Here is a 60,948-nt window from a genome sequence, read left to right as displayed (position 1 = left end):
TGGACACGGGGTCACCTTTACAGGTCCTGAGCATCTTTCCCTTCTGAAACTGAGTTGCTTTTTAAAAAATATTATAAAGGTACTAAAGAACATTTAAAAATATGTATAGGGTAGCAAAATTATATTGCTAAAAGCTGGTACGTGGTTGCCAGGGGTTAGAGTTGGGGGTGAGCATGACTTAAGGGGCGGGGGGAAGTGGTTTCTCGGTGTTGACGGACCTGTCCTGTATTCTGATTACGGTGGCAATTCCACAAACCTCTACCTGTGATAATATGTCATAGAACTACAAACACACACCCGTAAATAGCACATGTAAAAGCTAGTGAAATCTGAGTAAGGTCTGTGGTTTACATCAATGTTAATTTCCAGGTTTTGAGAATCGAACTGTCCTATGTAAGACGACATCATTGGGGGAAGCCAGATGAAGGGCACATAGGAACTCGTTGGGCTCTATTTGAAATTTCTATGTGAATATAAAATTATCTCAAAATAAAGAGCTTAAAACATTTGGGGAATTTAAATAATACAAACACAACAGACATCCATTACCAATCACCCACTCTAAGAAAGAGAGCATTACCTTTGTTCTGGGGAGCTTCAAAGCTTTCTCTCTTTCCCTGTCCCTCTCCTCCCATCAGAGATAACTACTACTGGATTTTTGTATCAATCATCTCTTTGCTTTTCTCTATAGTTTCACCTTATATATTTCTATCCCCTCAAAACATATTGCTTAGTTTTGCATGTTTTTGAATGCTGCATAAACGGAGTCATCCTGCACATGTTCTACCACTTGCTTTTTTTTTTTTTTTTTTTTTTTTTTTTGAGACAGAGTCTCGCTTTGTTGCCCAGGCTAGAGTGAGTGCCGTGGCGTCAGCCTAGCTCACAGCAACCTCAAACTCCTGGGCTCGAGTGATCCTTCTGCCTCAGCCTCCCGGGTAGCTGGGACTACAGGCATGTGCCACCATGCCCGGCTAATTTTTTGTATATATTAGTTGGCCAATTAATTTCTTTCTATTTATAGTAGAGACGGGGTCTCGCTCTTGCTCAGGCTGGTTTCGAACTCCTGACCTCGAGCAATCCGCCCGCCTCGGCCTCCCAGAGAGCTAGGATTACAGGCGTGAGCCACCGCGCCCGGCCTACCACTTGCTTTTTAACTCATTTTCTCTCTGAATTCTGTCCCTATTGTGTGTAGTATTTTGACTTCTTCCTTGATGTATTTATTATGAATACACCACAGTTTGTTTATCTATTGTATTGTTTATCAACATTTGGTCTGTTTTTGGGGTTTTTTTGTATTACAAACAGTACTGCTATAAACATTCTTATATATGCCTCCTAGTAAACAGTGCACGCGCTTCTCTAGGAAATATACATAGGGATTACGGGGTGAAAGAGTTCAGCTACTTTCTGAATTTACTAGATGTTGCCAAATTATCTTCCAAAGTGTTGTAACGATTGCTGTGCATTCTCAGTAATGTTGGGTATTATCCTGATTCTTCTTGTGTGTATGGTAACTGTAATATGGTTGTTCTGATCATTGTTGTTTTAATTTGGTATTTCTCCTAATTTCTAATAAGATCGAGCCTTTTCCATGTACTTTTGGCCATTTCTTTCTCCTCTTCTGTGAAATACACATTTAACATTTTTGCCCACTTATCACTTGAATTGTTCTTTTTTTTCTTATCAATTTATGGAGTTATTTTTACATTCTGGAGATTAATCTTTTATGTTGTACCTTCTCCCAGTTTCTATCTCAGCCATTTACTTTCATTATAATGTCTTTTAAGGAACATAAACTCTTAGTTTTAATGAGGTTGACCTTATTTTAAGAATCATTTCATTTATAACCTATATATTTTTTCAAAGGAGTCTTTATAAACAAGGATATAAAATGATACCCTTATTAATCTACTTTATTAAAAATAAAATGATCCCCATATTAATATTTAATAAATTTTATAATTTTGCTTTACATTTAATCCCTTAAGATACTAGAAATTGGCTTATTTTGTGTGGTATAAGAGGTCCAACTTCATTTTTTAAATAGATGGGTAATCTGTTTTCCCCATACCCACATATGAAAAAATTCACATTTCCCCCAATGCAATGCCAGCTCTAGGAAAAAAATAAAGTCAAATTTCTGTGCATGTGTAGGTCTGTTTTTGGATTCTGTATTCTGTTACTCTGATCCATCCATATTTTTTCCACCAATGCCACACTACCTTAATTGCTATGGCTCTAGAATAATTTTAATATCTGGAAGACAATTCCCCCATATAGTTCTTCTTTCTGAGTGTCCTATTCTTGGTCCTTTGCTCTTTCATATACATTTTGGGATCAGCTCGTCAAGTTTCCCTAGAAGCTCATGGGAATTTTGGTTGGAATTATATTGAATACGTGAAGTCATGTATCTTTAAGTGTATGTGCTTATATACTTGATCACATTTTACAGTCAAATAGGTTATTTATACAGCATTATACTTCATTAGATCCTTGTGACGTACCAGAGCTGTTAGGTATGGAGGTACATGAAGCCAGTGGTTCTGTCCCAGTTCTACTACAGCACTATCTGATAACATCGTGGAAGGAGACTCTGTGCTCAAATTGCCACGAACAAACTCTTCACTTACAAAGAGTTGTTTGGAAGTCAGAAGATCTCGGGATTGCTATCGCTATTACCTGAGTACATCGATACAAACCAATGAAGATTATATTTCTGGGTGTGCCTGGTACAAAACACTGCAACTGGACTGGGAAGCAAATGCTATATAATATAGCAGTCAAAAAAGTCTTTTGTCTTTAGTATATCTATGTATTCCTGTCTATAAAGAATTTGCAAGAATTTTTCAGAACGAAGATTCTTGGTCCTAGTTCAGATGAGAATGTGAGTATACAAACATGAGGGCGGGATGAGCATAAAAAATAGGAAGAGTGTAGACTGCTCTTAGATCAAATTGATATTTCTCATGTTTATTTTGCAGTTTAATTAGGTCTAAATAAAAAGCCATGTGAAGTATGGAGATATTAGACCTATGAAAGCTGTCAAGCCATTTTTCCTATCCCCAATGTCTGAGCACAATCTCATTTATCTTGATCAGTTGGAGCTCAAGGAAGCATTGCACTATGACTTCAGCTTTAAAAGTGTTGATATGAATCCCATGACTTCTAAGGAAAAGTGCTATTTCACTGGCATTAATTGCCATGTCAAAGGCTTTCTGGTAAATTCTTCAGGCGTTTACCTTGTGGGAAAAAGCATGAGTTTGCCACTTCCTAAGAAATAGGCTGTTCATAATGTTGTACTGTAACTTGATTCTTGGGAGGCATTGACGGAACACAATAATGGACCAAAGTCAATGACAATACACAGAGGCTGACCCTTAGGAGATGCTCCAAAAATTAAGACTACTTTTATTCTGACTCTAGTGTCAATTCAATTAACTAATAATATCTGACTCTTGGTCATACTAACATGATTCAGAAAAGGCACCACTTCTCAAACTGTCTAGGTGTTTAATCCAAAATTACATGACAGTTTCTAGTTGCTTGGGGGTATAAAGTAACCAGGCAGGATGCTTGCACTCAAGAAATTTAAAATCTGATAAATGAAAAATGAGAAAAAGCCTCATTGCCATGGACACATACAGGAAAGTTCACTGAATCAACCAGATATGGTTGGGGTTTGAAGAATGATCATAATGGCAAGTGAAAAGAAACAACCTTGATTGTCAGTGGGTCAGTTGCACTAATTGAACATCCATTTGAGATAGAGCTATGCTCTTCAAACTTTTTTGTATGCTTCTTCATAAAAGAATTTTTAAATGCTGTATACCTGCTCCTGTTTCTGCTGCCCATGTGGGGGTATCCAAAAGAAATTGCCATTGAGGGTTGCCACACAGGCACAATTACTAATTTATACTAATTAACTAAGACTGCTTCGGATGGGGCCAAAAAACATGACTGGTTTATTAGAATGTGAGGAAACTTGAAGTTTGTTCCTTTAAATTCTAGGATGATTAAATACAAGTTAACATTTGTTAAGTGCCTGCCATGTGCCAGGCTTGATTCTAAGCACTTTCTATGATTTATTTCATTTACTCTTCACAAAAGATTGAAATAGGTACTAGAATTATCCTCACTGTGTAGAGAACCAGGTGCCTGGAGTTTAAACATTGAAACCAGGCATTTGGCTCCAGCGCCCGAGAAGGAAAACATTGTCTCTTCCCCGTGTGGTCATCAGAACAGCTGTGCCTAGAAGCTCCCCGAAGCATCCTTGAGTCTCTGTTTTCCACAGGGATTCGTACATTTCAGACGGGCAGGGCTGCTCCCGCTTTCTGGGGCTTCCATCTGTCTGGGGTGTGTGGCAGTTTTGGTGTGCGCAACGTGTCTCCTCACAGGCTGGGCTGTGGGAGCAGGGAAGCCACAGCTCAGTTTCCCAAACCCTAAGGGGCAAAGGGACGTTGTAAAATTGTCAGAATGTCCCTTGACTCAACTGTCCTTGTTTATAGAATTGTGTCCTTGGTGAGCCTCAGTTTCCTTCGGGACTTGAAGGCATCATCCGGAGGTAAATCTGACCTACAGAGGGAAAGAAAAAAAGGAAAAGAGAAGAAAACAAGTCTTTGTCAGTTCAAGAAAAATTAACTTAAGATAGAATTAAGTTCTTTTCTGGAAACAAAAACTGCCTAGTCATAGCTGTTATTAGAGAAAAAAATAAGCAAGCTTAGAGAACTAAATGTTTGTCTTCATAAGTTTTGATTAGTATTATCTTTGGGCCAAATTCTCTCATTAGAGTCAAATAAATGTTTTCCATCATGAGCAAGAAAGGCTTAATATAAATTCCTTTCCTAGAACTCTGTGAATGAAATGGAAACCCCCTTTTCTGGTTGTGGAAAAAAACTGAAACAAAACCCCCAAAACCTCCCAGCTCCTTATTTGGTAAGTACGCTCTGGCTTTGCTAGGTGGCGCCCTAGGCTAACCCATGCATCTATTGCAGGCGGCTAGGAAGAGAGAAAAGAGAAGGAAGATGAGCTTCTGTGCTCACCTTTGCAGGGGTTGGTTAGCCTCATCAGATCAGCTGACAGGAGGTGAGATCCCCTGGCCTCTGTCCCCTCCCCTTTCCTAATTGATCACAGCTGGCAGTGAAGTGGGGCTCTTGGCCATGTGCTTTGGCCATTTTTGAGGGAATTTCTGGGGGATCTTAAAACTTGATCCTAAGATCCTTGATCTTGCATTTCTCTCTGAGTCTTCTATAAGTTTTTCAAGAATTTTGGGAGAAAAACTCAAGCTCACAGGTTGAGCTCATTCAGAGGTTTGCACCAGCTCCCTCCCAATTCCCTGAGCAAGGTCCGTGTGTAGGGATACCCCAATCCTGGTCCGAGTCCTTCCCTGACAGCCCTGGTGCCCCTGGGGCAACCTTTCACCATCCCTGCAGTTCTCAGAGCCAGGCTGAAAATAAAAATGCATATCTATGGATTTTCATGACTACGTTGTAAATTTACTTCTTCTGAAGCTGCCTTAAAGACATTCATTTGAGCAATTGTAGGCATTTCTACCATGCTGTGTCCATCCTGATACCTCTGTCTGTTTCAACCTTGAGGAATCCATCAGCCTTTCCTACATTTATCTCTGTCATAGCAATGACTCTGCTTTTGGCAGTAAACATCAGTAAACTTAAGTGCCATGAGTCATATTTTCAATTTTTTAATTAAATCATGGTCTAGCTAAAGTTTGATTTATTAATATTTCAGCCTGAATTAATTTAGACCGTGGTCCACATAAATTTACATAGTTGATTTAACACAGCTCAGATTGTATAGATTGGAGAATCCCTTAGATAGATACAATATAGACTGTAAAATCACCCTCTAATCAGGCACAGGGTGGTGTTAACTTTCTTCTTAAAGCTAGCATACTAAAGGGAATCTGTTGTATTCCTAAATAAAGACATTTGTGAGATCTTTAAAGACATTTCATCCCATATGTTTTCACTCTAAGTGTTTTAGTGATATGGCAAAGCCTGATTAAGTGGTGCTGATGTGTGTTTTTTTCTCTCTTTCCCAGAATGGTTACAGAAGGTCATAAATGTATACAGTAAGCATCCTACAAAAAATCTCATGTGCCTCACTCACGTATAGTTAACACTATTTTAAACAGCAGAAGTGTGAGTCATACCGATATCGTTTTCCTAGAATCCTGATAAAAAAGCATCACAGCTAATTAATGTTCCCAAGAAAGGGTCAGAGCTTACAGGAAATGAATTGGAAAGTGACAAACGGAGAGGGTGGGGAACTCAGGACACCCTGGCTGAGGACTGTTGGCGAGATCCTTGTCCCACAGCCAGGAACTGACAGCGGTCACGAGAAAGAGATTAAATCACACCGCACATTTAAACTCAGATTTGACCGGACTGGAAATGCAGGGATTGGTGGGGGGAACGATGGAAAGGAGGGAAGAATGATGGGAGATGCTGGCCAGAGGGCTGGGGAAGGAATAACGGGGTTCAGGGAAAACAGCCGAGAAAACAGCAGTTAAACCCCCTCCATTGCTGATCTGGTCTGGGCCCTGCAGTAGGGTTGTTTTTGTGGGTTTGGGGTTTCATGGAACATCTGAATGTTAAATATGATTGAATGAGCACAACTGGCAATTCAGCATTCATGACTCAGTTGACTTTGTGGCCTATAGCAGGTCATCTCATAACCCTCAGAGGGGAAAATGAGTCAGATGTATCTTCTGCAAAAGGCAATATGAAATTTGCTTTGTGGGAAGAAAGAATGTTCCCCATGCATGTGTGTCGCAGTGGAGTGTAGACATTTGCCCTCCTGCCATCCATAACCTGGGGGCCTAGGGTAGAGGGAGGAGAGGAGTCCAAGACCAGGGCTGCATGCAGGTACTCAGGCTGCTTTTTTTCCCTCCCAGTTCATTCTTTACATTGGGTTATGGCCCCTACATTTCCAAACAAGCCATCAGGACACGAGGTCCAGCACAGGATTATTTTTTCTCATGAATAGTTTGATGAATATGAAACATTTGCAAAGGTCTAAAAATCAAATCAAATTTTCATTACATGCTTAATGAATTTATTCTTTAGAAAGAAATCAGATTCTTCCAGGAAATCTGGAAAGGGTGGGTGTCATACTTCTAGCAATTCCTGAAAATCCTCATGTATTATTAATTTTCCTGGAGGGAGGGGTTGTGTGGGCCTTTGTTGGTTTGCAACACCAGATACTTAGCTCTACTTGTCTTGAGAAGATACACTAAACCTCTTTCTAAATCTGTCATTTTGATGTGCTTTATTGCACTTTTCAGGGGGGATTGTGGAAGGGAGGGGATGGCCATTGAGTAATCTAATACAATGTCAGGGATTACAAATCCCTAAAGGTTGGGGCAATTTGGGCTGACCCCAAGGAATCAATAGGGAACATTAGCAGAATTCTCTTCTTTGCTCTGTGCCTGGAAAGGACCCTGAGAGTCCCACTGTACATGGGATGAGAAGAAAAGTTGGGTTTCAGTGAGAAGTTAAGTACTGTTTCTCAATCCATTAACAAACACTGGAAAGTCCCATTTGCATGTGATATTGTTTTTATAAAAATGAGGGCTTTACTGAATGGAAATGAGAAGCCATGAAAACCTGAGTGATGTTTACAACATATCACAGGAGTCAATATTTGTGTTCAAACCTAGCTCCATAGCTAACTAGCTGTTTGGAAACAGACAAATCACGTTATTCCTCCGAGTCTCAGTTTTCCAGGAGTGCTGGGCTTTTTAATCAGTGCCAACCTGCTCAGCAATCAACTATCTTTCAAGTCTTCTGAGTATATTTTACTGTGTTTTGGACATAATCCCAATGAGGAAATGCAGGACAAGCAATTGATTTTTTTCCCGTGTCTTTCATTTATAGAATATATATAGAATATGTTTTTTTGGACAGGGAAATAATTGTAACTTATTACGTACATTCTATTTACAATCTTTTCAAATGTACATGGACAGTAGAATCATCCTTGACTTTTGTAGGTTGAACTTGAGTTGCCAATAATCTAACAGAAAAGGCAGAAATGACACTAATATACATCTAACTTAGATCTACACAGAGACAAGAGGAAGTTCTGAGAGGATGAATATATGTAAGGATAGCAGGAGAATGGATGGAGTTAGGCAAAGAAACCTGCTAGGAGCCAAGACAGGCCCTGAGCTGGGAGGATGTGCTTGGGCAGGCAGGTGTTCCCTTTCCCACTGAAACTTTACTGGTGACTTCATCTCTTCTGTTCTCACTGAGGCATGGAGAATAGGGAAGAATGATCTTTTCTGGCTTGGTTATTGTTTGCACATAGATGCTCCATGGCCTGGTAATCTACTAAATAGCTGCTGCCATGTCCTGTTCTGGTTGGAGAGAGGCACTCTTCTCTCTTCTTCTTTTTTTTCTTTTGGATCCCAACCTTTCCTGGAGTTAATATGCAGTGCCTGAAAGGGCTCTTTACCCAAGGACTCTGCAAAGTCTTGCAGCTTTACAGAGCATGGGAAGGGATGATGAAATCCAGCAGCTTGTTCTCTTGTACCTCCCTAGGTGCAAACTTCCACCACCTAGGCCTGTGTGTGTGTGTGTGTGTGTGTGTGTGTGTTGTGTGGCTTGTGCATATATATATGATGGGGAAGTACAGGGAGATTTATGGAGGTTCCATAAGAGAGCTTCCTGGGCCTTGGGAGGCTGTCTGTGATGGTTAGTTTTATGTGTCAACTTGGAGGGTATTTTTGGATGGGATTAACGTTTACATTGGTGAACACTGAGTAAGCAGATTGCCCCCTACTGAGCGTGGGCCTTAGCCAACTGAAGCTAAAGATCTGAGTAGAACAAAAAGACCAGCCTCCCCAAGCAAGAGGGAATTCTCTTGCAGACTGTCTCCTGCAGACTCCAGACTGTCACTCAGACTTCATCCTCACCATCAGCTCTCCTGGGTCTCAAACCTGTTGGCCCACACTAACAATTAGGGTCATGCCAGCCTCCATAATAGTGTGAGCCAATTCCTTTGGGACCTCACACAGTTCTCCCAGCACCTCTTAATCTAACCCAGACACGTTCAACATTCTCAGGTGTCCTGCTAGTTTCAGGCCTTCCAGAATGTGGATAACTTTCAACAGATTCTTGATCATCTTTGAAGTGTTTGTGCCACACTTTTTATTTGCACTGCACTCATTGCATCATCCCTGAAAGCCTTCTGAAGCATCCAAATGGTTTTCATGAAGTAATGTTCAAACTTAACACAAAATTTGATGCAGAGCTGTTGCTCTACTCATCAGCCTTTTAGAATGCGACGGCCACACAGTACACATGCTCACGTATCTAGTGCCCCACTGATGAGTACACTGAAGTCGTCATTGCTCACACATGCAGATCCCAGTCCGCTCCCCTTGGCTGTCAGGTTACATTGATGTCATGCAAACCATTCTTGTTATGTTAATATTAACAATGACTGGATATTTTCTGGACAGACCTTGTATATACACATCTCTATTCTATAGGTTCGATTTCTCTGGAGAACGCTGACTAATGCAGAATCCCTCATACACTTCCCTATTTCCTACCTCTTCTCTCTTTACTTCCTACAGTTTCTTTCTATGTCCTCGTCCCCCTTTTCTTGCAGTTGGGGTTCCCGGCGAAGCAGACTCTGAGACAGGGTTTGGGCACAGGATGTTTATTAGGCAGTTCCCTTGGGGTCAACATCTGCAAAAGGGATGGAGAAAGTAGGAATGGGATGAAGGAGAAGTAGAACATAGAGTTACCAATAGCAACCTCAGCCAGCCCCAAGGGGAGCTCTGGAGCTTAAGTGGACTGTCAGCATTGTCCCACGGTAGGCTGAAAGGTTGGTCTTTATCCCCTGACCTCAATGAGCCATTGAATGTGGACATGTACCAGAATGGCAACCCATGGGCCAGGTACCTCTCTGCAGCCAAGGAAGACCTGAGGGGCTAGAACTGAAGGCTGCCCACCATCCGCACCCATAACAGCTGGGGCAATGAGCCTTTCCTGGAGGTGGAAGCTGAATTATGCTTCTTCATGTCTACCACACTTGTGCTGAGACTGCTTCTTGTCTACCAATAGACATTTACCCCTTTTTAAAGCACTTGATTATCATATAGATGTTTAGCTGCCCTGAATAAAGACTATCCTCCCTAGCCTCTCTTCTGGCTAGGTGTGGCTGCGTGAATCCCTTTTGGGCAATGGGATGTTTGGAGAAGTGTGTGTGTAACTTCCATATCATGTCCTTAAATGGAAGAGTAAGTATTGTCTTCTCTTTTTCCTTTCTACTGACTGGAAGACAGATGTAATGACTGGGGCTCTAGCAGCCATTTGGACCATGAAGCTACTTTGAAAATAGAGATTGTCCATGGCACAAAGATAGAGAAGGCTTTCTGCCCTGTGGATAATTTACCAACCTTACTCTAACCACCATAACACCTCTTGAACACGAGAGAGAAATATTCTTCATTTTTGTTTAAGTCTGTCTTATTCAGGAATTTTCTGTCTCTTACAGCTAAAACCAATTCTGATATGCAAGTAGTCCCTGACTTATGATGGTTTGATGTAGGATTTTTTGACTTTAAGGTGGCGTGAAGGTGAAATACATAGCAGGTGGTAGGACACTCTCTTGAGATACTGGGCAGCAGCACTGAGCCGCAGCTCCACGTCAGCCATGTGATCTTGAGGGTAAACAAGCAACACTCTGCAGTGTACTGTGTTCAATAAATTACATGAGATATGCAACACTTTGTTATGAAATAGGCTTTGTGTTAGATGATTTTGTCCACTTTTAGGCCAATGTAAGTGTACTGAACATACTTAAGGTAGGCCAGACTAAGCTCTGATGTTCCGTAGGTTAGGTTTATTAAATGCATTTTCAACTTAATATTTCCAACCTACAGTGGGTTTATTGGAACATAACCCCATCGTAAGTCAAGGAGCATCTGTATATGCTCATGTCTCTGCCTCTACTCTTCCTGCTAAGGTACACCCACTACTGCGTAGAAAAATAATCAAGCCCTACCATTTGGTCCTTTCTTGTGATTCGAAACCTCAGGCATCCTCTACAATGGCCTTTCTTGTTGGCCCACCATCTGCTAGTCCAGCAGGAAAAATGGGTGAACTCTGGTTTCTGAGACCACTGTCTTGGAGAAGGGGTGGTATCCATATAGGCCTAAGCTTTGGCAAGTGGGAATGGGTAAAGGGGCTTCTATTCTGGCCTGTGTCTAAACCTCTCTCATCATAACAAGGATTAGTTTCCTTCTAAATATAGCCATTTAAGTAGCATGAAAAAATTCATATTCCTCCAATTTATGTATATTTGGCTTTATTTCGTGAAAACTAGTGCTGAAGCCCTTTGTGGAAGGGGGTAGATTTGGCCCCTCCTTGGCATGAGTTACCTTGTCAAATTGTATTTCCTTCAGTGACAATAAAGGATTTCCACCAAAATGCCTTTCCCTCTCCTTGCAGTAAGGTTGGGGGTAGAATAGATTTCATTTCTCTTTGTACTCCAAATTTAGGGTAACCCGTGGAAAACTGAGAAGTGGGGGAGTGTAGGTGAGGAAAAACAGGCAACATTCAGAATGAGTAGCAGGGGGGTGTCCATAACCTGTTGTGGAAGACGGTTTGTGAGGAGACTTCACAATCTTCGTCCCCTGGGACTTTATTCAATTGCATTTCCTACCCTGTGAGGAGACACTCTCCTTTTCTGCCTTTGAGAAAGAAAGCTTCCATGTTGTGAGCTGCCTGTAAAGAGTATGGTATGGCAAGGAGCTAAGGGGCATCTCTGGCCAACAGGAAACTAAAGCCCTCAGTCTGACAACTGCAAGGAATTAGATACTGCCAGCAGCCTGAAAGAGCTCAGAAGTGGGTCCTTCCCCAGTTGAGCCTCAGATGAGACCACAACCCCAACCAACACCTTGATTATAGCCTTGTGAGATCCTAGGTAGAAGATCCAACTAAGTTGTTCCTGGACCCCTGACCTATAGAAACTGTGAGATAATAAATGTGTGTTGTTGTAAGCTAGTGAATTTCTGGTAATATTATTACACAGCAATTGATAATGAACACACCCATAAAAAGGAGTTTGGCCCTAGAAAGGGAAAGAAAATGCAAATCCCTCTGATGAAGACTTTTGAGAGCAAAATAACTATGCTCTGGAAGATTGGGAATGAACACACAGCCGGTGAGGACAGTGCTTTGCCCTATGCTGTACTGAAGAATTTTTAAGTGGGAAAAGTTAAAAAAAAAGTTAGGGAGAGTTCTGCCCTCAGATTGTGGGTGGCAGATGAGAGAAATATTTCTGAGAAAGGATATTTCAGGGGCAGACCAGCAAGAAGGGCTCGCAGTCTGCTTCCGGGGCTCTATGTCAGAAGGTCTGTGTTTGAGTCCCAGATCTGTCAAGCATGAACTGTGTCCCCTTGGCCAAATGACTTCTCTCTCCAGACCTTAGTTTCCACATCTCTAAGGTGGGGCTAATTATAGTCCTGGCTAATAGGATTATTGTGTTGGACCAATGAGGCAGTATATGAGAAGAGGTGTCCAGCCTGGCACATAATGAAGGCCTAATCAAAGATAGCATTAGAAAGATAATGGCCAGATGAGAAGTCATAAATTTGGTCAAGTTCAGGCTTTCCATAGTACTTGTAGTGATTCGGAGTAAACTGCATCACCTCTTTGAATTGAAATTGCCTGTCAAAGTGTCAAGATCTTCCAGCCAGTGATTTCCTTCCTTGGCTGCATATTGAAATTACTTGGAGTGATTTAGAATATATGGATGCCTGGGTGCCACCCCTAAAGATTCTGATTTAATTGGTCTGGGGTATGGCCTAGACATCAGGAGTTTGAAAAATTCCCCAGGTGATGCTAATGCATAGTCAAACTTGAGAATTGCTGCTTTGTCACTTTATTCCTTAATAGTGGCCCCTGATGGTTTCAGGTGTGTCTGTTTTGTTTACCCAGCTAGATGGCAAGCCCTTGTGGGTTCACCTGGCAGAGTTAGAGGCACACAGATCCAGGAACTTAAAGGCTTGGGTTCTCTGTTTTTTCCTAATTGGCTCCGGAACCCATGGTCTGGGTCCTGAAACAATTTAGCATGTACTGTGTACTAGAAACTGTTCCAATTACTTTGCATGTTTTTGTTCATTTATTCCATTCAGCATGATGAGACAGGTTCTATTATTAGCCCCGGAGCTAATAATAACACAGAGAAGTTAAGTAACTTGCCCAAGGTTGCACCACTGTGCTTCTGGATGTGAATGTAGGAAGTATGAGCTCCCACCATGAACTACTCCCCCCATCCCCCCAGTGGACAGGAGGCTGGTCTTGATTTTATTAATCTCAGCTAGACTGTCCTTCCTTCCCTCCCAGCTCTGATTTTGACATTTCTGCTATCCCCACCAGCACCTAGTGGAGACATCACATAGTGGGTGATCTGGTGCCAATCAATCATAGATTGATTGTTGAATCAAGCAGCTGATTTCAGACTAGCATGTGTGCAGCAGAACAAAGAGGACAGACAGGTGGAAGCCATGAAAGGACAACCAGGTTGAAGGAGGATGTAATGTTAACCCTTGGGCCCCCCTTTGTGCTTCTGGCCTTTTATTTAGCTGAGCGATTGGGCAGAGAAATGTGTTAAAGTCAGCCAAAGGCTAGTTTAGCCTAGGATGTGGAAAGCTGAATTTTCCTGCATAAAATAAGTATCAGGAATTTGGAAAAAGAGAACCTACCAGCTAGAAAAAAGATGAAAAATCCTCTTGAGTAGACATGGCCAAAGAGTAAACAGTAATTCTGCAACCCATTCAATAAGTATAGTGTTGATCAGGGAGAAAAATAACGAGGAAGACAGATGATGGTTGCAGGAAATCAAACAGAGTAGACAGAAAAAAATTAGTGGAAGCAGGAAGAGGTGTTCATGGAAATAGGCTGCCCAGAAATCATCAGATATATTGGGTGAACACTAGGCTTAAAGAAATTTAATTTAACTTATTAGAGGATAGTAAGATCCTAGTCTAAGGGGCCTGGGACACCCAGGAAGCCAGCATGTAGGTTATTCAAGGTAAAAGATGTTGCAATAGAAGGTACAAAGTGTGATTTCCCCAGGCAAACAGAGTGATAAAACAGTCTCCTTAACCTGGATAGAGTTTGAGGAAGAGAAGAAAGCCAAAGTAACTCCTTCAACCGAGCAGGGCTTAGACAACGCAGCTCCAACTCAGATATTCCTTGGGTCCTCAATTCTAGTGAAAACTGGAATTTCGGGGCTCTTCAGAATACTGCTGTCTGGTCCCACTGCAGGGAGAAAGGCTGATTTGTCAGGAGGTAGCCTGGGCCTGAGACTTTCAAAAGCTCCTCAGGAGGTGTCCTGTGCAGCCAAGGCTGGGGACCACTGTCCAGAGAGCCGTGCTGGAAGCACACACCCGGGGATACGAGGGGCTGGCAATGCCGCAGAAGGGAGTTCAGTCGCAGCTTAAAGGTTGTGTGTTTTTATGTTTCTTAGTTTTTAAATTTTTTTGTCGGCAGTCACATTGTATTACTTGAGCATTAGGAAGTTAATAGGAATGTTGATATTAATATAATATTAATATCAGGAAACTAATATTAGGAATATTACCCAGGATACAGCATGTGTCTTTCTGTGCACATAATTCTGGCAGGAACTTTCCCCAAGGGAAAAGCTGGGAACATTGGGTCACAGTCCCTGGAAGGTGACTTAGGATCTCTTGGCATCTGGCTGAAAGAGGCAGAAAACAACACAGTTGGCTCCGAGACGTGGGGGACTTCAGGTCTCCTCAAATATCTCCCTCTCATATTGGGAATAGAAGTTCATAGCGTGAAGAGAAGGAAGAAGCTTTAGAAATTATCTAGTGAAACCTCTGTTGTTACTGAATTAAAAAAAAAAAATCTGAGGCTCTGAGAAGTAAAGTGTCTGGCCCAGAAATCCAGCCATTTAGCGTCAGAACTGGGAGTAGAGTGGAGTCTTTGAACAACCCATCCACTGCCTTTTCCCTTAAACATCCCTGCCCTGCAAAGGCGAGGGTTCATCTGTGGATGCCCATAGGGGCAGTAACACAATTTATGTTCACACTCAGCTGTACATGACTAACATAAATATATTGTCATCCAAGCAGTTAGTGACAGCTGGCTGGAATGCATCAAACTTCAGAACCTGAACGTGGGCAGAGAGAGGAAAATGTCAAGTCTGATGGGAAAGATCAAAGAAGGACGGCTGGGTGGGAGACTGCGGGCAGACGATTCCACAGCACGGGCTGCTCTCCGGAGATGAACGCGAGGTGGACCCTCCCAGGACACTGGAAGCAAGAGAAGAATGACTTTATGTTGAACATGTTTGTGAATGAACATATTTTAAATGAACAAGTGCCAAAACCACTTACCCACCCGGGGGCTCAAAGCTAGACCCCAAAGGCTGGCTTCAAGTGACTCAATCCCATTTACCAAGAATCACTTGCATTAAGGCTATTTCTGTTTCGTCCAAAAGGTTTTCGGTTACCTTCAAAGTCAACAGGAAATTAATCAGCAAGTAGAAAATTGAAAGAAGATCTGCATCTCACTGTAGGAGTCATTAAAATAAAAGCACATTTGGCGAAATGGCAAGGTGCATTTTTAAAAAATCTCTTACCCCCTTACTTAATACGTTGGAGATTCCAAAACTACAAGCCCAGGGAACAGAGGCTCCTTGAAGGAGAGGGTACACACTGTCCTGGGACCTGCACCCTCTGCTGAACACGCCAGCCGGCCACTGTCCAAATAGCTTTCTCTTTGTTGTCTCAAAAAGCCCCTGGAAACCCAACCACGTTCTGACACGGTCTATTTAAAACTCCCTGGACTCATCTCAGATCACATCTCTGTCTTGTATTGTTTCACTTGCCTCTCCGCTCTAAGCTCTTGGGGGAAAGAACTTTTTTTTTTCTTCTTGTTTTGGAATGATTTTATTTATTATTGTAAGCCTGGGTGGAGAACGTACTTCCTTGCTTATCATGCAGTTATGTAGAAATATTAAATAATAATACCTGGATACGGTAGAGAACATAAAGCTCTGCCTATCATATAACCTTTGCTCTGCCATCCTGAATATCTGGGGAAACAGCTTCTCTCTGTCTTCCTTATTATGGGAACAAAAACCCCCGAGACCCTAAATTAGAGAACTGCTATATGGCACAATGGTTAGAAACATTTTTCTCATTCTCTTCCACTAGCTTCTGACCTCTTGATGTTAAAAAGGTCCCTTTCTCTTACTGCCCCAAAATGGTTGTAAAAAGAATGGTTACAGAGTCACCGTACCCGTATGGGGTCATAGTTAAGACCATTGGGATTGCAAATGATAGAAACCAACTCCAGTCAGTGTAAGCGAAGCAGGACGTTTATTAGGGTAGCTCACAGAACCCAAAAGCAGCCCTCAGGGGCCACGCTCTTTTGCTCTCTCTCTGCCTCTCATCTTTGTTTCCAGACTCTTACTAAATGTGAGTTTCATGAATCTAGGGATTTTTGTCTGGTTTGTTTTCTACAGAAACAATCTTTGCCCATGCCTAGAACAGTGCCTGGCATACAGTAGTTGCTTAATCAACATTTATTACTGTATTTCTCTGCAAGCCAGCTTTCTGTATCCCTCAATGTGCATGCCAGAAACCAGTCCCCCTGCAGCACCCAAATTTCCATCTTGGCAATTCAGGCTGGTATCAGATGTCTACCCCTGGTCCTGGTCGGTCAACTCTCGCCAGGGGGTGGGGTTTTCTAGCAAATATGATGAGACAGAGGTACTTCTTTGCGTGGAGAGGAAGTCTTTGGAATTAGGCAGATACCATCACATATGTTTACAACAATTGTACATGTAGTTGTGACAGACGCAGACAGCTCTTGGGAAGTGGTACATGGTAATTTCCAAATGGAACCATCTTTTGATGAATAACAAATTAGAGGGGACTCCATCTGTTCCCGTAGCATGAAAGTTTCTCGCAACGTTGCTGATATAGTTATCAACCAGTCTCTCTTTGGACATCCCAGGGACAAAGAAAGCACTCTTTCTCAAGAGCTGTTCATTTTCTGAAACACATCTCATTATTAGAAAATCCATATATGTACCTGTCAGAATTTTGCCCCCATTGGTCTGAACTCTTCCTTTTGGAACCAAAGAGATTAAGTTGCTCTTCCATATGACAACCCCTAGGAAAATGATTTGAAGAGCATGGTTATGTTGCTTCGAAGTCTTTTCCTTTAGGTGATTAATAAATGTTGTCTGTGCACTCACTGTCTTGTATTTAGGATTCCCTCTCTCTGATTCCTTAACAATGATAGAATCCATAACTCAATTGTGGATGGAAGATAGGCCTCCCAGACTTCGTACTGCATGATCTTGGTCTCCATCCAAAAGAAAGTCTTCATGGGGGTGCTCAGGGTTCTTTCCAACCTCACCTTACAGATGTAACAGTTTTCATCAGTGGTGACATCTGCTTTGAGGAACACATGTTACCTGCTAGAGATAAATGGCTAAAGGTGCTAAAATGTATCAACTGGTCACTCTCTGGACCAATCGAAATCTAACTGGTAACCTGTGGCTGTTCCCAAGCTAATGACATATTTAGTAAGTCTATCAGTTCCTTTGCATCTTCTCTTTTACAGGTTAAATATGCTCTATTTTAAAAAAATATTTAATTCATATCACTTAACAAACATTTAGAGAGCACTGGATGCTTTTGAGGAATTGTACTAGTTGTTAAAATAACAGACAAAGAACAAGATTTCTACCTTCAAAAGAATTCATAATGAAACAAAAATAGAAAGCTGAGTAAACAGATGACTGTAACCTAGGATAAGTGCCGTGGCAAAGGCACAGGTAAGGAGCAATGGCAGTGCACAGGAGGAGAGGCACTCACCTGGGGACAGGAAGAGTTTTGGGGACAGGGAGCTCAGGAATGGTGCCTGGCAAAGTGGTGCCTGAGATGAATCTCGAAGGATGAGTAGGAATGAGCCAGATGAAACGGGATGAGGGGTGCAGATGAAGCTGCGTAGGATTCGACATGTGGTTTGTTCACGGCATGGCTGCAGCATGGAACATGAGTGTCGCAGAAGCAAGACAACAGCTAACGCGGGACAGGTATGTGCGGGCTGTAACGCCTTTGCTACATAACAAACCGCCTCCAAAACCTACTTCAGACAATACGCTTTTATTATTGCTCACGAGTCAACCGGTCAGCTACAAAGTTCTGCTGAGCTGGTCCAGACCTGTATGGTCACTACTGGGCTTGCTCACGTGTCGGGGTCAGGTGGCAGGTCAGGGGCTGGCTGGTCTTGGGTGGGCTCACTCACGTGCCGGCAGTTTCCTGGCTGTCGGCGGGGTGTTGAGGTGAAGTGTTTCTCGTCCTACAGCGGGCTAGCCTGGGCTTGTTCCCACAGCGCTGCCAAGGAGAGTGGAAACACACATGGCCACTTCAGACCTGGGTTTGGAGCTGGCACGCCATTGCTTCTGCCACATTTTACTGACCACAGCAAGTCACAAGACCACTTCAGATTCAAAGCACAAGGGACATAGACCACCTCTTGCTGGGAGGAACTACAAGGTCTTGTTGCAAAACCTACATGTATAGGAAGGGGTGAATAAATGTAGCCAGTGTTGTAATCAATCTAGCACAAGAACCTTAGATGATCGGAGTTTATCTTGACAAATATGGGGATAGATTAAAAGGATATTAAACTTTTTAACAGCTAATTTCTATTTACACATGTAAATTAAAACACATTCTCCCTTTAAAACAGTACATCCGAGAACACTAAAGTTTCCTGCCAGCCACGTGCTTGTTGAGTAAGATGAGGGGGGTGATGTTTTCTGGACACCAGAGTGATGAGGGTCATTGGTCAGCCCCCTTTGCCTCTAGTGGTTCAGCTAATTAGAAAGCCACGTGAACCTCTTTGCCCCTCAGACTATATTCTCCACGTCCCCACAAGGATAGCATAAGAAACTTCGCTGACTACTTCATGAAATCCAGATAGATCCACCATGTCTACATGCCTTATTGAGTCTTTGTCTATTGTACCTGTCAGAAAAGAGGATGAGGTTGATCCAGCCCAACTTTGCTCTATGAATCTCCCTTTCTAGCCATTCACATCTTATTTAACAACCTATTCTAGAAGGTCACTCAAGTTCTATACTGTAGTGAATAATTTGAGGCATCTACATTGATCCACTTTTTGAAAACTGGGATCCAGTTCCTTCTATGGCCAAAGTTTCTTAAACACAATGAGCAGCACTTACATAATTTTGTTTTTGGGTCCTCTCAGTTCTCTGATATAAAATTCACTCTGGCCCGTAAGCTTGATCTCAGTTAGATCTGCCAGGTACATAGGCCAGCTCTTCTCTGGGCTCCATGGATCTTCAGTTCTCAGGCCAGCGAGCTTCACCCTTTTATTTGACAGGGGAGGAGCAGGGGAGGGAAAGGAAGAAAGAGATGGAGAGAGAGAAAGAGAATAATTAAATGTGTTCTCTTTTAATTCTGTAATTAATTTATATTGTACCACACACCCTATTTGACTGACCTCATTTTTTATTTTTGCATCTTACATTTAGCATTTAATTAAAAATAAAACTTTGGAATGCCTTTCTGGAAGTAATCATAAGAAACTCTTAGCAGCGGTAACATTTGGGGGGAGGAGGTGGGGCAGGCTTAGTGGGAACAGATTTCAAATTTTCCTTTGGTGTTTTCTCTATTGGTTGAACACTTTAAGCATGCCAAGGAGACTTATATAGAAAATGGAATTATGGAAAATGTTTCTTTTTTTCATAATTTCTCTCCTTTTATTAAAAATATTTTAAAAGGTAGAAATAATCTTCTATTATTTCTACAACGGCAACAGATATTGTGTATATATGGAGCCCTTACTTTGTGCCAGGCACTATATCAACGTGCCCTAAGTTTTCTTTTTTTGTTCTACAACAATCTAGTGGAGAAGGACTTCCTACACACAGTTTAAATAAAGGTAGGAGGTGAACGCACAGAGCAGTTATGCAACTTGTCTAAGGGCGCACAGCTACTAAGAGTCATTGGCAGGATTTACGCCCAGTTTTTTATCTGACTTGATGGCCAAGGCTTTGTCCACCCTGTGATGGTGACTCCTTCCATATTTTAATGGATATCCTTTTAAATTCTGAGGTCATCAGAGAGTTAGCTTGGGCGGCCACCTGACTTTGATGTCCCCTTCCTGTCCTGGGCCATCAGCATTGCATAGAAGTGTAGTTTGAATGTCTTCATGGGAGTCTCCCAACCTTCTATTGTTTTCTCTGAACTTTGAAAATCTCCCCCTAATGTTGAAAGCTCATGTCTGGCTGAGCTGATGCTATTCTTTCCTGTTTTCCCAAAAGCTTAAGCTGCTGCTTTCTTCCTAGTTGCTGTTTTCGTAACCAACTAGTTTGTCTCAATTGATCAGAATCTGGGGCAGAATAACTGTTCTCCTTATCACTTTTTCAGACTTCTGGGAGATGAAGCGGTTGTAAACCACATGAATTATTTATTGCGTATGTTGTTCTTAGCTGACCTTAACCCGATTTTACCACATAATAAAATGCTCTGAGTCCTGCCTTCTGCTGGTTACTTTGGGTTTTGTTTGTTTGTTCATTGTAAACCCAACTGAACTCTAAGTCTGGGAATAGTTTCCAAGTTTCTGGAAATAGTCAGTAAGTGGTTCCCCCGTCTTTCTGATGTTGCTATACATCAATTTTGAAAAGAAATTTAACCTCAAACCCTCTTTGATTTCTCCCTTTCACTTGCTCTGCCATATTTAATTAATGACCATTCTCTCTTCAAAATAGCTGTTATGTCCTACTTTCATAACTGTTTTTACCACAATAAATAAAACAAGTTCAGGCATTGAAACTTTTTAACCTACAGCATGGCATTAACTCCTCGACGGGACCCATAGACCCATAACCATGCAGATGTTCTCCCCGGCATCCAGCCCACCCTGAGTGGGTTAATCCAAACCAGACTTGCAGGTCCCCTTCCCAGTGACTGGCTTAGGAATGGACAATTCTATCCAGAGAAGAGTGAAGGGAGATCTACTATGGGCCTTTAGGAAATGGTTTCCTTGCTCCGAAAAAATAGAAGAGTTGGCTCCTTTGCCTCCTCTGGTTGAGTGGCATCTGGTGTGACAACAGAATCTCGGATGGCCACCCTTCCTCTGCAGCACCGGGAGCTCGCCTTTCCTGTGCATTTATGTTGTACACAATTTCAACTATTGATATTTTAAAATATGAAGCATCTTAACAGATACACCAGGCTCTCTGCCTACAAATTTCCCACTTTCCATCTGACTCATGCCAGATTAACCACGCAAAACGTAACCCTTTTAGGACTTCATCTTTCTTTTCTAGTTACCTTGAGGGAAGGAATTAGCAGCAAGGGTTCAAGACGGTAAGAAGGTACACAATTCTGTAGCTTTGCTACATGCTTGTTATTTTAAAAATATCATCCCATGTTTGCTCATCTTTATCCATTCAACAAACATTTACTGAGCAACCACTGTGAGGTCTCATGAGTAGCAATCAGTTTCTGCCATCACAGAATGTACAGTCTTGTAGAGGAGCACAGCAGGCACAAAGGCTGCCCACTCAGTAGAGTCCCTCCCTCTTTCTTGTTAACAGAACCCTGATTTTGTTCAAGTAATAATATGTCTGGCCAGAAGGGATGATTTATAATTTTTCCAAGAGTGAGCATGGGCATGAGACTTATGGGGGCATCTACAACCACCTCCTTCCTTACTTCTTAAGGCCCTGTTATATGAGACATTGATGTTTGGAGCTGTTTCAGCCCTCCTGAAATTGAAGGGAAGGCCTGTCATAGAGATGTTCACCAGTGCCATACCATTATTGAAATGCTGATCCAACTTTGCAACTGCCCACGTCCAGACCTAATTTTCTATAAGGTAATCAAGTGCCTTTATTGTTTAAGCCACTGCTCAGTTTTCTAACTGAAGCAAGGGAGAAAATCATGCAAATAAATATTTGAAATACAACATAATAAATGTTACGATAGAGTCATGCATAGGAAGGCAGTATGTTTAGAGGTATACAAAGATAAATAATAGTCTGTTCCTGACCCTAAGAACCACGGTCTGGGAGGAAGCAGACCTAATTAAGGCATACTTGTAGTGCATATAATAAATGCAATACTAGAAATATGCTCAGAGTAATATGGGAGTACCAAGGAGGAAAATCTGACCTAGGTATCTGTAATGTTTGCTCATGATGAGAGTGAGCTGAAGCATTTTTGCAAGAGCACCACAGACATCATGTGCTGTTCCTCTTAGTGTATCTCATGGGTAGGCACATGGTATCAGTTTGCCTAATTACTGCTAAGGTTAAATTGGATTACAAGGTTCAGGAGGTATTCGCCAGTTTCTCCTCTTTAAATTTACCTTTTCCCTCTGTTATTAATAAGTATTTCATGAAAATGTACTTTGAGACTTTGCAGGTATGTTGTTTCTTATCAAGCTTTTGCCCACTAGTTTTAGCATCTATTGATGATTCTTGCTGAATCAATTATTGTAAGGGTGTGTGTAAAGTGATTTTTAACTCTTTTATCCTTTATTTCATGGTATTCTACAAAAGGAGAAGATTTTCCTCCTTCCTCATTCATTCATTCATTCACTCATTCATACATACCAGTATGAACGTATGGATTTCTATTTTATTCAATAGGCAATCTGTAAATATTATTTATTTGGATGCTAAACTTATCCTAGATTTGGCAGTGGGAGCCCTTTCAAGTTTCCTCTTGTACCCTATGTTTTGAGTTTTCTTAACTTCTTGCGTAAGAAAATATTCCAGGCTTATTCTGAACTTTTCGTGTCCTATCCATGGACTCAGTCATTTCTCCAAGTAACTCAGCTTTCTTTTAATGGAGAAGGATGTGGTATTTAAAAACCAAGATCTGCGCGTTAAATGTGCTCATTGCTACTGAGATGTCATTGCTTTAGGCCTTCTCAGGTACATAAAAAATAGGCCTATGTATACATACATCTATATCCTAGATATAGATACAACATCTATTAATATATCTATATACCTGTCGATATATAGATACAGAAGTAAATTATGTATCTATTTCTCCTTTGCTTTAGTTAGAAAACCCAAGTATCTATAAAATAGGTAAATATGTCTATTTACACAGATAAAATAAACCATGTGTTAATAGTGATACTTCCAGTTCTAATTCAGCATGCCCTTCATTGACAATAAGAAATCTGGCCCCATTATCCTCAATATATTTGTTAAATTTTAGAATATACTAATAGCAGTTTTATAATTGCTGACTCATATAACTATGACAACCAACTCAGCTAACTAGACTTTAATATTTATGCACAGTTCTTGTTATCTTCAGTATACAGGACATACCTCCACTGTAGCACTTTTGGCTGATTATTTGCTTACAGAATGTTTCCTCACGAGAATATAAGTGCCATGAAGGCAGGGATAAATTCTTAGTTTTTTTAAATTTCTAAAGCCTAGCTAAAGACCAAGCACATATAAGGTACTCCAGCAATGGTTGTTGAATGAATCAAAAAATGAATAACTCACTCAATTATTCTTAATATTTATAGGTGGAAGTCTATTGTGCAAAACTTCTTACCAATCTTATATCCTACATTCCTCTAAATGAACCCTCCCATACATAGAACCAATGTCTACACAACATACTTTGCATTCTTAGCCCTCTGGTCTCTTATTTATGCTATTCTTTTTGTCATGAACACTCTCGCTTTCTATTCTTTCCAATTCAATCTCATTTAAATAAATATTTTTTCATATGATCTAAATCTCTCTTTTTTGTCATGAAAATGCCCATAATATATTGCTCAGAATTACTAACTTGGCATGTATATATTAATTTGTATTATAGATACTTTGTGTACATGCTCAAATCTTATGCATTTAAGATTGCAATGCTGCCTGTCATCTTCAAATCCTGTGTAGTCCCTATGGCAGTTCTATGAAAGTAGCTGGTTATAAATGAATGCTTGCTAAACAAATGAGCAGGTGGCTGTCAATCATGTGAGCTCAGGGTTCTTAGGAAGTCCTCTAATGCCATCCCAATCTCTCTACCAAGGTAAATTAGGCTCAGAGTACTACTCTTAAGGATTTATTCTTTGGTCTTCCTTTGAATTTATCTGCTTATTCTCATTCATAATTCTTTTAGCTCCATTAATCTCATTTGCCCCAGGAAGCTAGCAATATATACTCTTGATTCTTTGGAAGTTATGGTAGCACTAAGTACTCTTCCAACGGAGGATGTGAAAAGCTTCAAACATCAAGGTAGAGGGCCTGCAAATACGCCCAGAATTACCAAGCAGAGGCCAGACTTCGTATGCTCCTGAATGTCTTTTTAGTCACTCTTACAGAGATAACAGTTTTCATCCATGATAATATGAAGAGATAAATATGCTCAGCTCTACCAGCTGGTGTCTGTGGATTGTGAACAGCAGTTAGTACAGAAACAACTAGTCTGACTTATTTCTGTTCCCCAGTTAATGGTTTATTTATCCCCAAACAATTCTCCTTTGATCCGTTTAGGGATAGCCTAACTAAAAGGTATTTTAGACACCAAACAACTATGATTGGCCTCGGGAATAGAAGAGTCAATTCGAGCACAACTATTATCAGTTTCCCAGGCCCTTTGGAAACTCCCTTGATGGTTAAAAGTAAACTACATCTGACCTATCTGGACCTTTGTAGGTTTTATCAGAAATCTCACCTTCAAAGGCCAATCCTGCACTACCAAGATATTATAAATCCCAGACCCTGGACCTGAAGCCACCATCCCTGGGACACATTTTGGTGTATTTAAAACGCCACAGGCAATACCGGTTGTTCAATGTCCTATGAGGATCAACATTTCCTTCCTCAAATTGATTTCTCTTTTACCAATTTTCAATCAATCATCTTCACACTCAGGTGCATGTATTTTTTTGTAACTCTCTCTCAGGGGAATGGCTTGCTCCTCACTCCCCTTGCCTGCTTCCTGCATCAGCAAAGCTTTCTGACCCTAAGTCCCTGCAGACTCTGCAGATCCCTGTAGCAAGGATGACAACAGACACCACAAAGTACTCACCCTGCCAAGCACAGTCACTGTGTGATGGTGTGCTGGGGATCTCGATTCAAGCAAGATCTATTTTATAGAGGAATAAGATTATTGACTGAGGCCGAATGGGAACAGAAACTGGACATACTCATCTATCAATTCAGCAGAGAGGATTCGCTGTCCTTTGTAGAATAAGCTCACCAGTCTGAACTCTCATTGTGTCTTGAGAGGCTTACCTTTGCCCAGCACAGTCTGCAAGGCTTTGTTCTGCAGTCAGGCCTGTCAGTCTCAGCCTCGACCCCTTAGAAAAGCAACCCAGCTGCACCACAAATGATTTTCAGTCCAGCCTCACATCTTACCAATTTTTCCAGCTGGACGGACAGCATGCCCCATGAGGTTAAACGATATAACCCTGGGTTCCAGTGTGAGTCAGTGCTCAGCTATGCTGTAAAAATATGGGCTCATTCTGGCTTCCAGGACTTCTCTCTAACCAGCAGACCACATGGTCGCTCTTCTGCAATAGGATCAGCCTGTCTGCAGAGAAATGGAATTAAGCTATTAGCAAGTGGTTTCTGACTTTTGCAGAAACACCAGCAACAATAGCTACTTCTACATAACGTTTTAAGAGAGCTGTTTGTTTTGGCAGTGCTTCACTATATTACACATTCCTGCCACTTAATTGTCCTTGCTAAGATAAACAGAGACCTTCTGAAGGCGAGCTGGAAGCTGTATAACTCAGCCAACCAAATGTTTGTTAAATGGAGGAAGAAAAAGGGGTTGACTATATATCCAGCTATACTTTGAGACGACGCCATCTTGTCCACACAGCCAGTCGTTTCCTGAACTTTGGTATCTCTCCCTTACTGCCTTCACTTCTGCGTGGAAGCTTGAAAGTACATTCTAATTCTTGATGTCATTATTGTCAAACTGCTTCCTCTGACCTTCAAAATTGATTGGCAAGTTCAGAGCTCACATGAGGCCCAGTATCCAAAGTTTGGTAGTTGCTCTTTAACTGTAACACAAATCACATCATTGCCATGATGTTGATGAAGATAGTGAACAAACACTTTCAAATACCTTAATAGACATTAATAAAGGGCTCTCTTGAGCTAAGAGCTATGCAGAGTGCGGACCCAAATGTGGGCCTTTCCCTTGGGGAAGGCAAGAATAAAAGAAAATAGAGCTGTTGATATACTTTTTTCTTCATCTTCTGTGTTTCATTTCTGGCCAGATACAAGTGAAATGGGGAAATCAATTCCCACCCACAATTAGTTAATCTAGCAGAACAGTGAGGTCATGCCTGTTTTAGAGGAAGTTAAGACCTTTTAAATGGAGGCAGAAAAATAATCTAATGGCTTTCCTGGATCTTTGGGAACATTGCGAATGAAATCCATTTCTGAAGGTCACATTTAGGGGTGGGTGAGAGTAAGAATGTTATCCACTTTGGCCACACTTTATACTTCTGCAAACATGTGCATGCTTGTTATGTCCCATGTGTTCTATCAACAAATTCATCAACTCTGGGGAGGCCACTTTATGAATGTGGGTGTATGTGAGAAGGAAACAGGAACTAAATTTCCCATCTCCACCCCCCAGCTGCTGATCTAATGAAGAATGTTGTAAGAAGAGAAAGCAAGGAAACTGGTAATACTAAAATCACCCTTTGTCATTGGATTATTAGTAAACATATAATGTAGAGGTCGAGTATCCCTTATCCAAAATGCTTAGAATCAGAATTGCTTGAGATTTTAGGATTCTTTTAGTTTTTGGAATATTTGCCTATACATAATGAGATGCCTTGGGGATGGGACTCAAGTCTCAACACAGAATTCATTTATGTTTTGTATATACTTTATACACATAGCATGAAGGTAGTTTTATATATTTTTAATAATTTTGTACATGATAAAAAGTTTGTGTCAAGTACTTATGTGTGGAATTTTCCACTTGTGGCATTATGTTGGAACTCAAAAAGTTTCAGATTTTGGAGCATTTTGGATTTCAGATTTTTGATTAGGGATGCTCAGCTTGTAGTACCAAGCAAATGGTACAGAAGAAAAGATATTTTGTGAGCCTTATGAATTAATTGAAGGAGAAAAGAGTGTCTTAAGATGCAAAGGACCTGAGAGGTGAACTCACCGCTGCCTTGGCACACGCTGGTCCCTCTGGCTGGAGCACCGCTCTTTGCCGGGCTCATTCTTACTTCCTGTGCAAATCTGTGAAACCACCCTTGGGCCTCTCAAGCCCATATTCCTCCTGTGTGATTCCATTACCTTTCTCAGTCTCAAAACACATACTTTATTGTATTTTGTTTGAAACTACCCTGCTGAGCAATGCCCAACACTGGCCCAAGCTCTTTCAGAATAGAAACACTGTCTATTTTACATGTCTATACCAGAGCCTAGCACACAGTAGGCTTATACTCAATATATTTTTTAATGAAAGTATAAAATTATCTCTCTCTCTCATGCAAAGAAGGAAACAAAGAAAAGGATTTAACAGTGTGGCTGAGCAAAAGAGAAGGTATTAGTTTCCTGTGGCTGCTATAACAACCACAAACTGAGTGGCTTAAACATCAAATATTTATTTTCTCTCAGTTCTGGAGGCCAAGAGTCCAAAATCAGTATCACTTGGTAGAATCAACACTGACACTGGGTAGTGTGAGCAAGGCTTTGCTTCCTCTGGACACTCTAGGGGACAATCTTCCTAGCTTTTTCCTGCTTCTGGTAGCTGCTGACATTCCTTGGCTTGTGGCCAAATCACTTCAAACTTCAAGGTCAGGATGTCCAAATCTCTCTCTGCTCCATCTGCACATTGTTTTCCCTTCCCCGTGCATGTCCGATCTCCCCCTGCCTCTCTCTTAAGGATACTTGTGATCATATTTAGGGCTTACCCAGATAATCCAGGATAATCTTCCCAACTCAAGATCTTAACTTAGTCCTATCTTCAAAATTTTGCCTTATAAAATCACATTCACTGGTTTCAGGGATTAGGACGTGGATATCTTTTGGGGGCCATTTTTCAGTCTACCACAGGAGGCTTAGAAAAATATTTACATTATGATAAAGGAGTTAGCACAAAGAAGTAATTTGATGAAGAATAATACAATCATGCACCAAATAATGATGTTTTGGTCAACAACTGCATATAAGACAGTGGTCCCATAAGATAATGGAGCTGAAAAATTCCTATTACCTAGCGACATTGTAGTTGTTACAACATTGTAGTGCAATTTTATTGTTTGATAGATTGAGTGTAGCCCAAGTGTACAGGCTTTATAAAGTCTACAGTAATGTCCCAGGCCTTCACATTCACTCACTACTCACTGACTCACCCAGAGCAACTTCCAGTCCTGCAAGCTCTATTCATGGTAAGTGCCTTATACAGGTGTACCATGTTTTAATCTTTTATATTGTATATTTTTTTTAATGAAGGAAAAGGAAGGGACCTTTTTTATGTTTAGGTATGTTTAGATACACAAAGACTTACCATTGTGCTACAACTGCAGACAGAATTCAGTACAGAAACATGCACGAGTTTGTAGCCTAGGAACAATAGGCTATATGATATAGCCTAGGTGCATAGTAGGCTATACCATCTAGGTTTGTGTACATATGATGTTTACACAATGACAAAATTGCCTAACAATGTATTTCTCAAAATATATCCCCATCGGTAAGGGAGGCATGACTGTGTAACTGACAGAATACTCAAAACCTTTGAAAATGAAGAAGTGATAAAAAGAAAATAAAAAGGAGGTTATAAAAGGAATTAAAATATTTCATTTGGCAGTCTAGGGAGGCAGATTTTATAACCCAGTAGTTAAGGGCACAGACACTGGGACCCAACTGCCTGGTTAGAAGCTGGCTCCACCAGCTTTACTGGCTGTGCAACTTGGGACAAGTTACTTAACTTCTTTCTACTTTAATGTCCTCATCTTTAAAATGGTAATAATAATAATACTTACTTCATGAAGGTGTGATAAATGATTAAAAGACTCAACATATTTAGAGCTGTTAGAAGTGTTTGCTATTATTATTTTAAGGAAATTTCTAAAAATCTACACAGGAAGAAGTATGAATTTTGAAATGAAGAGAAGGAGACATGTCTGGAAGATATATGTTGATAAGAAAAGAGGACTTTAAAATGATTGGAGAAGAAGAATGAGTAAAAAACATAATATTGCATAAGTGGTATAAGATGAAAGATTTTAAAAAAGCAAATTAAAAACATTTGCAACCACAGATTTGAGGGGGAAATAGGGTAAATATGTTGCATATCGGAAGAAAGACCAAGACTATAATTGAGGACATTAGGAAAATTGCAGAAAGCAGAAAAGAATGTTCCAAGGGTAACAACTGTTTTTTCCTTTATATATTTATGTGGTTGCTAGTATTTTTTTTGAATTTTCTATGTCTTTGGTGATTTTTTTGTCTAGTTATTCTACTAATTGTTGAGAGAAGACTGATAAAATTGCTAAGATTGTGAAATTATCAATTTCTCCCTTTAATTATGTCTCTTTTTACCTCATGTATTTTGAAATTCTTTTATTAGTTGCATATACATGTGTGATTTATTTCTTTCCAAGGAATTGACCCTTTGATTTTAATGAAATGCCCATCTATATCTTGATAATACCTTTTGTCATGTGTATTAGCTTCCTGGGGCTACCATTAAAAAGTACACAAACCAGATTGTTTAAATCATTTGAAGTTAAAATCTCTTTCAGTTCTCTAGGACTAAAATCTATAATCAAGGTATCAGCAGGGCCATACTCTAGGGAAAAATTCCTCACCTCTTCCAGCTTCTGGTGGTTACCTGTTGTCTTTGGTGTTCTTGGCTTGTAGATATATCAATCCAGTTTCTGCACCCGTCATTACATAACTTTCTTCTCACTGTGTCTGGGTGTTCAAATTTCCCTCTTCTTATCAGGACACCAGTCATTGGATCAGAGCCCACCTTAATCCACTATGACCTCATCTTAACTTGATTACATCAGCAATGATCCTATTTCCAAATTACTATCACATTCATGGGTACCAGGGATTAGGACCTCAACATATCTTTTTTGGGAGCACAACTTAACCCACAACATCTTGCAGTTCATTTTGTCTGATAATGATATAGCCGCTACAGTCTTTTTATGCTTATTATTTGAAAAGTATATTTTTTCCATTCATTTACTTTGAGCTCATCTATGTCTTAAAATTTAAAGTGTGTCTTTTATAGACAGTAGTTTTTAAAATACATTGTGACAATCTCTGAATTTTGATTATTTAATCAATATTTAATTAATATGTTTGGGTGAGTCTATCATTTTATTATTTGTCTTTTACTTATCTCTTCTAGTTTTCATAGTTTTAAATTATATATATATTTTATTTTATTTTTTTGATTGTGAAGCTAATTTTAATCACTTAAGAGAACAAAATTTAAACTGAAATCAGAATTTTTCTTAATTTTACAGTATTATGATAATCACTAGCTGTCATTTGTTGATTGGAATAATTTAATTTTGAGCTATTTATCTTGGTATTTTGTTTTAAAATAGCAGTTATTTTTATTTATTTATTTATTTTAACGTATTATGGGGGTACGAGTGTTAAGTTTACATATATTGCCCATGCTCCCCTCCCTCCTTGAGTAGAAATAAAATTTAGAATATTTGAATAATTTTTAAAGGCAATAAATGAAGAACACAGGCTAAAAACTCTCCCCATAAATATACATAATTATTTATTATTCAAATAATTGTGTATATTATTCAAATAATTGTGTATATTATTCAAATAATTGTGTATATTATTCAAATAATTGTGTATATTTATGGGGAGAGTTTTTAGCCTGTGTTCTTCATTTACTGCCTTTAAAAATTATTCAAATATTTTAAATTTTATTTAAAATTTTCTTATTGGCTTTTCAGCTATGCTTCCTTGTATTTTCTTTTAGTGGTTGACTTGTGATATGCAATATATACCCTTAAATTTTCTCAGTTAATATGGTACATTGTAACACTGTGTAAAATACAAAAGAACTTGCTCATATACAGAGCCATGTCTACCCTTGTTTCCCTTTTTGTGTTATAGTTGTTATATATATTATGTATACCTATATTATAAATCTCACAAGACAATGTCTTACTTTTTTGCTTTAGACAGATTTATTTTAAGAACTAAGAGGAAAAAAAATAATCTTTTTCATTTCCCCAGCCAATTTTACCATTTCTGATGCACTTCATTCTTTTCTGAGGATCCAAAGGAGATTTTCCCTTCAGCCCCAGGGAACTCCCGCTACCATTTCTTATAGTACAGATCTACTGGTAACAAATTCTCTTAGTTATCTGTTATCTGAAATTGGTTATATTTTGCCTTGATCTTTGAAGGACATTTTTGCTGGATTACGTATTCTGGGTTGAGAGCATTTTTTTCTTTTCGTTTCAGCACTTTAAAGATGCTATTCCACTTTCTTTTGGCCTTCATGGTTTCTTACGAGAATTCAGTTCTTAATCAGATTCTGTTCCTCTGTATGTAATGGTTCATTTATTTATTTTTTATTGTTTTCAGCATTATTCTTTATCTTTGGCTCCATGGCTTAACTATGATGTGTTTCAATATTCATGTCTTCATGTTGTCAGGTCCAGCCTCTTGGCATATGTTGTCCTGGTTCTTTGGCTCCTTGCTTGGAAAATTCACAGGCAAGGCCAATGTGATGAAGTGACCACAGACAGGAAGCAATTCCACACAAACAGCTTTTACTGCAGAAACAAAAAGGGAGCCATGCAAAGCAGGAGTACATTCCAGAGAGGAATGGTCAGTCTCCATGAGTGGGGAGAAAGATGTTAAGGATTCCCAAGTGGTTTCCTTTTATTGGCCTGGTGTGTGTGTGGGGGGGGAGGGCTCAGAGGAGGTGTAGGATGTTAACAGATGACTGACACACATGATTGACAGGTGTTCTTATAACAAACTTGCAGCTGCACAGGTGTGTATACCTCAAAACCTCAAGTTCCTGCTCTTTTAGGTTGTTAGTTGTGTTTTCCTGTGGTCCCTTTCCTCCCCCTTCTTTGCCCCTAGGAACTGCCCTCCTGGCCTGGTCCCTGCCTAACATGTTTACTCTAATTGGTGTTGACAAACCATCTTTAATCTGAAAATTTTTGTCTTTCACCAAATTTGGGAGATTTTTGGCCACTATTACTTGAGATATTTTTTTCTGCCCTACTCTCTTTCTTCAAGCTGTCTGTATGTTGAACTATTTCATATTACTTGAGAGGTCCCTTGTTAATTTTTTAAAAAATATTTTTTCTCTCTGTTCATCTTTTTAGAAAATTTCATTGATTTATTTTCAAGTTCACTTACAATTTTTTTTTGGACTTCTCCATTTGGTTGCTAAGTTTTTCCAATAATTTAAAAAATGTCAGATATTGTATTTTTAGTTCTAGAATTTCCATTTGGTTCTTGTTATTATTTAAATATCATTGTTGAATTTTCTTATATTTTTATTCATCAAGAGTATATTTTCCTTTACTTTATCAAAGATAGTTAAAATAATTGCTTTAACATCCTTGTCTGTTAGTTTCAACATCTGGTTCATAACAGGGTCAGATGTGGTTGACTTTCTTTTCTCTTGAGAATGTGGTCCATTTTCTTGATTCTTCATATGTCAAGTTATTTTGGATTGTATCCTGTATATTATGAATGTTAGATTGTGAAGAGTCTAATTTCTGCTATTTTTCTCTAATGTGTCTTGTTCACTTTGCTTTGCAATTTTCTTGGTTTGGGCTTGAAGTACAAATTGTTTCTTTGGGCAGTAGCTCTGGTATCGATCTAAAGCATTTGCTTAGCTGAGCTGCCTTACTCTGTCCGAGATATGCATGGTTCGGAGGTCAGTTTAAGATATGGGTGGACAGAATATAGGGATTCTTTTTCCTCTTCCTTTCCAGGATTCCTCTGCTCACTTTGGTGGCAGTTTCCCAGCTTTATTTTTCTGATTCTGCTGACCAGAAAGACTGTGGGTTTTTCCACCAGTGCTCTTGCTACTGGACTACCAAATGCCAAACGGACCACATTCATCCCAAATTAAAAGTTGCAGAAATGAGGGGGCTTACATCATAGTGCTCCTCTTCTTCAAGCATTTACTACCTGCAAGAGTCTGTCTGCTTCTGTTCATGCTCCAGTGATGTCAAGTAGTTGCCTTTGTATTATACCCAGATTTTATCATTGTTTCTGGAAGAAGGAGTGAAGGGGCATCCTCTGGTAGGGACTTATTCCATCACTACCAGAAGCTGGAAGTCCACTTGGCCTGCAGTATTGTTTCTAACAGTAAGAAGTTGGAAACAACTGAATGTCCATCAAGAAGAGAGTGATTAATGAGACTGTCGTTCATCATTCTTTAGGATACTATGTAGCAGTTTAAAAGAATAAGGCCACTTTAACTGCTAAAAGGGCTAGATCTCCAAGGCACAGTCTTAGATTTAAAAGCAAGGCTCAGAACTGTATGTTCAGCCTGCACAGTGGATCCTGTGCTCTGCCTCCCAGGTCCTCCCTTCAGGATCAATGTTCTCATTTCTCCAGCTGCCAGGAACATTGGCCGCCTGAAGGACCACAGCAGAGTCCCTCACTAGGAATTGCCGTCAGCTGAAGGGTCATATTTTCTGACGTAAGCCTCCTCCTCAGGGGTAGCTCACACTCCACGACTGGTTAATGTGAGAATACAATGCCCCAGGCGCCTTGCTTCAGTCTTAAGGCCTATGCTCGTTCTAGAGCCCCATGAGATTGGCTGGGACATCCACTGTATTTGTGTCACAGTTCAACTTGTTCTCCCGCCCACCTGCTTCCCTCACTGTCTTCCGGGTGTTGTTACAACAATTCATTTCCCCCCATTAAACTTTCTGCATACAAATCTCCAATCTCAGAGGTTATTTCCTGGGGAACCTGACCTAAGGCAGCCCAGTACCTTTCAGGTAAACAAACAAACAACTCACAAACAAAACATGGTTCCTGATTGCACAAACAAGCATCTTATAGTAGGTACATATGTAAAGGCATAGAAAAAGTTCTGAAAGAGTGTAGGTGGAAACAACAAAAGTGGTTATTTTTAGGGTGGAAATAGGAGGGGGGAGGGTATTCAAGAGGTTCTTTAATTTGTGCGTACTGTTTAAATTTGTTACAAGTCTAATATATTTATGTATCTTTGTGGAATTAAAAAGAAATGTAATTATGGGAACCAAAAGATAACTTTCAAGTATATCTTCGTCCCACATCCTTCAAACCCTGAGCTCCAGCACCACACACCCGAGTGCTTGTTGTGCGTCTCCACTTGGGTGGCCCTCAGGGTGTCCACCCTCAAGAGCCTCAGAACAAACTCATCTCCTCCCTCCAGTTTTTCTCTCTCTGTAAATGAGAACATCACCCACTTACCTGATGGAACCAAAAAGGACTGCAAGAGTCATTTTTGACTTTTCTTTCTCCCTCACTACTCGCTCCATTTCCAACCCATGTTGGAGTCCTGATAATTCCATCTTCTTAATATCTCTCAGAGCCTTGAATTCTTTGTGTCTTTTGCCAGAATCTTATATATATCACCATCCCCTTTTACTGGTAGTATTGTTTCAGAAGGTTGACTTTTCTCTTTGCCCCCGTCTTGCTCCTCTTTAACCTGTTCTACACATTCCAGCTAGGGCACGCTCTCCCAATCATTAAGATGTTCAAATATCTCCTCTTTGATGGGGACTCATTGTCCTCAGGAGATTCTAAAGTGCCTAACATGCCATATAAGGCCGTACACAATCTAGCATTATACATTCCCTCCACATTGTACCTCAGACTTGGACACTTTACCCTTTTTCTGGCACACAGCACACTGACTTGTACCTATTTAGGTATTCTCTTAACTCCGGGCCTTCCCCCATCTGTTCCTTCTGCCTGCATCAATGTTCTACCCAACCTATATGGATATATATGTTAAAATACACATATATGAGCTAGGTCGTATCCTTACATGTAGTTGGAGGCTTTTTACTTCATTCTGTCTTGAAGTAGAAAGGTATCTACAGAGAAAGTGTGGGGAGGGTTAAAACTGAACTCGTAGTCAACTAAAATGGACCAATTACCCCTGAGGTTTGAGATTCTTGATAAAGCAAACCTTTAAAATGCTGTTAAAAAAAAAGAAGAAAAATTTGATGTTTTTGAATGGCAGGATTATAGATAGATCTTTAAAAATTTTTTATTTTCATTAACATTATTTAGATATTTTTGATATATGAATAATAATACTAACAGTTTAAAAGGTGTTCTTTGTAAAGTGTGCCTGCCAATTCTTTTTTTATTTTGACTTCATGTTATATAAATTTTTCAAGCATATTGAAAATTGAGAGAACAGTATATAAAGACCCCTCGTGCATGCATCACCCCGTTTCAACAATTCATGCCTGTGGCAATCTTGTTTTGGCTCCCCCCACATGCTGGTTGGTTAGCTGTTATCTCAGCTACATCCCCCTCCTCCTGTGTTCTCTCAGCGATGCTGGCCTGGGACTCTTCCAACCTCATTTCTGTGTTGCAAAGTGGCTCCCCGTTGGACTCTGCCAATGCTGAGTTTAAGAGGAAAGCTCAGGGCTGGAGGAGAGGAGGAAACTTCCTGTTGGCATCCTGTGAATACAACCTGACAATGCTTCTTCACCCAATAATTTCCATTGGCAGTTTTTCTAACACTCATATTACCAGCCTCCTTGCCCTCCTCAAAGACACCACCCATTGGTGTCCCATTGGTGGGCCTGGTGGGCCAAAGCACCCCGGAAGCCTACATTCCCTGGCCTTCAGAGCCCCAACTCTGAGCTCAGAGCCATGGGGACTCTTCTCACAGGTCTACATTTCAGCTGGGTAGGTAGGGCTCCTTCTCCGAGCTTCTAAATTTTGAGCATCCCAACCCCTTCTCTTTGTTCCCTCAACCCTTGGGCTTCCTGTAGCTGTAACTTCCATGATACCATAGTTTTCTCTTTTTCTCTTTCAGTAATCTAGTTAGTGATCTTTTATATTAAATTCTCTGTTAAAATAAATGATGTGGTTTCTGTTTTCTGACAGGACCCTGACTGATCTACCCTTTCCCTCGCTTTTTCCCCTAAGGCATTTTATTTTATTTTATTTTTTATCTCAGAATATTGCAGGAATACAAAAGTTTTAGTTGCATGAATTGTTTTTGTACAGTTTGAGTCAAAGTTATAAATGTGTCCATCACCCAGATAGTGTGCATTGTACCTGTTAGGTGTGAATTTTCCCCTCCCCTCCTCCCCTCCTGAACTATTTTAAAAGTGCATTAAGACATCATGCCATTTCACTTATAAATGCTTCAGAATGCATCTCTGACTTCTATTAATTTTTTAAAAATTTACATAACCACATGGCATTAACAAACCTCACAAAATTATCAGTAACTCCTTAATGGCATTTAATAATTAGTTTGTATACAAATTTCCTTGATCTTCCTAATGATTTTGAGATCATCATAAACATTTCCATATGCTCTTGGGCTGTAGGGAGGGAATAGGAACAAAGACCATGGGAGGGAAGTGACAGCCCCAGGTGAGAATTCCGAAAGAACTAGAAAGCCCCTTGCATTTTCACTGGTATTAGGGCTGCACTCTGGGGAGAAAAGGGTCCTGGGCACTATAAGGGTAGGTGTAGAGGAAGTGGGAGGCCCAGGGTGTCACACAGCTGGTTTGGATGCACAGGCCCAAACTATTTGCTATGGGCACTGCATGTTCATCGCAGCCCTGTCTGAAGAACATAAGTGAAGGAAACATTTTCAGTTCACATCTTTATGCAGAAAAACCTGGAAAGCGGGGTGGGGGAAAGGAAGAACAGAGACATGCACAAGGAGTTGGACAAGATCCTTCGTTCAGTTCAGCTCATGCCAGTAATGCTCGTCCTGGCAGGGCGTGATCAGCTAGGGGCACTCCTCTCCTGACACCAATCCTCATCACTTTCCCAGGAGAAACTTCTCCGCCGCCAAATGGCAGTTTTCATCATGAAGACTTCAGTGATTTATTTATCTTCCCAAGATTCTCCAAACACGAGAAACTTAATTAGACTTGTCTAAACACTGTCAGTCACCCGTAGCCTTGAAGACCTCCTCATCTCGTGTTCTGAACTTAACTAAAATTAATGACACGATCAGGATGCCAGAACTCTGGCCTCTGATAGAGGGAAAAGTAATGAACAATGATTGCACATACTTTGTGGTTGTGCTGTGTTATATGTCAGTGTCAGGGGAGGAGGTGAGAGTGGACCCACAGAGTGAGAATCATGGTAGTGTTGGTCATCTTCTTATAGACACTGTGATCTCCCAGGCCATTCTCACACCAGACTGGGAAAACTTGGGTTACAAAGAAATTTAGGTAGTTTGAATTGGTACTTGGTGATAATCAACGCTGAACCATTAACTACAGCACTGTATTTGTGTATGATCATTTTCTTTAGCATAGCAAACTAGCTGTTGCTTCTACAACTTGCTTAGCAAGGCATTGAAAATGTGTCTTTACCTTGAAGTTGTAGGATACCCCAGAATGTGTTTCTTGCTTATTTTCCATGAATTATGAGTTGCTCAGTAACTGTCAAAGCCCCAACTTTTGAAAGTTCAAGCTGTATTCCCCTTAATTTCAATCTCCAGAATTCTCCAGGAGACCAGTAAAGAAAAGACCAGAGTTCTACTTTTGCTCTTCCAGTGATCTGAACTGGTTACATCAAACTCCCCAGAGTCTCAATTTCTTCATCTGTAAAATAGAAATGGTAGTCAACACTTACCTTGTTTTCCTTATTGGGTTGTGGCAAGAATAACAAGAGATAAAGTTTCTTTAAATTGTAGACTACTATGTATTGGGGATTATTTATCAATTTGTGTGAATCTTAAGATTGCTTCTGCTTATGACCTTAGCAAAACCTTGACTTTGCCTTGCTATAATTTAGCTAGCCCAAGAAGAAATGAAGCTTATTAATTCCTTTTCCTAGCTCCCTCAGAAGAAAGCTGTGGAATAAAGATATTAAATGGGGAAAACTTTGTAAATTCCAGATGTCTTTATAAAATTGTCACCAATAATAGCAGCTGAAAAGGCTGATGTTAGTCAGAAGTAACTTACACACTACACAAGTAAGCATGGGCCTTCAGGTTCTGGCAGCAACCAACATCTGCTGAACTTGATACCTTCTTAGCTATGTGTTTGGTTTCTTGGGTGCATAGCAGAAGCCACCCAAGTTTGTCTACTGTTCTCTCACAAGTGTATCTGTGGCTTTAGCATCTCCATAGCCCAAAGTCCCACCATTTCATCTAGCGCTTGGTTTCTGCATGCCTATCCTGCAAGCCCAGCTTCTCTCCACCTCGCTTCTCCATATTTCAGTTCTTCATGCAGTGGGAGGGTTAATGCGAACTGATGTGTTTCATGACTTAACTGCATCTTGTTATTAGAATTTTTATTGCAGATGATACTCTGGAGTCTGCATCTTCACATTGCATTTTCAGATCTAAAAACTTCAATTTGATAGCATTTGTTGTTATGCTAAATCCATGCTGCCTATTTAAAAGGCACTTTAGATGTCTTGATTTGGCTTTTGATGTCCTTGATAATTAGGACATTATTGGCTAGGGTAATCTCTAGAAGTAGAGCTAAGTTTCCACTTCCATAAATCTGTCATCAGTGGGCATGGAAAAAGCCAAAAACTCCAGAAAGATTGCTCAATTTCACTTCCCAAACCTCAAGTGATTCCAACTGGTGAAACTTCATTCAGATCCAAACCCTAGCTGTAAGGGAGTCTGAAAATGGAGACCAGAACTTTCTGACCTTTCCAAGTAGATCTGTCCTCAACTCCCATGTCATCTCAGCAGCATTTGACACAATTGACCACACCCTCTTTCTTGAAGTCCCTTCTCTTGGCTTCTATGACACAGAATTCTCCTAGGTTTCTATGTACCTTTATGGATCCTCTTTTTTGTGGTTTTTCTTCCTCTTCCCTTTCCTTGGGTGACAATGTTCCTTGCATTTATGTCCCAGACCCACTTTCTTTCTCATCCTATATGCTTTTTCTAGATAATCTCACTTGTGTTCAAGTCTCCAGCTCCTGTCTATTTGCTGTTGATTCCCAAGTCTACATCTCCAATACATATTGCTCTTCTGAGTTTCAAACCTGTGTAGACAGCTCCCTACTAGAATTGTTTGTCTCAAAGGCAGAGCAATTAAACATATTTGATAATGAATCTATCCTATGTTTCCCTCAAAACATATCTTTTCTCTGTATTTTCATCATCCATCCAGTAATCCAACTGAAACCTTGCTATCTAATAGGATTAATTTTTATCTGGTGGCTCGCTTCCAAGAAGCAGGAAGCAGAAGTTGCCAGGTCAGTTAAAGCATCATCACTTCTGCTGAATTATATTGCTCCAACCAGTCACAAGTCTCACCCAGATTAAACACAGTGGAGAAATTGACTATATCTTGATGGGAGAATGACAAATTCATATTGTGAAAGAGCATGTGGCATGGGAAGTACCATTGTGACCGTCTTTGGAACATATAATCTGCAACAACAGCAAAATCAGAAATCAAATTCAGACTCAACTAACTCCAAAGCCAAAACACTTAATCATGAAATTGTACAGCTTCCTATATTCAGAAGAGCATTTCCTTCACTTCTGGAAAAGAGCTGAAATAAAGAAATATTGGTGCTTCTTGATAGTTAGTTAATTGTTTATTCATTTATTAATTCAATATCTACATGTACTATAGGTATTCAGTACCTACGACAAGCCCAGGTATTGTTTGACTAAACAGAATAATGAGTAGAATAGATAAGTCACTGGTCTCCTGGCATCTAGTGTCCACCTTCTTTTACCATTGCATAAATAGTTTCATTTTAAATGATGGACTCAGAATCTGTTGTTACTACTGGCAAGGAATGATCAATTTCTGACCCTAAGGAATGCTGGAATAAAACTCTTCAGAGACATAGAGGCTTGCACAGAGTTTAAAATTTAACTTGACCCATAGTTCATAGCATCATAAAATATTTAGACCTCTTGGTGCAGCATGCATAAAGGGAAGATTGTAAATTTTAAATATTTACAGTTGATAAGTATTATTCATTACATGACACTACTTGACACAGAGCAGCTTACAGAAAAAAAAATGCTTGAATTTAGCATTCAAGTGAATTAATTTTACATCCTGCCTTAGGGTCCAACTGTGGCTCTGGCTAAATAGCCAACTGCCAAAGCAATCAGTGGGATCACCGTGCAATCCAATTCCCTCATTAAGACAGCTGAAACACTGACAGCCAAACCCCATGGATGCTATGGTAATCTAATCAATCGCTCCACAATCAGATAGAACTGTTCTTCAATCAAATTAATTTAATTTTATTTGGTTTAGTTACATGACATGGGCACAACCTTCCTGGTGGCTGCTCTCTCCTCATGTATAGCATAACGGCATGCTAGCATTTGAAAGGCTCCTAGAGACCATTTGGTTCTATGCTTCTGAAATTGGGAAAAAAGTAGAGGCAGTACACAAAGCCACCAGATCAATGTGCTGTGTCTCGCTGTGGTGCTAAATGTATCCTAAAACTTGGTGGTAGTGGTGGTGGTAGTAAGAATACATTTATATATATGTATATAAAGAAGTACAAATATATCATGGATTATGTATGCTCTGGTAACAAAAAGTCTCGATCTCAATGATTTAAAACAACAAAGCTATTTCTCATTTATGCTGTATGTCCATTGGGGTCAGCTGAAGGCTGAGTTCCAAGTTGTCCTCATTCCTGGATCCAGGTTAATGGGGAAGCCTTTGTCTATAACTTTGCATATTGTCTTAGTGTAGGAAGATACAACTGGAGTAAATCATAGATCTTGACACACCCACTTGGAAGTGGCATGTGTCATTTCCATATACACTTCAATGGCCAAAGCATGGCACATAGACCTACCTATTTTCAAAGAGGGGCAGAGAAGAGCAATCTTACTATGTGCCCAGAAGAACTAGAAATATTTGGTGAACAATATTAATGTCTACCACAGAGTAAGGTGAGAAGCCCATAAACTTGAGGATGAAACATAAGACTTCAAAGATGTTTCTTATAACACACATGCAGCCACTAAAATGTTGATTAAATATGGGAATCATAGAAAATGATTCCCTTATCTTTTGATGTCAGTCCAAGGGGATTTCTATGAGAATGGGCTCATTGATTGGCATTTCCCATTGTCTTTCTTGCTCATAATAGCTCTAAGTGCATTGTCTATGTGGGAAAGTAAAGCCACTAGAAAGGCCATCGAAGTGAAAAATCCTTCAAAATGTTCTACAGATTCTTTTACAGCTGTCTCATCCATACATCATTGGAAGTACACTTTTAATGACTTGCATTAATCAAATATTTCCAAAGCATTTAACTTAGCTTTTCAGCATACAATATTTTAAAAATATTTGAAACATACAGACAAGAATCCATCCTTGCATATCTACCACCTCGTTAGTTTAGTTTTCATAGAAATAACACCCCTACTTCTTTTCGTACTCATACTCTATACATTGAAACAATATTTAATTAAATCATGTCATAATAAACACAGAAGGCACAAACAGGTTTGGGAATAATACAACTCAAATGGCAGGAACAGAAGTGCAAGGGCATGCTAGAGAGTATTCAGGCCAACCACTGGCCCCAACCATTCCTGTACATCAGACAGTTCTATTTGATAGGTGGAGCACCCCTCATGATAAGCCGATCAAGTGATTACATTAGTTAGAAGAACTTGTACTAAACTTTGGTGGGAAAGTTTAGGAGCACTGATTCTAGTCCAACATTCTTGTATTGCAATTATTGATCCTAAAGCCCAGAGTCTATAAACTACTTAAATTCATTCATTCGTTCACTTGTTTACTGATACATTCATAGGCAGTGGGACAGTGGACAAGAATGTGGGTTCTGGCACCAGATCCTGGTGCTGGGTCCCAGTTATGCAAGTGTTTTAATTTCTCTTTTTCTCAGTTTCCTCTACTTCAAAATGGAGGAGAAGAAGACCTAGTTCACAGAGTAGTTGTAAGAGTTCAATGAGATAATGAATGTAAGTGCTACACAAATGTTAACTTATTATGATAAGTTCATTCACCTGATAAACATGTGTCGAGTAAATACCATGTGCCATGTATTGCACCAACTGATAGAGAAAGAATGATGAACAATAGTACAGTCCCTTCTCTTGTGGAGTTTATTGTGAAATGTGCAGGGACAGATAATAGCAGGTAAGTTTTGAAATAATTAGTTATAATACAATGTAATTATGTTATGTAAGGAAGTACAGGGTGGTATGAATGAGCCTTTCATCTCTGTCCTCAGAGATTAGTATGAAGTTTGGTGCATACTAAGTGCTCAAGAAAATATTTCTGGAATTAATTAATAAATAAATATATGACTTGTCCAAAGAAGAATACCCACTTAATGGGTGACAAAGGACTAAAATTAAAGTCATCTAATGTCTGGTTTTTCCAGCTCACTAAGCTGCCTTCTTTAAACAGGTTTTCTAAGATTTGAACTTGGATTAATAGATCCAGAATTCTAAGTTTTATGTGATAACTATCAGCACATTGATGTAAGCTTAGGAAAAATTCCAATAGAGTATCATTATTCATTTGAACCACTATTTTTATGTGCTTCAAAATGAGTTCCTTTATTTGTAGTGGTTTATTTTTTTGAACTGTATGAATCTTTTGATCAGCAAGGGATGTTTTTGAAAGATAAGTAAATGCTAAAAGGTGAATTTCCTATTGCACCCAAAACCCAAGCAAACAGAACCACCATTTAGCAGATCTCTGAGGCTTTCTCTAACTCTGGTGACAAACACATGCAGGAAAATTTGGGCTCTTTAGAACTACTGGAGGGAATGGGGAAGGGGATGCACCATTCTGAATAGCTCAGTTTTAACTGAGGGTTTACTGTCTATAAACATTAAAACAAAAATTTAACAGTGCATATAGAACTTTTTCAAGTTCATGCATTGGGAGGCTGAGGCAGAAGGATTGTGCCCAGGAGTTTGAGACCACAGAGAGCAATGATTGCACCACTGTACTCCAGCCTGGGTGACAGAATAGGACTCTGTCTCTTAAAAAATATAAAGAAGAAGAGAAGAGGAGAGAAGAGGAGGGGAGGAGAGCAGAGGAGAGGAGAGGAGAGGAGAGGAGAGGAGAGGAGAGGAGAGGAGAGGAGAGGAGAGGAGAGGAGAGGAGAGGAGAAAAAAGTGCATCACATGCTCCCTGACTTGTTGAATAGAATATTCTGCAAACGCAGTGTCTAGTTTTAGCATAGTCGATTACAGCTGCAAGAACCTCTTGAACTGGAGTTGTAAAGGAGAGAGTGTGTGCCCTGATCTATTTCTGCTTGTTCCCAGTTCTCCCATGAGTAATAATTTCTCTGCTGTGGAAAATGTGACATAACTGACAAGGAGAAACATATTTCTGGTTCTAGCCATATAGTTACCCCATATCAAGGCTGAATCAAGATGCATCATCTGTTAAGTATATTTTTGGACATCACAGGGAAGAATATTTAATATTTGTGATCTTTAGTGCCTCATTTCCTATAGGCATCCTTGGATATAGACGCTTGGCAGCATTTAACCATCTGATTACATCAACAATTCACATAGACAATTAAGCCTTCAAACGTCCACCTTTGAAGGACTTCAAACGTGTCACGGACTCCCCTGTTGTCCTCTGAAATCTGAACTACATGTCCTTATTCTGTCCTCAACTGATTCCATTTTTCTTCCTCTCTTCTCCTCTGTCACCTTCTTATCTTTTCAGTATCTCCCTCTCTTTTCCACTTCTTACTTTTTTTTCTTCTCCTCTTCCTTCTCCCTTTTTCCCTCCATTCCTCTTTCTCCTTCTTCTTCTCTCTTTCTTCCACCTCCCTCCCTTCCCCCAGGCCCGCTCCTTTTTCCCCAGAAACCCACACTGTGGCTTCTGATCTTTGTAGTTGTCTTGCTGTTTAAGTCATAGGGTTTCCTTCAAGTGTGTCTCCTAAGCCTGCCAACTATTTAGAGCTTCAGATATCTGGAGATAGAGTGATACATAGTTAACGAAACAACTGATAAAAATAATGAAATACGGAATGCCAGTCCACATTTGACAGCTTGCAGAAGAGCTCTCTCAAAGAGAAGGCAATTAATGCAGTGCAGAAGCCCGAGGAGGGTATAAAATTCCAGACTGGCAGCCTGAGCAGCAGGACAGGAGGAAAGAAAATAGATTTAAACTTAGCAAAGTAAAAACACAACATTGGATCTGGGAAGAGTCGATGATAGCTAAACTAAGAATTATAAAGTGGGTTCAAAGCTTCCTGTGGGATCCCAGGCTTGGCCTGTCTTCCCACTCTGCGGACTCCGTGCCAGCAAACACATCTCCTTCTCATTCGTCAGCATTCTGTTTCTAGTTAGAGACTGGGATTCCCGGCAGTGGGAGAGACCAGCGCTGCTTGCTATGCAGAGCTCATGCTTCTGCATGGATCTCTGCATGCTGGGATCCTCACCCTGCCGCCTGGGCAGTAGCTGAATGTATAGCAGGGGCAGCTCCCCTGTGGCACTGACACCTCACACACTCCAGTATTCTTTGTCCTGGGCCATTTGCTTTCTTCCTGAGCTTGCCTGACCTCCCTCTTCCCTTCATATAGCTCAAAAGTTAAGCATCGGGGCTCTGTTCTTTTTGTAGGGGAGGAGTGCAAGGGGACCAACTGGGAGGGGACATGCAGGAGTCTCCCAGGGTGATGAAAATGTTCCATATCGTGATCAGAGTAGCGGTTGTAGGAAGGTATGCCTAGATAAACATTCATCCAGCTGTCCATTTAAGACTGTGCACTTCACAGTGTGTAAGTTATTCCTTTAAAAAAACAGGATCTAGAATCAATCAGCAGATCTGTGTTTTGAGCCCACTTGGGGTTGTTGTGTGACCTCTGTAAATGGATAAATAGAGCACCTGCCACAGAGGTGTTTGTGTGGGTGAAAGAAAACTAAAAGCACTCAGCTGTGTGCACAATGGTTGGGCTAGGATTCCTGCTCAAGAATAGATTGCAGGTGCCATTATTGTGTGAGAAAATTATTTTCTGGGCGTGGTAATGGATGCAACTGCTTTAATTTCAGATCCCTCTTAGCATATTGGAGCATCTGGAGACCATCCTTCATGGCCTTAACTCAGAGGTGTGACTAATGGTGGGGATTTTAGGAACCAAGGCAGGCTAACAGAAGAAAATTATTGAGCTAGGGGCCTGCAGGTACTCTTTAAATTACCCCACCCAAGCAGCCCCAGTTGCCTGGCCTCACCTGCATATCACACCATTATAGCCATGGTTTTTAAGTCCTGGAGGAAAATTTTTGATGAATTCATTTTTGGCAAATAAACTCTACTCTTATGCAAAATATAAACTCTTGATCTATCTGCTCTAATGTCAATGTTAACTATGACTAATGGTATTATCTCTGATCAGCAGTGAAAACTTGGAGCCTTCATGATTCTGTTTCTCCATTACTAAAATCTGTCTTACCATGCTGTTTTCATTGCTCTCCAAGAAATGGATGGGCCTCTGGTGTTTATTGCTCACCTCTACTTTGCATGTGACTACCTAGAAACACATGGAACCCCAGAATTTTGGAGCTCTGTGAGGTCTTAAAAATTCACTAAGTGAAGTAGGAGGAGAATTAATTTGCACAATGTTCATTCATCTTCAAAAAGTATTTATTTGGCAACTGTGCGCCAGGATTTGTGGTAGACCCTGGATTACATAACTTGGCATGGAAAATTTTTTCTAGCTCTTTTACAGAGTTCTCCCAAGCCAGACTACTCTTGAATCAATACTGCCTGATATGCATAGATGTCTTCAACAAGCAACTCGAATGGAACAGTAGTAGCCTGGACTGTATAGATGACTAGAGTGCTGAGTTAAACCAAGGGGGAGGCAGGAGCTCGGCCACCTGGCACTGCAGACCATGCACCAGCAACACCTGAGGCCCACACCCTGAGCTGGGTGGAGGAGACGTAGCCATCACCACTAACGTGCCTGCTTTCCTCTCATAATCTTCTCTGCTGCATATGGCTCTTGTTTCCTGATTTTTAGGCTACTCTGGATAGTCGCTCTACATTAATTCAGCCACTTAAGTGTACTAGAAAGAGAAATGGATACACAAGTGGATTGGTCCTATCTCCAAAGCCCCTAAACCAGGGACTCTGAGTGCATTTGCATTAACCCACACTTTATCATGTTACAGTTAAGTGACCTAAGCTAGTGACATGGACCAGGTAGAAGCACCAGGAGTATTGAGAGCTGTGGCAATTGGAGAGAGTCTCTCTATCAAGAGACAGTACTTACTCAACTCAGTGAGTTATTCTATGAGACACAATGGACCCAGCATTGCCACATCTTCAGATATTTCAGTTGGCCATAAAATTTAGATTTTCTTAAGATGATGTTTCCCAGTTTTTTAAAATCATTCTGTGGGTCAAATAAAAACATTTGTGGGTTCCTGGGTTGCTTTTTTTTCCTTCCCCAGCCACTGCCCTAAAGAATGGCCCAGAGATATTGTCTTAGTCCATTTTGGCTGCTACAACAAAGTACCATAGACTGGGTGGCTTATAAAACAACAGAAATGTATTTCTCTTGGTTTTAGAGGTTGGGAATCTGGGATCAGAAAGCCAGCATGGTTGGGTTCCAGTGAGGTCACCTTCTGGGTCGCAGACTACTGACTTCTCCTTGTGTCCTCACATGGCAAGCTATCTCAGGGCTCTTAGAAGGACACTAATCCATACAGGAAGGTGCCACCCTCATGACCTCATCTAATTCTAATTATGTCCCAAAGACCTGACTTCCTAGTACCACTGTATTTGTGGGTAGAGTTTCAATACATGGATTTTAGGGGGACACAGCATTCAGTTCATGATAGGTACTATTTCACATTCAAGATCAGCAGAGGTTAGAGAATGAGGATGGGCTGAGAGGTGTAGTGTCCACTACGTTCTTGGTTCAGGAAAGAAAGTGCGGATATTGTGAGAGGGGGCATTGATCACAAAGAAGCTGAATTCCAGCCACACTACTCACCTGTCCCTTTGGGAAAGTCATTTAAGCAATCTGGGCCTCCTTTTTTCCATCGATAATGTGGGCTCAGGCCATCTTCTCAGGGCTCTGTCATTGAATCAAGAAACTTAATGTTGTCGAGTTATTCCATTCAGTCATTTGTTCACTCAAATATTGTTACGAGTCTACCATGTAGTAGACACCACTCCAAGTGCTTGACATCAGTGAGGAGCAGAATAAACACAGCCCTGGGCCTCTAAGAGCACACAGTCAAGAGGGATGGACAGACAAGGTAGAAATCAGCAATCAGCGCAGTATGGTAAGAGCTGTGACATGGGGAAAGAGTGCAATAGGAGCCCTGGCTGGCCCCTCTGCCCCACTCTGCCACCAGCTTCCTGTGTTTCTGTGTTCCTGCCACACTGGCCTCTGGGCTGCTTCCTGAACACACCTCTTCATGGTACCCTTGTTTCTGTCTTAGCATCTTTGTCATTGCTGTTCACTCTGCTAGAAAAATCTTTCTCCAGATAGGTGCAGGGCTGCTCCTTTATGATGTCCTCCAGTTGTCCTGATCCAAAATAGCTGCTCAGGTCCTTCGCTACTCTCACCCACCACTCTGCTTTACTTTTTTATAGTACTTGCCCCCACCTGACATTCTGGCACAATTTGCTTTGTGGTTACTATTCATTGCCTACCTCCTCCATTAGAAGGTAAGCTCCATGAGAGCCTGCACTTTTGTCTATTTTGTGCACCGCTACATCTCCATGCTAGACCAGAGCCTACATCCTGATTGTTATTGATTAAACATTTGCTGAATAAATGAACAAATGAATGAGGGAAATGTGGGGGAACCTAGTTTAGGTTCAGGGAAACCTTCCTGGCAAAGGAGATACTTAAGCCAATGAGTTGGTCAGGTAAAGAAGTTATTCAGGCAGAGAAGGGAATGCAGAAGTATTTTGGGCAAGAGGCAGCATGTGGGAAGTCCTGGAGATTAGTGAGAGTTTGTTCACACCATGGAAGACATTGAGTGTGGTCAGGGGACCACGGTGTGGAGAGGGCAGGATAACAGAGAGGGCCGTGGGCGCAGAGACAGGCGGGAGGCTGCTATGGAGGGCCCTGGAAGAGGGAGTTTGGACTTTACTATGCAAAATGGTACAGCTACTTTGCAAAACAGAGTGGCAGTTTCTCATCAAGTTAAATATGTCCTTCCTATATAACCCAGAAACACCACTTCTAGGCATTTACCCAAATAAAATGAAAACTTATGTTCTCACAAAACATTCTGTGAGTGCTTATAATGTCTTTATTTTTAATCACCAAAAAGAATTGTTCTATATTTTTAATGTTGTAGTGGTTACATGACTGTGTGTTTGTCGGAATTTGCCCAATCATATATTCAAAAGAGTGATTTTCACTGCATGGATATTACCCTTTAATTAAAAGAACTATGGACAATCCTTGCAGGACTTTTGGTGGAGGAGTAACACTGTCAGATCCGTGTTTCCAAAGGGTCATCCTGGCTGGGGAGAAGAATAGAAATAGGAAAAGAAAGAGAGGTGGACCAGGTGAGAGATGGCTCTGGCTTGGACTATGCTGGTAAAAGCAGTGATGGAAAGAGTAGAGGATTTGAGACTGATGTATTCAGGAGTTAGGATCAGCAGGACTTGGAAATGAACTAGATGTGGGAAATGAGAAAGAAGGAGTAGGGGGAGGTGATGCTGAGGAACTTGGCTTGAGGGTAGCCTGGTAGGTGGTAGTGCCCTAGAAACTTCGGGGAGAGGCACAGGCTTTGGCAACACACGGGGTGAGGATGACATAGTGGGAAAGTGCGTAGCAGGGGTGCACTTAAGTTTTTGTCCGATTGGTTTGTTCTCTTTTGTTTTGCTAGGTGGCACATACCTGAGCGTTTCCAACATCTAATGGCCTCTTTACAGCCATAACCAAAAATCTGTCTGATGAGTTGTTGTCGAGACTTCATGTTCTATAGCATCAGAACACTTTCATCTTTTGCACTCGGCGCTGCCCCTTTTGCTGATGAAGGCACAGTGTCTGCTCAATTTGCGTAGGTACTGCCGTGGCACTGAGATAGTCATTAACTCAGGTGGTGGACTGTTCCTCGTGCCCACCACCATTTTTAAGGCATTTTTTTTTTCATATCAGTACAAATGCCCTAAAAAGAGAGCTGTCTACTTTCCCAAAGCCTTTAGCACCTGCACTTGGATGTGGGTTGGGCGATTTCGACTTTACAGAAGAGCGATGAGCTTCCACACTCCACTCTGTTTTGTCAGCTCCCCTCATTGTCTGGCCTAGATAAAGACAGATCGTCTCTCTCCGATCAAACCACCTTCACTATTTTCATGCGGTTCCAATTCCTTGCGGTTGGGCCTGGCAAAGTGGAAGCCAAACTGAATGAGTGTGCTTCGGGAATTGTAGATTTTGTTCAGAACAGTTAAAACTCCCATCCAAGGTCATATTTTTGATCCCGAAAATATTCTGTGAAGTTAATTAGAAACTCTTGCCTACACTTATGAATAGGGAAACTGAAACCAAGAGACATTCTTGACAATTCAGCCAAGTTTCTAAATGAAGGTAATGGCAGAGCACTGGTTTTTCACCCTTGGCTTAGAGGCATGTCGCAACTTTATGGGCTTTCTAAATGTCAGATTCAATGACATCGCTTTTGTATGATGGTTAGCTCTTGGTGGGTGGGATTACGGGATGTTTTCGATGTTCTTTATGATTGTGTTTTCTGTTTTTTTCTGTAATAAGCATGCATTACTCTTATAATTGGGATGAAAATGCAAAAAAAAATTCCTTAAAAAAGAGTATGCATAGTATGAAACCATTTTTAAAGAAACAAGTACATGTGAGACTATACATCCAAATGTTAATAGCAGTCAGACATTTGGTATAGGAATATGGGTGATTTTTCTGTTCTTCTTCATGTTTTCTTTGTTTTGCCAATTTTCTCTGATGACCACAAATTACTTCCGTAATCAGAAAAATACAAACCATTCTTTAAAAAATGAAGTGCAGCGTTTCTCTCCTCGATGAAGGCCGTAGGACTCTGAGGGTGAGGAAACGCGGCTCTCAGTCCTGACTCTAAAAGGAACAGGCTGTGTGACCCGTGGCAGGTCCCGCTCAGGGGACTCTCCATTTCCGTCTTTCAACATGGGAAAGGCATCTGGAAGGAAGATACTGCTCTGCAATCCACGACTAGGACTGCTGTCCCATAAATATTCTATTAAGTATTATTAAAGGAACATGTTGTATAATAATTTGAAGGCACATTATTTTTAATTTGAGGGAAAAGACTAAATCGCAGTTATTAAACCAATCTCCTGTACTCTGACACTTCTGGTGCCGAATGATGTCATGTGAGAGTGGAAGGGGAAAAGGTTTGTTCTTGTATGCCTGGGTTTTCTGCCACCCTCTAAAGAAGGTGGCTCTCTGAGGGCCAAGGATGGGAGGGCCTGGTGGGCTGGGGCTCTGCTAGCTCTGGAAAGAGCTGCTCCCTGTCCCAGCAGCAGCCCAGTTTGAACAGGGCTTCTGGGAAAGCCACCCCCACTGTGCTTCTGAGTCTTGTTGGTAGCCAGGCCTGAACTTTCCCTGAAGACAGAAAATCAGACCCTCTTGGCTGCTCGTTGACAGAAAATCTATGGCTGAGGAGGACAGCTCCATCGGGAACTAAAGCCATTGTTCGCTTCCAGTTAAAAGTCATGTAATTATCAATGTCCAGTCACATAGTTTTATGGCTGTGATGATTCACACAGATTCTCTGTAAGAAGGAAAAGAAATGACATAGGAAGAATGGCTTATAGATCTCTCTGATATATGTATATATCTATGCATCAGAGAGGGAGAGAGATTTATATTTCTTTGAATTTGAAGTTTCATTAGGCATTTTAAAATATATTCTTATGATGCTGCCCTCCCTCTCTCTTCTCAGGGGTGGAAATGGAAATCTTTTAGTGTGGGAATTCAATTTAATTCATTTCAAGTTTCTTGTGGCTAAGCACTCGTGGAGGGGGGCGCTGTTTTCAAACGCTCATGGTCTCAACACACTTTTGTTAAGATTTGTTTATTGCTAAATAACTTGTAACTGGTGGAACTAAGCGTGCTCAAATCACTTTTTGATATTATGCCTGACTTGTTTTATTCCATATGTCTAAAATAAAGAAAATTATTTCTTCTTAAGCAATTTAGGTATTGTCCTATGGCTGGAGAGAACAGAGGTGAAGTTTGTGAGTAGTAGAACCGAGTGTCAAGAAGACACGGAGGTCATTTGATGACTGTCAGTGCGTCTAAGCAGGGCTGAACTCCAGCCAGCCTAGAGAGGTGGCGGTTTCTGTGGCTCTGTCACAGGATGTCACGTGAGGCAGGTCCTGGTCTTGATTCAGGCTCCAAAACTGAGGGCAGTGGATGTCAGACCATCCGCAAGACTTGCTGAGAGGTCAGAACCATTTCTGTCACTCGTGGAGCACCCCCCCTTCACCTACACATAAAAAGGGCAGTAAGAGTGCTGGAAGAAGATTAGTGAAGGAGAGTTTCTCTGAACCCAGACACATCAAGTGTGGGGTCATAGAGAAAGGGGAGGGGACATGGAGGTGTTGGCCAGCAGGGGAGAATAAATCTAAATCTGGCCCACTTATCCCCCCTCCCCCAGTTGCTTGCACAACTGCAGTAACCCAAGGTGCCATAGAATCAAAGAGAATTCTCAGGGAAGTTCAACAGATATTTCCAAGAGTCGGGAGAGCACAGAGCCTACGAAAATCCCAAGGGGAAAGGTTGGTGGAACTAATCCCATTGGTAGAGTTCAGAGAGAGAGCTAAAGGGAAAGCAAACAGCATTTTCACCCGAGGAGGAAGGATGGCTGTCATTCATGTGTCAGTGCGGACACCTCAAGTGACAGCAGGCTCTGGTTGCCCTGAAAGGGTCCCACCCCAACCAGGTCCTGGCTGCAGGGACTAGACAGCCCGGGAGAAAGAGGCTGGTGGGTGAACTGTCATGTAGGAGCCGAGGGAATCTTGGTTGGTCAGCCAGGAGACATTCCCTCCTCAGGGGTATGTCCCCTGCAAGGAAGTCTCTAAAGAGCCAAAAAAATAATAGATGAAAGGGGAAAAAAAACAGGATTTGCCATGTAGATGGCACCACATTGTAACAGTGCAATATTGGGTTAAATAAAAGACATTATTAAAAGTCAGTAAGGCTTTCTGCCTGCTTACTCTCTCTGCCTCTGTGCCCTGGTTGTGGAGGAGTTAGAAGCAGCAGGGGAAGTTGGGGAGAGGGTGTTCCAGGGTGAATAAGGAACCAGTCAATACCCTCTCCCCCTCCCTACTGCAAGTATCTGAGTGTGACATAGGGCAGCAGAGGAGCTTTAGAACACATAAGAGATTGAAGTTTGTGGTTAGATGAATTGAGTTTGTTAACACCTGAGCATGGGACATGGTTGATATGCAATGGTGGCAGGGTGGGTAAGGGTCTCCCTGAGATACCCTGTGGGTGTGGGCAGAGAGATCTCACAGAGAAAGTCAGAAGTCAGTGGATAGGGGAACGAATATCTAGTTTCAGAAGTACCCCCTACAGGGTCCAGCCCTCTCAGTATTTCATTTACTGGAGCAAAGATTACAGGGAGAGAAGTCTTTGTACACCATGCTTTTGTGAAAAATTTGGGGGATGCACAGTCTTGGTACTTGACACATAAAAAAATAATCTTTTCATTTCTATAATACTCACCTTCTCTCTTCTTTTGCAAGCCTGTGTCTTTTATAACTCTACCTAGTCTACTTCTGGATTTGAAGAGCTTTTTCCTCCCACTTACCCTACAGAGAATTTGATGTTAAGAACTGTGTAGATAGTCAGAATGTAAAACTGAGGCTGGGAAAGGTGAGTGTTCTGTTGAAATATAAGATTTGATATTTGTGAAATGTGACCAGGAAGCCTTTCTCAGAAAGGCAGATTCAATAGAATCCATACTATTTGATAATTAATAGCACAGTGATTAAGACACAAAATTTTCAGTCTGATTCTGTCCCTTGCTAACTGTATGAACTTGAGCAAATTACATAACCTCTCCTTACCTCAATTGCCTCTTTTTTAGTGATAGGTTTCCACTTTATAGATTTTTCACAAGGACTAAATGAGTTAACACTTATAAAGTGCTTAAAGCAGTATCTGGTACTGTCTCAAGGGCTTAGGACTGTTAATTATTGTTGTAGACACTGTTGGAGCCCAAGTCATGTCTTCTTGGCTTACCCCAAAATAGCCTGTGACAATTCCCATGCACACTCAAGGCTTCCTGTCTCTTGCTTCTCTTCTTTAGGGTATCCTCTGGCAGTAGGAGTGAGCTCAATTCAAGTGTAGGGCTGGCCAGAAGTGCTGGGATCTAACTCCCCGGTAGAGACCCTGACCAGTGAAGGATGGGTGGTGGAGGATAAATGCCCCAGCCCCCTCGCCCCTCACTGAGTCGATTCTGAGGCATGTTCCACTGGGTGTCCCAGCAGATCCCCGGCGGAATCGAGTTCCCATTGCCTATGGCAGTAACCTGTTCATTATGCATCCTGTTTCGACTTACCTCCCCCCACTGTCTCATTCCCCACTCCCTTTTTATATTCTCTGAGATCACCTCCCAAATAACCAACTTAAACCTTAAATCCTTGTCTTAGTAGGAAACCTTTGGGAACCAAACCAAAGATAGCTCTTTTATGTATAAGTTTACTAAATTCTTGAAATTCTATCTTATACATTTTTCATATCAGACACAACACATAGGCATTGTGGAGCTCACAAGAGGAGCTCAAATACTTATTCATTTTTAACTAAAAGTTCTCACACCCATCCCTATCTAGGATTGCCCTTTTCAAGTGCCTTTTATGGGTTCAGCCTCTAACTGAACGTGGTTGGGGCCGTGGGCCTGTGTCAGAGGCTGGGTACCTGCAGGTGGGCACAGCCTCTGCTTGAGGCTGGGGATGGGAAAGGCTGTGAGGAAGAGCCGATCCAACCAGAGTCTGGGTCCTGCCTGCTGGTCTTATGCTTATTCTTCTTGGATCCCAGAGAGGGAGTGAAGTAGTTAAATCCATAATATATCAGTAATAAATCATCAAAATCCAATACCTGTGTCTTTATTAAAATGTCTCTGCTTTCATTTGGTTGATTGGTTGGTTTCTCGCCTAGGGTATCTCTGAGTAGTATAATTTCCTTCTGACTCAGTTGAATAACTTGAGAATTTAGAGTCCAGAAATGAATGCTTGCATGCAGGCCATGCATTTTCTAGCCTTTCAGCAAGTTACTTTCTAAGGCTCGGTTTCCAGCTCTGAACCTTTCTAAGGCTCAATTTCAAACTCTGTAAAATGCAGATAGTGCTACCTGACCATTATCACACAGAATTATTATGAGGGTCAAATCAGGGAGTAGGCAGCTTAGATTTACGTGGACCAGACTCTGGGATGAGTTCCTGAAATGGTCCCAGTTTAAGGAGCTGCTGGAACTTTGACCTCTGAGCAACGGAACTGACCCATTGGACATCTGGTGCCTGATGAACTATTCTTCCCTTTGTTGAACATTTCAACATAAAGCCCATGGTAGAATATAGACCAGAGTATATGTTATTATATAATAAGCTTAAATAAGTGTCTGTACAACATAATTGGTTAGTCTGATCATTATCCCTATGGGTTTGTTTGTTTTGATAGCTATACACACATTTTCATTCATGAGAACCCCAAGGAACAAAATGTTATTGGCATCCTCTCCAAAAACAAAGAACAGCTGCATTTGTTTGGGACAATTCCCAAGCTGCTCCCTCCTCCATGTGTGCACGATGCTGTTGATCTGTCAACCCAGCATTGAGGAGGGAGGCAGGGTTCCCACCCCTCTCTTTCACAAGCACTCAGGCAGTGCCGGGTATGCCATGTGGATACTCGAGTGTGTCTCATAGCCCCATGGCAAAGGCCTTTGGCAAAGGGAGCACTACATGCACTGGCCTTTCCCCAAAGTATGCAGTGGGGACCATGGACCCCAGTCAGGGAAAGCCCTGGAACATCTCTTCTTTTACCAGCAGTGGTCTCATTCTGGCAATTTCTGCCATATATGGAAGGATCAGACTATTGGGGCTGAAGGAGTCTTGAGCAGTGGTTCTCAGTCCTGGCTGTCCATTGGAATCTCCTGGAGAGATTTTGAAAATGTCCAATGCCCAGGATTGATCCTGATATTGTGACCTAAGTGATTTGGAACAGATCCTGGCATTTAGAGCTTAATAAAAATTTTTTTCTCTGGGGTTGAGAACCACTGGTCTAAAATCAGGGCTAGGACCGCTGTTTCTCAATTTGTCATCTAGATAATTGGTGAGAACCTGGGCTTCAGACTCAGATATCTTTTGATTTTGATTTCTTGTTCATTTACTCATTAATTGAGGCCTTGAATGAACTATTGAAATTCTCAATTTCGTTGTTTTTAAAATGGGAGAAATAACACTTATCCCAGAGTATTTTGAGAAAACTTGTGTCAAGACATACGTGCATCTGTTTACTTTACTGTAAGCAACTTGAGCTTAGGGTCCTTCTGGTAATATAAGTAACATTTAATTGAATAACTACTCTGTGCCAGACACTATACGAGACACAGCAAGTACAACAATTACATTATCTCACAAGACACGTATATGTGAAATAAAGAACAGGTCCATGAAATGAAGAAAATAATACACAGACAAGTTAAACACAGATGCCTAGCATCTCTCAGGCTACAGCAAAGGCAGGATTTGAACTCATATCTTTGTGACTTCAGAGTTCATCATCTTAGTCAATGCACTACAGTGTCTCCCTAGCCTGTGCTAAATGCTGTGTCTCCAGCCCCTAGCATGATGCCTGCCACATGCAAGGGACTCAGAAAAATTCAATGGATATAAATGAAAAGATGTGAATGAATGAGTACAGTATCTAGTTCATGATAAACAATCAGTTAATGTTCTTTTCTCTGTTGGTCAGATCTCTCCACTAGACTACCAGATAAAAAAGAGTTTGTTTTCCACAGAGGTAACACATGCCTTATATTATTGCCATAGCAAAATGAGAAACTAGACTAGCAACAGATCAATCCCATTCTTTCGTATGCTATAAGGCAGGATATGATTTTCACTTGGAGCATGTTGATAGCTCCAAATAAGAAAAGCAAATATCATTTCATGCCAGTTTTAGACTCTTGTTAATCTTCTAAATTACTATTTGGATACTAGCTGTCAGAATGTTTTATGTATTTCCTACATGGATTCTGAACACAGCTGTGCTAAAACTCTGAGAGCTGATTTTAACACATCAGAGCAGCTTGGAATAGTTGGGAATGTGCAGCAATGTGTGGAGCCAGCAAGGCTGAGTTCAGGTTTTGGCCATCTACTTACCAGCTGTGAAGCTTTAAGTCCAAGCATCTCAAATGAAGTATTCATGCCCTGGATGTTTGGGACATTATGTGGGAAGGTCTCAGAGATTTAGGATAAACATTATGTATTCATTCATTCATTCATTAAGCAAATATTTATTGAATGTCAGACATTGCACTATGAGTGAAATGACTGAGACAGAGAAGATTTCTGTTCTCACAGCACTTTAGATTCTTCAAATAGAGACATATAAATAAAATATGCTATCTTTAAAATCCTGATAGCAATGAATAATGAATATTGCTAGTTACCAACCAGAGTACACCTTCCCCTTTTCAATATTACACTGCTTTTAATTAGACATCTACCGTTCTCACATACCACCCATGGAGTGGGCACTGGTTGGCTGTGTGACCTAAACAATCCACTCAGGATAAATCTTAAGACTTTGGCATTCTGATATGCAATGTTGGTATCATAGCTTTTCTTGTGTTTTTCTGCTCTTCCTTGCAGAATCAGAGAATGAGGATGTAAAACAGGAATTTCTGGAGCTACTTTGCCACATGGAAAGAGCTTAAGAATGAAACTGACATGAAGAGATGGGTGCAGCTGAATGAATCCTACTCAGAGTAAGCTGACTCTGATGCTTGCCTTCTCTCTGGACTTCACGTTATAAATGCAAATACATTTCGTTATTGCTGAAGCTAATTGGAACCAAGTCTTCTATTTCTCGCAGCCAAAAATTCTCTAACTGATACTGAATTTAGTTCCAGGAGTGAGATGCAATAAAATATAAGCCCTAATACGTGGGCTTGTCTGAACAGAGGTGATTAGGTGAAAAGCAGTGGCCTGTTGGGACTCAGGCAATATGCCTGCAAGGTATATCAGAGAAAATGGTAGAAAAAAATCCAGCATTTTGGATTATAATAATGTTCTACAATAAAGAGACTATCTTAAGATGGAGAGACCCATCTGAAGGCAGAGAAGGAAAAAAGTATGTCCTTCCATAGGAAGACCTTCTCAGCATGGACTGCAATCCAAAATGACTAGAATCCAGCAGTGTTGCAAAGACCCAATGCTCTACTCCGAGTTCAGGTTCATACATGTAAAGACAGGAGGTAAGACAGGGGTAACAGACAAACATGACCCCTCAGGGCACTCCCAATTTTCACCACTAAATAGTGTTCACCTGACAAAGCAAACAAGTGAAGCTGTGATAGAACCTGAGGGCAGGGAGCAAATCATTGGACTCATAGTTATTGTCAGAAACTTTCAGAAGCAGCAGCCAACATGAAAGTAGCAACCATTACACGAAGACCGTAGGGATTGATAGTATAATAGAGGCCTGTTGTCAGACAGTAGAAACTCCTAGACTCAAATGCAATGACCAGAGTCTATGATTTCTAGCTCAGGCAAGAGACTAGTGAAATATCCTGATGATAAGTAAATTTTTCAAGAAGCTGTATTGCTAAAGAAATCTCCATCCTGGACAACCACAGGATTTGACTGCTCAAGTCCTAAGGCAGTCTCTGGCTTTTTAAAGTCACCCACATAGAAAAGGGGATATGAAAATTATGCAGCATCTGGAAAGGGAACATCCCTAGGTACGTCCACAGAGGTCAAGGAACAGAGAAGAGTCCCCTGGGGATGAAAGCCGGAGGCTGCAGGGTTGATTGATTTAGATGCTCCTCCACTGCCAGAGCATTGTCAGGCCCTCATGCCGAGAGAAAGAATATCCTCAATGTCAGCATCTCCAAGTCGGAATCCCAAGATTCACCCTGATTGGACTGTTTAAGTCATGTTCTCATCCCAAGTCACATGCCCTTCCCCAGGGAACCATGGCTTGTAAGTACTAATGTCCCATGTGTGTCTGTGTACACATGGGTGTGTGTTCTCCCAACTCTCCTCTTTGTTATTAAGATTTTTTTTATTGCAATCATCCCTGTTCTTCTCTACTAATGTATATCGCATATATTAGCAATGGATTTGCTTTAGCCATAGTTCATCCAACCATGAAGAGCTACATCCAGACTGAAATAAGATTTCATATCACTCACAAGGCAGAGTTAGTATACCTCATGTAGGCATGAACATTTTTGACCGTGCAGGTTTAGGAAGATGACTGTATATAGGTGTGGGGTAATCAAAGGGGTACACTCTAATATCACTTCACGTGTATCCTAGAATTGAGCAAATACATTAACATGTTGTGAAGAAAGGGGTCAGGTTTGTCATGGTTAGAGAAAGGAGTTATAAATAAAGAAAGGGGGAAGGCCAGAATGACTTCTGTTGTATTGGATTGGAATTGGAGGCATCAACATGAAGTCATGGTTTTTAATTTATAGATACATATGGAAATAGACATAGATATATGCACATGTATTCACACATTTTCTTAGCTTTGAGTGAGCCTAGAAGTAATGCTCAGTCTGGTTTTGAACTCCTGACCTCAAGTGATCCTCCTGCCTCGGCCTCCTAGAGTGCTAGGATTACAGGCCTGAGCCACCACACGAGGCCTAACCTGAATTTAAATAATGAGCAAATGTCAGACAAACCCAAACTGAGGACTATTATACAAAATAAGTAACTAACACTCTTCAAACATGTCAAGGTTATGAATGAGAAAGAAAAACTCTAGGTTAAGGGAAACTAAAGAGCGAGAACAACCAAATGTACAGGAAGCCTTTGTACTGTTTTTGTAACGTGTTTATAAGTAAAATCATTTCAAAATAAAAGGTTTAAAAAACTTAAAAATTAAATTTAATGGTGTCAAAAAATATCTTCAGCTTTTAAAATATTTCTTTCTTTAAAATCTGTCCTGGCCCCTTATCTATTGTAATTCTGTACTTAAGTTTATTTCTCTATTATAATGGTTTCTGTTATGACTCAGCAGTCCATAAACTGGCAGCCTGTGTGCCAAATTGGCCTTCAATTCTTTTATGTTTGGCTGGCACAGAGCACACCCCCAATCTGATTTGTCACAGCTCCCCAGATATCAGACTGGCTTTAGTCATTTATGACTTCTCTTTTTTATTAGTTGAGACATTTTTACCAAAATCTCGAAATCTTATGTGATAACTTAAGCAGAATATATTTCCATAGATAACTTGACTTCAGGCTCTGTTCAAATGGTCATATTCCGCTGATTCATGGGGTCTGAGTTAATGTTCACTTGACTTTTATTACGTTATGAAAATAAGTGCCATTTCATTTTTGACTCAGAAATAGCCATTAGTCATCAAGTCTTACCACTGATCTTTGAGGTTAATAGCAGTTTAGATCAATCACAGAATGTTTAAAAATGAGGAGATTTAGAGAGATTCTGCATTTACTCATTTCTCAGAAATCTGATGAGCTCTTGGTTTAGGAATTGCATCATCTCTTCCGGAGTCTTCTCTCACTCCATCATCCAATCACCTGGGAATCTTTTAAAATACTTTTTTAAAGCTTTGTTCTTTCTTACTCTTTTAAAATACCTAGATCCTACTCCCAGAGATTCATATTTAATTGCTGTGTAGCAGGGTGTAGGCATTAATTTTTTTTTTTAAGTTTTCCCAGATGATTCTAATGTACACGTAGGTTTGAGAATCACTGATCTTCCTTAGTTATGTTGGAGGTGATCAGGCATCCATTGCCTTGGGGAAAGGGTGTAACAGGAACTTTGGTAACTTGACAAAGTTTATCACTTCCAATATCTTTTGATATGTAGGGCTGGTCACTGCAAAGTAAACATACATTAAAATTCCCAGGGGAGCTTGTTAACAACACAGACTCCCAGGGCACGAACTCATAGGTTTGAATTCAGTATGTCTACTGCACATCCAGCTAATGACCTATTAGCCACTTCATAAAAGGAGGACTTCCAGCTTTCTCTTGCTCAAAGTATTATTTCTGAATCACTTGTCCTAACATTAATTTCTCCCACCACTTTTGCCTCTTCTTAATCCTACAAACTTCCAAATCTATTGCTCATGCTTCAGTTTCCATCTTCAACTTTCCCACCGAACTGGACTTCTGGTATTTTCTTTTTCCTGGCTCCTCATTGACCATAGCATGGTCTCCCTCTGTGAACTGCTTTGTTTGTCTTGGGTAACTACACCTGGGTCCACACTTCCCAGAGATTTCTCTACTTCAGTGCTACCTCCTTCACCTTCCATCTGCTGGATTTACCCCTGTTGGACCCTCCCTGTGTTGGCTAGCTTTTGCTGGATTTAAAAAAAAAAAACACCTTAAAACTTAATAGCTCAACATGACAAAGTGATTCTGTGGGATAACAGTGCTTCTTCTAGGCTGAGCCAGTTGGGCTGGAGTGGAACTCACATCTTTGAGATCTCAGCTGGATGGTTAGGACAGATTGAGGACTTTGTCCATGGGGTCCCTCACCCTCCAATAGG

The 60,948-nt window shown here is 40.7% G+C and overlaps 1 long non-coding RNA gene across 1 annotated transcript; it reads right to left on the bottom strand.

Annotated features, from left to right (window-relative positions):
- Window positions 1-17,042: 17,042 nt before the first annotated feature.
- Window positions 17,043-25,549, bottom strand: LOC142873785 (uncharacterized). Its single transcript, XR_012921762.1, has 6 exons — window positions 25,333-25,549; window positions 25,127-25,183; window positions 19,276-19,422; window positions 18,333-18,421; window positions 17,900-18,065; window positions 17,043-17,473 (listed from the first exon to the last, which is right to left on the bottom strand). It is a non-coding gene; the product is annotated as an uncharacterized LOC142873785 (long non-coding RNA).
- Window positions 25,550-60,948: the final 35,399 nt, after the last annotated feature.

Source organism: Microcebus murinus, chromosome 11 (genome assembly GCF_040939455.1).
Source record: "Microcebus murinus isolate Inina chromosome 11, M.murinus_Inina_mat1.0, whole genome shotgun sequence".
In the NCBI taxonomy this organism is placed as follows: domain Eukaryota; kingdom Metazoa; phylum Chordata; class Mammalia; order Primates; family Cheirogaleidae; genus Microcebus; species Microcebus murinus.
Note: the sequence above shows the minus strand (reverse complement) of the source record. Positions and strands in the feature narration are given on the sequence as shown.